Consider the following 72,089-nt stretch of genomic DNA (forward strand, 5'->3'; position numbering starts at 1 on the left):
TATTCAAATTCCACTTAAAGTATTCCTCGATTGTCTCTTTTGCTTTGTTTACTATCTTATGGTCGTTGAATAAATTTTCATTCATTCTCCATCTTAGTGATCTAAAATCTTTTCCTTTTATCTCCATATAGACTGGGTTATGGTCAGATAGAGTTTGTGGGTGAATTTCTGCCCTAATTACTCTCTGTGTCAGTTCCTTCGAGATCCACATAAGATCTATTCTCCCCCAACTTTGGTTTGGATTTGAAAAGAAGGTAAATTGTTTTAACGTGGGGTTTTTAAATCTCCAAGCGTCAATTAGTCCCAAATTTTCCACTAACTCGAAGAAGGTTTTCGGTAGTTTGCCCTCCCTCACTTCCTCTTTTTTTGTTGATCTGTCCATGTTTGGGGAGACTACTCCGTTAAAGTCTCCCATCAATATCAAATGTTGGTCCATCCATTCTAACAATTTATTGCCTAATTCAGAATAAAATATTGACTTTTTGTCATTGGGAGCATATATCCCCACCACATTTATCTTTTCTCCTTGATGGGTGATCTGTACAACTATCATTCTCCCCTCTTCATCTTTATATAATAATTTTGGATCAAGTTTTTCTTTTACATATAATACCACTCCTCTTTTCTTGACATTATCTGATGTTACAAAATCCAATCCTAATCTCTTATTACTTAGAATTCTTTTGTGTGTTTTTTTTATGTGAGTTTCTTGAAGACAAATTACATCAAGGTTCTTTTTAAGCAATACATGAGCATGTATTGCAATGTGGACATGTTTTAAACAGGACATGTAGGAGAGGTCGAGACAGTGCAAAGAGGAATTGAGCGAGGAGAAGAAAGTCTCTCGGGTCTTGTGGGGTTTTGAGGAGTTATTTCCTGAGACCTTTTGAGGGCATGATAGGAGGTTCTGCTAGGTACACTGGTGTCCAGAGGCACCATATTTGCAACCCCTGCTGTAAATACTGCCCTGAGTTCTATGATGAAGGATATGGATGCAATATTTCTGCTAGGAATAGAATAAAACTGGGGTGGATGTCCATCACATTCTGTCCCCAAGTTATCAGGCAGATCCACCCTCCTGACTGCGACTCACCTTCAGGTATATTTTCCATCTCCACCAGGCTGAGTATATAAGAACATAAGAAGAGTCTTCTGGATCAAGTCACTGGCTCATACAGTCCAGCAGACTGTTCTGGTGAAGGCCAACAAGATGACCGTATGAGAAGCCCCAAAGCAGAACATGAGCAGAAGAGAGCACTCTCTCCTACTGCAGTTTCCAGCAAGCAGTTTTCTAAAGCACCACTGCCTTCAACCTTGGAGGCAGAGTATAGACATCATGAATGGACTGTTACATTTTTAACTGTTCTTTTAAAATTTTATATAGTCAATTAAAAGAAATCAATTAAAGAGAAATCAGCACCATTTTGTTTTATTTTTTAAAAAGAAAACAACATCCCAATTGCATCATTATACTGCATCTCTATTGAGTGAGACTTTCCTTCACATCCAAAAATCTCTCCATGTCTCTTGGTAAATTTTCTAAGTGGTTGTTTACAATCTTAGACCAAATGGTGGAAGCAGGTGTTTGCAAGAACACACAGATAGCTAAGACTAAATTATTAGCTTTTATTTCATTTATGACTCATTTCCCATGAGGCATGCTGAGGTGATCTACAATATTACCATATACCAAACAACAACATACATAAAAACAGTCTAAAAAATTGGATATATATTTATTTATATAATTGGTTTTTTGAAATTGTTTTTATGTGTGCAATTGTTTTAACTGTTTTTATGTACATAACTATTTTATAAGTGGTAAATATAAACTATGTATATTTATTTATGCACACATATATGTGTATATATATATATATATATATATATATATATTTGCATTTATTCATTACACAATGTATATTTATTTTATTTATTAAAAATGCTTTTCCATACTGCTCTACCACTAAAATATCATGGTGTTATACACTGACTACCCTCCCCCCAAATCATTTTGAAAAGAAGATAATCATTAAGATGACTAGTTGATCAAAAGTTAAACTGCGACAAATGTCTGCAGAATAGATCTTCAAGAGACACCTGGATGTCAAAGAGGAGGTTTGGAAGGGTTTTCCACAGTTACCAGTGGGACCAGTGACACTAAATGCTTGACTTCTAGTTGAGGTCTTTGGGGCCTTGGTAACACAGCGGACACCAAGCAGTGCTCCTCTGGATGGTCTAAATGATCAAGCTGGGATATAAGAGTTCAGGTGATCCTTAAGGTATCCTGGGCCCAAGTCATTCCAGCCTTTGAACCTGAACCCAGTAGCCTATGGACAGTCATCGCAGAGTTTTTAGCAGAGTTGTCACATTCTGCCAGCCACTGCCCTCCTCAGCAGCATTCAGCACCAGCTCAAACTTCAAGACCTGGACCAAGGGCAGCCCCTCACAGAGCACATTGCAGCAATCCAGTCTGAAGGTTACCAAAGTATGGAATATAGTGGCCAACTCATTCCAATCGAGATATGGCTGTAGCTGTTGAACCAGATGAAGCTGTATTACAATGATAAAAAAAAAATAACAACAACAAATAAAATTCATGCAGATTTATATGATTTGATTTACATTCAGCATAGTAATAGCATTAAGGCATTGCTTATGCAACTGTCATCTTCAGCAGCTTTGCAAAAACCCACGAAGAGAGGCAGAACAATTGTGGAGAAATTGCGGTCATAAGTGGTAGAAATGTTAACAGCTTCCTGGGGATGTTTGGGGAGGGGGGGAACCTTTATATGCCATCAGACAGATCCAAGCTGCTGATATGGATGCCATTTCCTACCGTGTGTGTGTCCTTCTCTTTCCTGTAGCTTGCAATGAAAACAGACAAGGCAGCGCTCTTATTTCCCCGAGTACCAAAGTCAACACAAGTGATATTTTGCATCCTGTGCTGCTGTACTGAACAGTGGCTGGGTGAGTCACTTAGGACCCTGGAGAGCTCCGGCTTGTGCAGTGGCGAAGCCCGGTCCGCAGTGAGCATGTGCGAAGTGGGTCTGCTCTCTTAGGGCTCGGTTAGTTACTGATATAAACAGCTGGAGGTATTCAAGTGCTGAGCTTAGAGACGAGCAGAGCTGCGAGAAGGAGGATGCAGGAGGATTACAGCTTCTGTATACTGAAATCTGGGTGGTAGAAGGAGGATTAACGGAGCAGGGCGCTGGGAGACGGATTGATCTGCTTCATAGAGCTGCAATACAGTTTTCTGGTAATATTTCCCTGGATTTGCAGAGGACTTTGCCTCTCTCAAATTGGAGTTCTGATTACATGCGCAACTATGTATGTGAGGTGAGTGTTCCTTCCCTTCTTATTGGCACGTTGGAAAGTATTTGCAAATGTCCATCCATCACTGCCTAAGTAAGAACAGAACAACTTTCTTTCTTTCTTTTTCTTCTTCCACCGTTGTTCCTGAGCCATTAGCAATTGCATGCATTACGGAGGCAGGTATCTGTGGGGTTGATGAAAATGATCCGTGCTATCTCAAGCATGTGGTGTGTGTGTGTGGTGTGTGTGTGTAGCAGGATTGTGTTGTGAAGATTGTGCTAGGAGGCTGAGGCACTGTGAAGCCTGGATTTGGTATACTTGAAAAGGGAGATCATATATGTGTGTGTGTGCAAGAGAGACTGTGTTCTGAAGAGCACAAGTAGAGCCCAGTGTTTCTCTGAAACCCCCCTACCTCAAATGCAAGCACATACATTTTTGCAGCACTTTATAAATAACATCTATCTCCATTTTTGCTTGGTTGCTATTGCAGCTCTGTAGTGTCTCCCAAACCCTCAGCCATAGGGCCTCTTGAAACATACATTTGGGATGATATTATTCCTTGCTGAAAGAAGAAGCCTTTCTGAAACTACCATTATGCAGAGCGTCATCTCACACGTTGCCCCTTAGAGAAAAACTTACTTCTGGCTGTCATGCCAGAACCATATTGGTTTGCAGAAATGATGACAAAGAAAGCAGCTTGACCTACAGTTCTGGGAGATCAAAGTGAGGAACATGGTTGCAAATAGGATTTCTTCCCCTTGGATTTTTCAAGATCTTAAGTTTTATCAGATTTTCTCTTTCTCACCCTTCCCTTAACCTCCTTTAAAAATAAAATAAAGACAGAAGTCATAATCCTTTTGCACTGTATATATACATTTGCCATAGCACAACTCCCCCCCTCTGTGGCTATCTCTCTCTCTCATAACAGTGTTTTCATTTTACCCTATAATTTGGCAGTTTGCCACTGACCTAGAAAAAAAAGTGTTGATGGCAAGGTTCACCAAAACAGGCATATCATTTCAGTTCATTCCGCTAAAGAAGGAAGGAAGCAGTTTTTAAGTCTCCAGTTTCTTCAACTCAAAGGAATTCGCTCCCCCCTCTCGATTTCAGACATCCTTATTTCCCCTGAGTAGCAACATTGGTCTTGAAAGAGGATTGTGTTTCCTTCCTCAAAATGATCTTTGCAATTAAACTTTGGCTTTCCCAGAAGAGCCTAGCAAACGGATGTTTAACCTCAGATTTAGTGAGCAGACAGTGGACACCCCTGGTTCGTTTTCATACCTGAGCCGAAGTGCTCTCCTGTCATTAGTACTGCTCTCCCTGCTGGGAAGGATGGTTTGACTGGTCCTTGAACATTTAGCTTTTAAAAGGCTTAAGTATCTGGCTGGAAAAAGAACTTGTTGCCCTATTTCTTTTTTCTCCCTGCAGCTGTCTACATCCTCATATGAACATTCCAGCCTCTGAAGGCACCATGATCCATCTCCTGCCCTCTCCCACCTCCTTGGACACCCAGGCACTCTCCCTCACCCCCAGTGTTCCTTCCATTTCTCCTGCACTGCTGCTTCAAGCATCTTGCTCAAAATGACTAAGGCCTGATTGCCCTTTGCCACCTTGTTGTCTGTTGTGGGCCTTGCTGCAGTTGCAATCCCCCCAGGCCAGGACTTAGCACAACAGTTACCAGAAATGGCCAGATCTGCTTTGAATTGGGCAGAGTGGAAGAAACACCTGTTCTGGAGCGCAGCAAAACAGGTTCTCTAGATCTACTAGCCATAAAGGCTATGCTGTGTCTCCACAGTGGAAGGCTGTGTGCTTCTGAATATTAGTTGCTTGAAACCACAGAAGACAAGAGTGTTCATGCAGCCGGGTCTTGCTTGTGGGCTTCCCAGTAGAGACATGTGGTTGGCCACTGTGAGAATAGGATGCTGGACTAGATGGGCCATTGGCCTGATCCAGAAGGCTCTTATTTATGTTCTTAGATCAGGGTTTCTCAAAGTGGTTGGTACTGACCTCTTGGAGGCTGACAAGATTGTTCAGAGGTGTGTGTGAATAAAAGACCTAAGTACTGAAAGAGGTTGGAAAGGGGCGCAGAGTGGAAATGAAACTTATGAGATATGGTGTGAAAAACATAGGAACTAGAAATAGGATATAAAAGGCACGGGCATGTACAGAGCGTCTCTCCCTTGCCCAAGAGGAACTTCTGTATTTAATAAGGTGATTCCAAAATACAACAGCATTCCTTATTTTCCTTCCTGGTGGTGGTGACTGGTGATATTTCTTGGCTTTATTCAATTTACATTCCTAAGAATTTGGGCTGTGGTCAATTATCACTTTACAAGCTCATAAAAGGAGTCAGTGAACTGAGAAGCTTGTGAAACCCTGTCCGAGATCAGGGAGGAAGTTGGTAGCTACAATTACCAACTTCAGCACTGGATGCCACAAGGAGCAAATTCAGAACAGTGCTGATACCCACCATCAAATGGTACTCAGTGGCATATCACTTCAGGATATAGACATTCCGCATAGCCTTCGCAACTAATAGGCAACAGAACAGGAGGGCTTCCAGAAAGCATTTGGTAAACCACCATGGACCTCAAGGTGGACTAGACGAACTGTTTACATCACCTAACAGAGCTCAGTTCTGATTAACCCTGACAGTTAAAAATAGAACTCCCATATTCAGGGGCTGTGTACCTTAAGAGCACCAGATTCTGAGGAACAAATAAAAAGGAGAGTCCTTTTCCTTTATGCCCTGTTCAAGGCCTTCCCAGAAGCATGTGATTGACCACAGAGGGAAATAAGTTGCTGGGCTAGACAGGTGAAATATACTCAGAGTCCTCAGTACATAACAGCAGGCTTTTCATCTAATCCAGCAGGCTCTACCTGAAACTCTGGAGAGCCACTGGTAGTCAGTGCAGACAACAAACAGCTAGGTGGACCAATGGTCTGACGTGGTAGAAGGCAGCTCCCCATGTTCCTATTGGTAATGTGACACTGGGCAGTGGCAAACAACTTTTACATGCAAGCTTTCATAGGAGCAGTCTATCTGAGCAGCGCTAATGCGGAATGTTGGCAACAGTGTGTTCAGATTCACTTTTGTGTCTTTCACTGGTTCTCCAATTCCATGCTCTACACTGTTGATCTGTAAGGGATAAAAGGATCCCTCAGTTTCACTTCTATCATTTTTCCAATCTGTTCCCCACATTTCTGCAGCAATTTGTGATCTTTTTGCTTGTTTAAATCCTCATGATTATTATTATTTTTTAGCATTATAGTGTGAATTTCTTCTAACACACACTTTTTTGGGTGTGCAGTTTTGATTAATGTACACATTTTGGCAAGCAGTTTTCCTTAATATGAATTCATGTATGCTATTTCTACTAGTATCCTTCCCCCCTAAGATACGCGTTTTTGTGAACATTATTAGGTTGGAAAACTGCATCACAGCATTCAGAAAAGCGTGAATCTCAAAGGATGGCTATGTTTTGGTTTTCATACTGTTTCAGAAGGTGGAAATTTGATAGATTTGGCTTTAAAATGCAAACTGAATTGAATTTATCCCCCATCCCTACTCATGGATAAAACACTACTTAAAACAACAACAAATCATTTTGATTTCACTGTGCTTAGGATATTCTCTACATTACTTTTGAATGGTTCTTTTTAACGTAATCCACATACTGTTTTTGCATGTTGGTAGATAAACATCATGTGGGGGAAAAATCTCGATGGGTTTGGGTAGGATTTATCCTTCTTATAATATGGCAGGATAATAACTTTTAAGAAGTTATTGTTTGATTCTTACTGGTATTTCTTTGAGCATTTGCATCAATATATTTTTACAGTTGTAAGTCACATTGAGGCATTTCATGCAGTAAGCAACAAACAAACTTAATTAATACGACGATAATTTGTGGAAATTGCAAACTTTAGAAAAATGCTATTTATTTATAGACTGCTATTTTATTAAAAAATATCAAAGCTGTTTACAACAAAAAAGACATAAAACCGTACTGTAAAAATCATTTTAAAAAAGTTGAAGCAGACCATTGCAGAAAGCTGTGTTTTTAATTGCCTGCATAAGCCCTAGTGAAACAGGAAAGTTTTCAGCATGCATTTAAAAGTTGAAACAGAAGTATAGTTTCCCAGAACAAGAACAACAGAACAGACATAAGCCATTCACGGCTGGCCTCTTGATATTCTCCATCTGATCTGTGGACAGAGGAACTGAAGGACACTATATCACAAATTTCTCCAGGTGGAGGAGAAATTTTTCTAACAGTTTGTTGGGGGTGAGGGGAAGGGGGTCACTAGTACCAAAGGCAGAAGTAGCACAGGTTCTTTTTGAATACCTGAAGTCTCCCCACTCCTTTGGAGACCACTCCAAGCAGCAGCAACTACTGTACCAGCAACCTGGCCAATATTTTGCATTGTCTGCAGTGTCCCAGACCTTTAGCCTTGCTCCAAGACATGGTTGGGGGCAAATGACAGCTGCTACAGAGAAAAGAAATAGTGGGGAATAGTCAAAGGAAATTCTTCAAAGTAGCTTTCTTTTTCAGCTCAACCCTGGAACAGAATGCCCCAAGGGGTAGTGGGTTTCCCTTCACTGGGTGCATGGCAACCTATCAGGGATGTCATAGATGCAACCTATCGGGGATGTCATAGATGCAACCTGCATTATGGAGCTTGCACTGAGGAAAGGGGTTTGACTACATGTTCTCTAAGATCTCTTCCAATGTTACGATTCTATCCATGATGAGAACTCTGGTCTTTTCTTTCAACTTTAAAGGCATCACATGAGGCTCCAGTTTGATCAGTGCAGTGAGGAAAAGTATATTACTCTGGGATCTTTTCTCCCACTCTGTTATTAGACCTGGAAAAGGGGAAAGAAACAACCCAAAATCAAGACTCTTGTCTTTTTCTCCTATGTAGGTCTAATAACACTTTTCGCTGGAGTGGCGAGGAATTTAGGTTGGGGGAATGGAATAGGGCAGAGGTGGAGAACCTCTCTATTTGTCCAAGGGCCACATTCCCTTTTGCCATTGGTGGTTGAGGCTGCAGGAAAAATTGGGTGGGGCAAGAAATGTACAATTTATTTTTGGACAGTTCCTTTGGTTGCCCTTTCTGTACCTTCTCCAGTGCTACAATAGTTTAACTGAGATACACAGGAAGCTTCCTTATACTGAGCTAGACCATTGGTCCATCTGTCTCAGTATTGTCCACATTGACTGGCAGTGACTTCCCAAGGTTTTGGATAGGGAGTCTCTCCTGGAGATGCCATGAATTGGACCCAAGACCTTCTGTGTGCAAAGTGGATGTTCTGCCTACAAATGGACTCAAAGGGATGTAAACATTGCCATCTTCATGTTCCATCTCTAAGCGGGAGGCGAATGCAGCTTGGCAGTAGACTAGTGTGCATCCATAGAAATGCGAACCAAGGCATCAACTTGCACACAGCTTGCCATCAGGATCAGGCAACGGCTCCTTATGTGATAACACTGCACTCGCTTCCTCTCTTTTTAACGTATGTTGACATCATCCACCTTAAGTGCCTTCATTGTGAACAGGCAAGATAAATATATAATTAGACTTTAATAAATGCATGCATACAGTCACACATGGACTTTTGTAGTATCTGAAATGTTGGAAGACATCTCTTTGCTGCTGTCGATTTGAAGACCCAAACAGACTTGATGAGAAACCCTGATAGGGTTATGTGAAGTATTTCCATCAGGAGAACAAAGGGTTAGTAATGCCCACAAGATATAGTAATGCCCACCAACACTGATGGCATTAGAAGAGCATTAGAATAATTCATGGCATTAAAAGAGTGGTAGACTAATGAATGGAGGATGAGGCTATCAGTGGTTACTAGCACAACGGCTATGCTCTATGTTCTAGTTGCTGGGAATCACAAGTGGGGAGAATTGCTGTTGCACATAGGTCCTGCTTGTGGGCTTCCCACTGGGGTTTCTGGTTGGCCATGGTGAAAACAGGATGCTGTGCTAGGTGGGCCTTTGGTCTGATCCAGCAGGGCTCTTCTTATGTTCTTATTATTGTTTACAGGAATGTACATGGACACACATGGTCATGTACTAGCATATCTAACACCTAAGTACAATCATGTCTTTTTCTCAGATGTCCTCATGATGTTCAGGTACCCTACAATACCTCTTTGCAGCATGGCAATAACGATGACACTTTGTGCGAACGTGTGCCCTCCTTGTCACCCACATTAAATTAGGCCTAAGAACATTGGATACAACCCTGTGTTTTTAGATATTCCTATTATTGGACAATTGGGAGCCAGGAAATATTGATGATCTACTACAAATCCCCCAGAAATCTATTAGTGGATTATGATCAAACTTCTGGCTACCCTTGATCTTATTCCAACTAGCAGAAAATCTCCACAGTCTCAGGTAGAGGGTTTTTTCTGTTAAAGCAGCAGTACACACCACCCTCAAGATTTGGTTCAGATCTGTAGCCGTAGCTTTTGTGAAGCAGACTGATTTCTTCCAAATCTGTGATCTGTCTAACTTGACTCATGAGTCAGGTCCAAAATCACCTTAGCGAAAAACAAATATCTGTATCCCACTGTTCACTATGAGGGGGAATCTAAAAACATCTACCTTGTTTTCCTCTTGACAGAAGTGGGTGAAATTTGCAGGCACAGGAGCCCCTCCAGAATGGATGGAACATGCCAAAATTACTGGCAGATAGCTTTTAGGGTTTTGTGTGAGTGTGCAGGCACCTTGAACTTTTATTTTTATACATTTTTTAAAAAGTCTAAACTTTTCCATTTTCTGTCAGAACTGGATGCAATTTGCATGCATGGTTGAAGCTTCTGAGGGATGGAGCCTGCCAGGTTCCAGAGTGACAACTGCAATGCTTTCTTCAACAAGGCTATAGACTTGACCCTTCCAGGGCAGATCACTTGGCCTCTCCCATTGTTTGGTGGGCAGGCAGTATGAAAACTGCTGACATGAGAGAGGTGCCCCTGGGTCAGAAATCTGCCAAAGCACAGACAAATAGAGAGTCTTTAATTCTTTTGTTTTCTTCTTGTTGTTTGAAATAGGATTGGGTGCTTAATATAAACAGGAAATTATTGGAAAGGGTGAGAGGTAGGAAAAAGGAACTACCCTGTTCCAGAGGGACAGAATTTGCAATGGAGCAACAATTGCATGAAACAAAAATTATTTCACTCAACAGTCCTCACCCAAAGCACTGTGATTGGGAAGCCCAGGTAAATTCTTAAAAGCTAGGCTTCTTCTTCAAAGCAAACTCTGCCTTCCCCACATTTCCCATAAGCTATTCCAGAGTGTTCCCCTTATACAGTGGTACCTCGGTTTAAGAACAGCCTCGTTTATGAACTATTTGGTATAACAACTCCGCAAAACCAGAAATAGTGTTCCAGTTAGTGAACTTTATCTCGGTCTATGAATGGAGGCCGAACGGTGGAAGAGCACCGGCGGCAGGAGGCCTCATTAGGGAAAGCACACCTTGGTTTAAGAACGGCTTTGGTTTAAGAACGGACCTCCAGAATGAATTAACTTCATAAAACGAGGTACCACAGTAGTTAGTTTGCTTTCACTTTTAGAACAAAGGATGTCTGCAGCAGTTTTTCTCCTACCTCTTTTTTGGGGGGCCCTAGGCAATAGGCCTAGGATCTGAGACTTTTGTGATATAGCATCGCCTCTCTGAAAAGGGTGCCTTGTTCCTATAGTGCTTCACCTCAGAAATGTAAACACACACACACAAACCCCGAGGCACCTTGATTTGACTCAGGGTTATTGCACCCTTGTAATTTCCTATCTTTCCACCTGATATCATTTTAACATTGGCAGTTGTCCATCAAGCCAAGCACCGTCTCCTCTGGCTGGTAGTGGCTCTCCATTGGGTCAGGAAGGGTGAGGCCTTCCCATTCCCTGACACCTTCTGGGCTTCCTCTCAGCTAGAACTCCAGCCAGGCTCTCCATGCCTTTTTGCTTTGCTTCCCTTCCTCCTCAGGTATAAGAAACCCTGAAGCTTCACTGCCAACTGCTGTGTCTCTGCCCTGCAGTTTCTCATCTGTTTTATCAGGCCCCACTGCAGGAAGGAGAAATGGCAGGTCTTCTCTGGCTGCAAGCTTCCCTCTCAGCATTTATCCACCAGGAAGACCTGCTAGCCAGGGCTCTAATCCTGCATCCATATGGAGGGATGTACAGAGGGACGTGGGACTGTCCCTGACGGTCCTTCACAATTATGGTGATGATCATAGAATCATAGAATTGTAATGGTAGGAGGGATCACACCCCGGCAATGCAGGAGCCACAGCTAAGCAATCATAGCTTTATCATGTTGTGATGGCTACACATCCTTCTGAAGAAAGGGTAAGCCAAAGCATCTAGATAAACAAACAAAATACTCGGATTTGTATGTGAGCATGTTTTCCCCAGTTTGCTTTGGCTTCACGCTGAGTGATCTGCATGTACAAGTTATTATATTAATACTGACTTTCCTCCACTAATAAAGCTGCAGGGGAAAAATGGATGTCTATATCCAGAAGGCAGGCTGGAAGCCAAAATCTATTTTGGTTAGGTCCTGAAATTATTTCCAAGCTTGAATACATTTGTTCTCAAAGAGAGCTGACAAAGTAGAAAAGCAAAATTAAATGGGTCCATAGGGTTGTTACACCCCTCTCTCCCAAATAAATTGTTGATAATGTTTTAATATATTAGCCTAAAGGTTTTCATTTATTTTAATGACAAGGATTACCATTTTAGGAGATATTCTGGGTCTGTGCAATAGATCCTCTGCTAGGGGGATCTGCAACAAAATGTTCCAGCATATTCAGAAGTGCATTCCTACACCCTTTCGAGGGTGTTGTAAGGCAGGTATGGGGAAGACTTGACCCTCCAGATGTTGCTGAACTGCAACTCCCATCATCCCTGGCCATCGGCAGTGCCTTTTTCCTTGAAAAAAAAGTTGCCAGTACTCACCATGCAGTTGTTACAGTAAGGGCCTGTTTTGTCATTGGCCACGACACCAACCTCCCCAGCCGCATTGCAGGGGGTTGGACTAGATGACACTTTGGGCCCCTTCAAATTTTGTACAGTGGTACCTCGGGATACAGATGCTTGAGGTTACAGACGCTTCAGGTTACAGACTCCACTAACCCAGAAATGGTACCTCGGGTTAAGAACTTTGCTTCAGGGTGAGAACAGAAATCGTGCTCCAGCGGCGCAGCGGTAGCAGAGGCCCCATTAGCTAAAGTGCTACCTCAGGTTAAGAACAGTTTCAGGTTAAGAACAGACCTCCAGAACGAATTAAGTTCTTAACCCGAGGTACCACTGTAGTTTCTTAAAGCCAGATGACCCCCCTCCATCCCATCCATTACCTTGCTGCACTGACTCATGGTTTTGGCACCTCCAGTGGCTCCTGCGCCCATCCCACCATGCCCATTGTGCGCATTGCCAGTGAGTTGACCAGGGTGCACATGGATAGCAGCAGAGTGCAGTGCACTGGCAGTGACCAGGCAGGGCTTTGCTCATGCCATGACTCCCCATGAGGGGGGCAGGCGGGGAGGTGCCGGTAGTGCATAACGGTGAGTATTATCATAAAAAAGCACTGGCCACCAGTCAGGCTTTCTGGGCTGATAGGAGTTGTAGTTTGGAGAGCCAGTGGTTCCCCACATCTATTTTATAAGATGCATTATATCAGGGTTTCCCAGACTTGGGGCTCCATCTGTTTTTGAACTACAACTCCAATTATCCCTAGCTAGCAGGACCAGTGGTCAGGGATACTGGGAACTGTAGTCCAAAAACAGCTGGTGAAGCAGACCTGTCTGTTACTTCATTGGAGATTTTGGTCTTTGCAGCAGCTGCTGCTGCCTGCAAGTTGCCTGATGTGTCGAGGATGAGCCCACACCAAGAGAAGTGGAAACTCCACTTCTGCATTGCAGGGGGTTGGACTAGATGACACTTGGGGTCCCTTCCAACTCTACAGCTCTACGGTTCCAGCAGCAAGGACCCCCTTGCCCCATGTCTTCAGGCAAAGTACTTAGAGACAGCAATTGCTGGGGTGGTCAAGGCTGGACAGCAACTGAAAAAACTCAGTCTCCAAAGCAACTTGTCCAGCCAAGGAAATGACCATCATGCAAATGAAACAAGAACGGTCTGGTTTTCTCTTTGCTTTGCTCTGCTTTTGCACAAGCAGTGCTCCTTGGAAACACCAGAGCAGACGCTTGGCCAGGAGACAGCTTTTGTTTGTTATAGAAGAGGTTAAAGGTTACCAGGAGCACAAAAAGTGTTTTTCTCTTTCAAGAACAATCCTGCCACTATGTGACTCACGATAACAAAGAGCCCAGTGAGGTCTTAGTGCTGACTAGAGATGTCTGACAAACCTCAGGCTTGAGGGGTGGTGGTGGCGGCGTGTTTCTAATTACACTGCGTGGATGCCTGTTAAAAAATTTCCACCTGCTCAAATATATGCAGAGAGCTGTTTGCTCAGACCTCAAGCAGTATCCTAGATTAGCAAGCATTCCACTTTCCTTTAGGGGCTGACCTCTGACCTCCTGATGTTGTTGGATTGCAGGTCCCCTCATCCCTGACCATTGGCCATGCTGCCTAGGACTGATGGGAATCAAAGATAACCAACATCAGGGGGGCAATGGATTAGCCACCCCTGGTTTAAGTGGTGATGTTTTTGTCTTAACACCCACTTTTCCATCATCAACTGAACAAGCAGAGCTGCTCTTAGGCTTAAGGACAAAACATTACACAATCCCTCCTAAAAAAGATACCTCAGATTACATACGCTTCAGGTTACAGACTCCGCTAACCCAGAAATAGTGCTTCAGGTTAAGAATTTTGCTTCAGGATGAGAACAGAAATTGTGCTGTGGCGGCGCGGCAGAAGCAGGAGGCCCCATTAGCTAAAGTGGTGCTTCAGGTTAAGAACAGTTTCAGGTTAAGTACGGACCTCTGGAACAAATTAAGTACTTAACCTGAGGTACCACTGTAAAAGATAAGATGTGGGGAACGCTTGGCCCTCCAGATTCCCCCCCCCCTGCTCTAAAAGGTTCTTGTTATGTTTACATGGACGCGGGTGGCGCTGTGGGTAAAAGCCTCAGCACCTAGGACTTGCCGATCGAAAGGTCGGCGGTTCGAATCCCCGCAGCGGGGTGCGCTCCCGTCGCTTGGTCCCAGCGCCTGCCAACCTAGCAGTTCGAAAGCACCCTCGGGTGCAAGTAGATAAATAGGGACCGCTTACTAGCGGGAAGGTAAACGGCGTTCCGTGTGCTGCGCTGGCTCGCCAGATGCAGCTTGTCACGCTGGCCACGTGACCCGGAAGTGTCTGCGGACAGCGCTGGCCCCCGGCCTCTTAAGTGAGATGGGCGCGCAACCCTAGAGTCTGTCAAGACTGGCCCGTACGGGCAGGGGTACCTTTACCTTTACCTTTTATGTCTACATATTCTCCAGCTGTTTTCATTGATTAAAGGCCATCCTGATTTCCCGTCTTCGGGAAATTACTGTCCAGATTTTGACCCCTCCCCCCTTTCCCCCTTGCTATTTGAGAAAGACATATTCAACTCCTGCTAGAGTAAGATGCTAGCACTGTCATTTTTCAGGGTCCAGTTTTCTCTCGTCTCCACAATGTCAATGAACTCATCCCTGACACATCAGGCAACTTGCAGGTAGCAGCAAGTTCATCTTCCCTCCAATGTGCATGCATAGAAATTGGGGGTGTAAGAAGCCCGTGATTTCAATTCCTACCTGTATTCATCGCAACCAGTCCTGTTTTCTGTTTCACTGGAGTTCAGTTTCTGCCAAATGCTACGTTATTAATTTTGCTGCCCACTATTTAAGCTAAGTCTCCCAACTTAATGTAGCTACTCACGCAACTTATGTAACTTGCATACAATTCAATGTAAAGGAAATGTCAAAACAATGTAAAAAACAGTCAGTAATCATGCATTGTTTGCAGACTTCAAAGCAACGTTGCCAGTGAATAGTAATCATATTCGCTTGACTGGTTTCCCTTCCTGAGCACACAAACTGCTTCAATTTCTACTCCTTTTTGCATTTTTACTGGAATTCCATGCCATCCCTAATAGAAATGCATGCACATGACCACTAAGGTACCATGTAGTGCTTGGTCTGCCATTTACATTAATTCACTTCAATGCTGTCTTCCCAGCTATTTTGGAAGGGAGATTTAGGATGCAGCCCTGAGGATGCGCATTTGTGTGTGTGAGGGGATTAATGATGATTAAGCTGCCTCCTCCAATCTGCTTGCACCAACAGGGTGGAAGTGAGCCTTCCTCCCTCCTTTTTTTTTTTTTTACTTTTATAGTTTCTTCCCATTATTCCCAGTGGGAGAGAAATTAATGGGATGGAACTATGCCAGCTCTGGAGCTGGCATGTTTCCCTGCCTGGTTTGCAGGCATGTCTGAGGTCTCGGGAAGACATTGCATCCTTCAGATCCAAGCCTTCCCTGGTCCAGCCTCAAACCACTACCAGCATACACCCTTTGTGGCCTTACCAATGTAGGACCTCAGAACTTTGGATAGAAATAGCAGATAAGCAGATTTTGGCTAAGTATTAGGAGAAGCCTCCAGTGGTAAAACTTGAGTGACAGTGGAGCTGACAGCCTCAGAAGGCAGTGGGTTCTCCTTTGCTAGACGTATTTAAGCACAGTTTGTTGTTGCATCCTGCAACGCACAGGGAATTGGACTAGTTTGCCAATGGTAGAGAACATGCTTTCACATGTTTACAGCAGGGATAGCCAATATGGTGCCCTTGAGAAGTAGCTGTTCCCCTCATTCCTGGCCATTAGACATGCTGTCTGGGACTGGTAGGAGTTGAAGTTCAACACCTGGAGGGCACCCCATTGAAAACATCTGCTTCAGGGCCTTGGGTTGATCCCTGGCAACTGCAATTAAAGAGTCCCAGGTGTGTTTCTAGGAGTGTACATTTTGTCTATTCCCCAAACTTTCCAAATTAGAACCTCCCTTTTAATTTGAAGCAAAAGAGAAGCAGTGTGTTGATGCAGCTGAAGATCTGTGTTCTGCTGCTTTGCAACCCCCAATCAGCCATTCTTGTGGGATTATTGTCTTTAAAGTGTAGAATGATAAACAACAGATGGGGGAGTGTTTCACTCAAAGGAAGGGCGCACGCCATGAGAACAAATCACTGCGCTTTGGAACTGAACAGATTTTGCTTTAATATTGCAGATCTGGGGGACTCTGAAATGTGAAGCGCTGCAACAAGGGCTGTGAAATGTGATGTGTTGCTTGTGATGGTCACCAGCAATAGTTCAAGGATCCTTAAAGCACCAAAGCATCCTGAATACAGAGGAATATGGATCTCCATCCAACCGTGATAGTGGAAGAAAACATTTTTGAGAGAGGAAAGGTTCCAAGATAATGAGATGGACCTGTGGGAGGAATGAATGAGAAGCCTAGCAGTGTGCTAAAGGCGTGAGGAGCCCAGGTTCACAGCAAGGGTATGGCCAAACCTTTTTTCAGACCACAGAAGTTTCTTCGGAGGACCCAGTTTCTGCTTTTCTTCCTCACTGCAGCTTATCTGATGGCTGGTAGCCTCTTGCTACTGCAGCGATCCCGCTTTGTCCTCCAGCAAGGTTTCCGTGGGGCCTCTGGGAACCAGGCCCTGCCAGTTGTGGACTCTTTGGTAGGTGCTGGGAGCGCAGATACAAGACCTGTGCAAAACACTCATTTGACTCCTAAACTTCTAGTGAACATGGATACATTCCATGGACCAACACCGGACCAGAAGTATGGGCCGCGGTGGCTGATGTCTAGAAACTCTGAACTGAGGCAATTACGAAGGAGATGGTTTCTCCGGTTTGTAAACGAGCAAGAACCAATGCAGTCTGTGGGAATGAAGAGGCTGAAACACACATCTGAAAGCAAAGGTAAGTGGCTTTCTAAAGATGTCAGTGGTGGCTGATGCTCATTTGGACTGGTGGGGCAAAAGTCAGGGCACCCAAATAGGAGATAGAAGGGTGGTTGTTAGGGGGTACAAAATTTCCACACCTGGTGCTGCCTTAGTACAGCTGTGTGCTTCTGTTGCTGGGCTCTATTGAAAATGGTTTCTCCATGCAAACCAGCAAGTGACCTCTCCAGACAGCTGAATGGCTCTTATTTCTGCGGCTGCGATCCCCTGATTAACACAGACAATGTTAGGCAGTTGAATGTGCATGTGTACTCTGTCTGTTTCTTTCCCTCCAACCCCGCCTCCGCATGGCCCCAGCCACTGGCAACCTTTGCTATGCCACTAATAAGAGGTGAAGCAAAAGCCAATGACAGGCAGAGACCTCTAACTCCAGTTTTGCCCCCAGCCTCCTCCCTGCTGAGTTCTATGAAGGCAACACTGGGATTGAGGAAGAGGAAGCTGGAAGGCAGTGCTACCCCTTGTCATGTTTGCAAGTAAGAAGGTAGGAAGGTGGAGATTGGCTTAGGACAAGCAGAGGTTAGTGAGTGAAGTAACTGACTAACCACCAGTGAATAATAGAGAAGTGGAAATTGAGAAATGCATTATCTAAATCAGGCATAGGCAAATTCGGCCCTCCAGATGTTTTGAGACTACAATTCCCATCATCCCTGACCACTTGTCCTATTAGCTAGGGGTGATGGGAGTTGTAGTCCCAAAACATCTGGAGGGCCGAGTTTGCCTATGCCTGATCTAAATCATTGGTGGTGATCCTTTTGCCCTGCTAGAACTCCAACTCCCATCAGCCCTAGCCAGCATGGTCAATCGCCAAGCAGTGCCACCTTGCGACTGGTTGCTATTAAAATTGCCAGGCAGGTGTGGGATGGCTGAGGGCAGACTGAGATTGGTGGGCAATGCCTCATTCACCCTAATGGACTAGCCTCTCTTCGTATCAGATGAGACTGCTGCAGAGGTGTCAAATCCAGTGGGGCTGAGCGTTTTTGACCCTCCAATAATGTTTTTTTGGGGGCAGACCCCCACAATGTTTCCTACCATCAGGGGGCGGAGGAGCCCAAGCACAGAGCTGAGTGTGGCTTCCGTGGCAGGCTCCTCCTCTTCCTGTCATTAAAGGCTGCCGAGAGAGAGAGGAGAAGGAGCCGCTGTGCCCTGTGCTTATGACTCTGTCCCCTGGCTCCTCCCAAAACAACATGTAACATCGTGTGACACGTGTATGACATTACACAGCATGCCCGGCCTGTGTAACAGGTGTGAAATCGCATACATGACCAGGACCCCTCAATCTTTGATGCAAGTTGGTGCCTTTTCTCCACAGTCTCAGGCCCCAACAGCAGTATACATTTAAAGCAGTATCGTACCACTTGGAACAGTCATGGCTCCCCCTGAGATCATTCTAGGAAGCGTAGCTTGTTAAAGGTGCTGAAAGTTGTCAGGTGACCTTTGTTTCCTTTACAGGGCTGCAATCCCTCATCCCAGAGAACTCTGGGAATTGTAGCTCCTTGAGGCGGATACTGGGGGAGGCTCAGTTTATCTGCAAAGGGGAAAAAATAGTCCTGTGAAACACAACCCAAAGAAACATAGAGAAGCTGTCTATAGCTTCCTCTTGCCTGCACCTTCTAACTGGGTTATTGTGGGCGTCTGTTCGCGCTGTACGAACTTCCTAATTGCACATTTGCAAATTGCTCCTTGTCTCAACATCTTATTTCCAGAGTTCTGCTTTTTCCTCGTATATATATAATGTGTGTGTGCGTGCATGTTCGCGCATGTGTGCGCACAAACCTGGAACCATACAATTATCTGCTTATTCTGAATCAATCTGTGGAACACCATCATTCAATATATTGACTAAATTGTATACTTGGGACACCTGTGCAAATCTGGTCCCCCAACCATGAGGAGAGAGCCTATCTTTGTGTTATTTCTTAGTGAGTGGATCCTGCTTAGAATGTGAATGAGCACATTTGGCTAGGGAGCAAAAAAAAAGAATGGTTTACACCATCCCAAATAACACATTCAGTCATCAGGAATATGTTGTCTGAACAGGACAAAAGTTACTACTCCTCAACCCAACCCTTCAATTACTCTTAGCTTCATGGCTCCAGCACCACCACCCCTTTAAAAAAGTTTAAAGACAAAGATGAGCAAGAGGAGACAAAGGTGCATAAAAATTAGGCACGATGTGGAGAAAGTGGATTGAAGAGTTCTTTCCCCCTCTCTCATAATGCTAGTGGACATCCAATTCAGCACAGACAAAAAGACTTCACAAAGCACTATGTAATTAGCAACAACAAGATGTGATGATGGCCACCAACTTAGATGGCATTTAAAGGGGATTAGACCAATTTTAGAAGGGATTAGACCAGCCTTTCCCAACCTGTGGGTTCCCAGATGTTGTTGGACTACAACTCCCATCACCCCTAGCTAGTAAGGCCAGAGCTTGGGGATGATGGGAGTTGTAGTCCAACAACATCTGGGGACCCACAGGTTGAGAACCGCTGAATTAGTCCAATTAAATGGCCAGTAGCCATGACTGCTATGTTCTACCACCACTGTCAGAACGCCATATGCCCTTGAATCCTAGTTAGTGGGATTCACAGGTCCCGGTCATACTCAGGTTCTGTTTGTAGGTGTCCCATTTGGGCATCTGGTCAACATCTGTGAAAACAGAGCGGTGGACTAGATTCCAGCACCATAGAGTGGTTTAAAAGTCATTCCATCTTCTCAGGGAACTAAGATCACAGGAGCTGGGACAGGATATACATATCTGGCAGTGAGGGTGGGGGAAACCCTTGCATTTGCAATCAAATGTTCCAGTCTACAATATTATTTCAAACACTGTGCTATTTTCATCTACTCAAGGCACTTACATTGGATGCTTCGGTGATGATTCCAGGCAGAGGACTCTGAAAGGTGCTGTGTTTTATGACTTGAGAAAAATGACTATTTCTCACTGCCAGGAAGCATGCTCTGAGAGGTAAAATATATGTACATCTTTCTCTATATAAATATATTTGTGTCCTTCGTGCGTTTACATCTCTTTACCAGAATTCAAGGGAACTTCAAATTCCATTCGCTTAAGAAAGGAACTTACATATATTATTTCATTTCATTTATTCATCAGTTGTTCCTCCCACCTTTCAGTGATCCCAGGGCAGGTTATGCAGTACCACAAAATCAAACATTAAAACACAAGAATAGATCAACAAAACATTAAAAGAGGATAAAATTTCCTTCTCAATATTGACACTCCTGGCCTCCAAAATCAACGCCCCTCTCTGTCAGTAGCCTGGAGGAAATGGCAAGTTTTTAGCTGGCACCAAAACTAAGCCATGTCCTCAAGAGAAAGGCTTTCTGCAACTGGGAGGTGGAAAGGGTGGTGGTGCTGCTTCTGCTGTGACCAAGACTCTTTCTTGAGTTTTTCAGCCATGAGCATCACTCAGAGATGGGTGCTAGCCAATGTACCTCTGAAAAGCAGGTGGGGAGAGCATTGTTGTGCTCATGGACTTCTCTGGTTGGTGACTGAGAACAGAATGCTGCACTAGATGGGCCCACTGGTCTGATGAGCAGAGCTCATATTTTGTCTTCAAGCCTCAGCAGGACAATCCTGGTAGAGGTATTCATTCAGATAACTGGGTCTTAAGTCTTGTAGGGCTTTAGAAGTCATCACTATAACACTGAACTATCCTCCATAGCATGCAGACTCTTCGAAACAAATGCTACAAAGTTCCAGCTGGCTGAACCAATCAGGACATTTTCAGCCACATTCTGTGCCAGTTGAAGCTTCCAAACCATAAAATCATAGAAGTGTAGAGTTGGAAAGCGCCCCGAGGAGCATCTAGTCCAATCCCCTCCCTGCAATTCAGGAATATGCAGCTGTCCCACACAGGGATCAAACCTGCAACCTTGGTGTTATCAGCACCAAGTTCTAACCAACCGAGCTATCCAGAGCATCTCATCTTTAAGGACAGCACTGCATGCACTATGTACAGCTCTGATATAAATTAAATGCCATGATGTGCTGAGTTGAAGTTTGCTACAAAACTGCTGGATTTTACAGTGAGGGGGTTTGTTTTGTCCCATCTAGGGCTTACACCTATGCTGGCTTGGAGTATGGAGCCGAATGCTATTGTGGAAACAAGTTGCCCACGACTTTGGCAAAGCAGGAGGAGTGCAACAATGAATGCAAAGGAGAGAAAGGAACCATCTGTGGAGGCATCAACAGGCTATCTGTTTATCGTGTGGAGGAGCAGCCATGGGCTGGACCAAAACGACGTAAGTGATGTAAGGCTCTTAAGTGAGTATTTGCTACCAGCAGGGGTGGGCAGCAGAACGCCTGCTCCCCTCGTGTCTTCCATTACAATGACAGCATGGATCAGGGATGACATGGGGATTCTCCTTCCGTCGCAGGCAGTAGTGACTGGTGCCCAGAAGGCAAGGAGACCAACAGCAGAGGGAGACAGATCGAATGACAGGCAGAGCTGAGTAATTCTAGTTTAGCTCCATCCTCCTCCCTGCCAAGTCCTACAAGAAGGAGGAGGAGGGTGACAGCCACTGCCACCCGCTGGTCTGGCTGCAAGTAAAAAGGCAGGCAGGTGGAGGCTGGCTAAGGCAGTGCCCCACTTGCCATAATGAATCAGCCTCCACTGATTGGAGAAATTCCCATTATATTTGTTCCATGTTCCACGGGCCTCCTTCCACCAGAGAGCTGACAATTTTTATGAGTCTGGTGGCCGGTCCAGCATTAGAGGAAGGAAGAATTCAGCGCTGTTCAAGATCCACACTCTTACACGTCCACAGCCGGTCTCTGTAAATCCCTGGCCCTGTGTTTCCATCTCCTACCATCGCTGCTCATTTCCCTACCATCTCTGAGCACACAAGCAGTGATATGAAAGGGGAGATATAGCCGTTTTCTTCCCCAGGGTTGTTTTGCTATCTGTGTGCCGTGTACCTATATGAGCAAATTCTCCACTGGCAGAGCCAGGTGGGGCCAGATAGTTGCTCTGCAGAGAATACCCTTTGCTTTAACTGTTGGTAGAAGGCACCAAGTTCAGAGGGACTCAGTGTTTGGGTGGCTTTAAAAGAGGATTAGACAAAATCATGGAGGAAAATAAGGCTATCATTGGCAACCATCCATGATGGCTATGTTCTACCTGCAGAGCAGAGAGTGCTCTTCTGCTCAGGTCCTGCTTGTGGGTTTCCAACAGGCACCTGGTTGGCCATCATGAGAACACAGTGCTGGACGATGGACCATTGGCTTGATCCAGCTGGTTCTTATGACATCTAGAAATAGTATTAAGATTTCAAACCATCTTTATAAGATGACACCATGGAAAAACAAAAACAGGGACAACGTCAGGATAGTGAACCAGGACAACAATCTACCTGGGACAGACCAGAAAACATTTCTAGTCTCTGGTTAAAAAGCAACAGTTGACACCTATGCAGTTCTGTCTGAGAACTAGGCCGGTGTCCATAGTCTATGACTTGCCCTGTGTGCACATAACTTAAAGTATGATGATACGATGTGTGGAAATGAGCATCCTCAAAATCACAGTTGGATGCTGAGATAAAAACAGGCACTCTTTGCTGCTGGCCCCAGTCCTTTGCATTTGGTAACAAAAGGGACATTCTTTCTGAATGTAGAGGCCTCAGCTCATATGCATTTGAAAAGAATTCCAGGAGATGTTGAACTGCAATCCTACTGACTGCTCATTTGCAAAGTGTCACTACCCTTGCAAAACCGGTTCATGATAAGTTCATGGTGATTTTGGAGGGCACCTCTGTATTTTTCCACCTCTTCCCACTGGTGAAGGAATTGGTTCTCAGCTTAAGATCAAAGCAGGAGTTGGCCGTATTGCTGGCATGCCTTCTTGTGAGCTTTCATTCTTGTATTCCTGCCTCTGCCTCAAATGCAAGAAGTGGACTTTGTTTGTAGATCGAAATCTTGCTGGAGTGTCAGTAATCCAGTGCTTCATTTCTTTGGTTCCCATGGTTACAGGGACTCTTTATAAGCAGCAAGAGTGAAGCAAAGCAAATCAGCGGAGCTGAATGGAAAGACCATAACGGGGGTAGAGGGAACAATGGGGGGGGGGTGCTGATTCACATTGAGGGGGTCAGAAGCCATTCCTAGTTCTCATGACACTCTCCATCTTCTTCTTTTTTAAACAATAATTTTATTAAGTTTTCAATTTTACATTTCCAAATAAACATTTTACAAACTTAAATATATCCAATGACTTCTCTTCCTCTCCTTCCATGGTTCATTTTACATATCATGCACCATATTTTGCTATAACTATTCAAATCAGTTTTCCATTTTTACATCCATCAAAAATTATTTGTTCAATTTATCTCAGTGCTGCCAGCCATTTCAGCTGTGTATACAGTTATTTTCCATATATTCAATAAATGTTTTCCAATCTTCTTTCAATGTATGTTCTTCTTGTTCTCTTATTCTATGTGTTAAATCTGCAGGTTCTGCAGATTCTGTCAATTTAAGTTGCCAATCCTCTTTAGTTAGGACCTCGCTCACTTTCCATTTGGGGGCTAACAAAACATGGGCTGCAGTTGTTGCATACATAAATAACCTTTTCTGACACCTAGGGATTTCAGTCTGTGTTATTCCCAACAAAAAACGACTTTGTTTTTTTTTTGGGTGGGGAAGTAGTTTTAAACATTTTTTCCAATTCATTATAAATCATTTCCCAATACTTTTACCTTTTTACATGTCCTTTGCCTTTGATTATATGGATACCATCACCAAACAGGACAAAGGAATTCCAAAGGATTTGGGGAGAAAATCAATCTTGCTTGCATTTTAATGTGAAACCACCTGATTTGCACTTCTCAAATCATCCCACACCTCTCACACCCCTGTCCTTCATAATCTGCACTCCTCCAAATTTGGCAATGCAGCTCTGCAGCTCAACTTGGGGCTTAAACCCACAACCATGGGCTTAAATGCCACATGCTCTGCCAATTGAGCTACATTGGAAAGTGCAAATTAGATAAACTCACTTTTAAATGTGAACTGAATTTAACCTCTTCCCCAACCCTAGCTTCACAATCCGTATGGGATCGTTTTGTCTGGGTGGTTAAGCGTTCCAAGTAAGTCTTCCAGCTTGAATTGGTCATTGGCACATCCTGAGAAGCTTCCAGGCTAGAATGGATCTCATCCTGACTATGACTGGTTCTCCTGTCCCAGCTGCCACCCAGCATGGACATTGCTTCTTGGATGAGAACTTAGAATTCAACCAATTTTTGAAAGGTTCCTTTCATCTCTTTTCTTACATTCCTTCAGACTTCATGTGAGATGCAATTGGGAATAAAAACGCCTTCGATTTATACAGCACATCTCAGCCACTGAGTCATATAGACTCTTCTCAAACTTACAACTCCCCATGGATGCTATCTGTGGGAAAGGAACATTAGAATTTTAACTCCTACCACCAAAGATGGTGTTTCATTGCTTTTAAAAAACAGGTTGTTTATTAATTTATTTTTTAAAAAAATACTATTATGCACTCTGCAGAGACTCACACAAATCTTGGAATTTGCATCATTGCTGAACTCAGTGCTATCTGGTTAGATATTTAAATAAACCATTTCAAGTATATATATTTTTTTTGGGGGGGGAGTATTGTTCTATGAATGAGTGTTGTCTTCTTATGGACCAGTAAAGGTAAAGGTAAAGGTACCCCTGCCCGTACGGGCCAGTCTTGCCAGACTCTAGGGTTGTGCGCCCATCTCACTCTATAGGCCGGGGGGCCAGCGCTGTCAGCAGACACTTCCGGGTCACGTGGCCAGCGTGACAAGCTGCATCTGGCCAGCCAGCGCAGCACACGGAACGCCGTTTACCTTCCCGCTAGTAAGCGGTCCCTATTTATCTACTTGCACCCGGGGGTGCTTTCGAACTGCTAGGTTGGCAGGCACTGGGACCGAGCAACGGGAGCGCACCTCACCGCAGGGATTCGAACCGCCGACCTTTCGATTGGCAAGTCCTAGGCGCTGAGGCTTTAACCCACAGCACCACCCGCGTCCCTTATGGACCAAGATGGATTTAAAAATAAATGCCACCATGCTGGGTGGCTGGTGACAAGCACTATCTAGAAATTGTTGAGATGAGAAGATGGAATAGATATAAGAAATCTTACCCCTTCCTTTTACCTAGCTCACCCTACCTTTACCATCATAGACTTCTCTCTCCATTATCTATATGACTCATTATAGGGGTGTCTGTATTCCACTCGCCTTCTGCAGGCAAGGAAAAGGAGGCCCAATACCTGGCTGGCAAAACCCAGTAAATCCACCAGCTCAAGGAGCAGCAATGATACATATTGTAATACCCTAGCCAGCTAAACAACCCAATCAATATTTCAACTGCAATGTATAATGTTCATTCAGCAAGTGCTTAATATAACCATATATTCCATCAGACAGCAGAAGCATCAGGCGCAAGTGATGACAATAGAAGATAAATAACAAAATATCAACATATCAAAATTCACCGCGCTTCAGAGGCTGGCATATTATCCCTCGGAATTCTCACTCAGAGTGAAACCATAATTCAAAACTCTCTTTTCTTCTCACATTGGAAGATGACAATACCACCTCTGAATGCCCACCCTTGATAAGCCCCTCCCCTCCCTTTTGGAACGAGTTTAAAATGGGACATAGCTGGCCTGCCAGTAGTACATGTGAAAAGGGAACTAGGGGTCTTAGTAGGCCAAAAGCTTAACATGAATCAATGGTGTGATGCAGCAGCCCCCCACCCAGGCAAATAGCTCATGCAATTCTAGACTGTAACAGAAGTACAGTGTACATGTCAAGGGAAGTCATAGTCTCATTCTGTTCTGCCTTGGTAAGACCAGAACTGTGTCCAGTTCTGCATGCCACAATTTAAGAAGGATGTTGAGAAGCTAGAATGTGTTGAGAGGAGGGTGATCAGTATGATGAAGGGTCTGGAAACCAAGCCTTATGAGAAATGGTTGAGGAAGTTGGGTATATTTAGCCTGGAAAAGAGGAGATTGCGAGGAGATATGATAGCCATCTTCATATATCTCAAGGACTGTCACATGGAAGATGGAGCAAGCTTGTATTCTGCTGCTCTGGATGGTAGGACCTGATTCAGGTTACAATCAAGGAGATCCCGACTAAACATCAAGTAGAGCTTTCTGGTGATAAGAGCTGTTTGGCTGCGGAATGGACTTACTTGGAAGATGGTAGACTCTCCTTCATTGGAAGCTTTTAAGCAGAGGTTGGATTGCCATCTGTCATAGATGCTTTAATTGAGATTCCTACATTACAGGGGTTGGACTAGATGACCCTCCAGGTCCCTTCCAGCTCTACAATTCTTTGATTCTATTATTCTTTCTCTCTTGTACAGCAGGGAACCCCTTTTCCAGGATAGTATTTACTGTGCACATGCAGACATCACCTAAGAACAAGCAAATAATGCTTCTTCCCTCCCCCATCTGGACGACTGTTTCACTCCTATGCAGATCTAATCAACAACTTAATTGAATTAATCAATTTAAATGCATACAATCGCTTGACTAAGATTTCTTTAATTGCGGACTAGAACTCCCCCACTTTCTCCTCTGAAACCAAATCTTTTTAACTGTTTCAGTTAAGAGATGGCGATTTTGACTAAGCTTCTGCCAATGATTTTCCGAGCAAGCGCCCAGGATGGATTGAGATTTCAATCCTCATTGTCATCCTCTTCTTTACCTGGTCACTTGCTGGATCACAGCTGAGCCTCATCTGATTTATTCCTCCTCCTGAGGGAGGAGAGGTAGAAGGAAGGCTGTACCTTTTCTCCCAAGAAAACCCCCAGAAATAAAGCTTGCTGGCGACCCAATGCATATCAGTTTGGGGGCGGTCAGCAACCACCTTTGTTCTTGAGGTCCAGGGACAAGGGTGGAGAATTGGGGGGGGGGTCAAGGCATGGTTCAGAATGTGGTCAGGGCCTCAGACATCACATCTGTGAGACTAGAGGCCCCTCCATATGACTTGTTTATTGAGTATTCATCCTTGTTTATTTGCCCAAAGCTGACATGGGAGATAAAATTGCATCCAGCCTTTATGGAGCATTCATTCTGATTTGTTTGTGTGATTTGTTATGTGTCCAGTAGTCATCCCTATTTGCTTGCAGGGTGTTTCCACATTTCCCTGTTACTCGTTTGTTAATCCCAATGCATTGCCCCATTACTTTCCTAACCACAAAAGAAAATTTCTTTTTTTTCTTTTTTAAAAAAGCTAATTTGTTGTGCTAGGGTGACAGCACTGCTTAATCCATTTTAATTGCCCAAGCCTAAGTTGTCCCTGTTCTGGCAACTTCTCCTTTGGACTACTGTAATATGGGGCTGCCCTTGAAGATGTTCCAGAATGCAACTGATAGGCTGGTAAATGGGGCAGCCTGATGGGAGCATGTGTCCTGAAAGGTCCTGAAAGCACTGCATATAAAGCCCTAAATATCTTGGGACCTGGGTTGGGACCATGTCAGAAACACAAATGTATCCATAAGAACACAAGAAGAGCCCTCTGGCAGTGGTGTAGCATGGGGGGCACAGGCGAGGTTGCCCCGGATGCAAAATTGTTTAGGGGGTGCAAAATTTGAACACCTGGTGCTGTCTTAGTACAGCTGCGTGCTTCTGTCGTTGGGCTCCATTGAAAACGATTTCTCCATGCAAACCAGGAAGTGACCTCTCCAGACAATGGAACGACTCTTCTTCTTTTTTATCCCTGCAGCTGCGATCTCCTGGATCACCTGGACACCATTAGGCAGTTGAATGCTCATGCATTCTCTGTCCATTTTCTTTCCTCCCTCCCTCCCTCCCTCCCTCCCTCCCTCCCTCTATGTGTGGCCCCAGGTGCTAGCAACCCACGCTACACCACTGCCCTCTGGATCAGATCAATGGCCCATCTTGTCATCACAGTAGCTGAACAATTGCCTGTGGGAAACCAGCAAGCAGGATTCAAGCACAAGAACACTCTCCCTCTCCTGTGGTTTCCAGCAACTTGTATTCAGAAGCATTGCTGTAGAGGCAGAACATATCCATTTTTGGCTAGTAGCCATTGATATCTCTCTCATCCATGAGTTTCTTTAATCCTCTTTTAAAGCCACCCATGTCAGTGACCATCACTGCCTCCTGTGGGAGAGAGTCCCATAGTTAAACTATGTGCTGTGCATAGTCCATCTAACAAATATGACCAGTATTCTTGGTTGCTGTTGCTTTTGGTCTTCATACAATATGTGACTGATTATCACTGTGTTTCCTTTGCATTGAAATGAATGGGGTCGAATGATGTATTGACCATGCAATTTATGTAAGTTACATAATTACTTTTGCAAACTGCATCAATTACATAAATTTGCTACAGTGGGCAGCCAGGTAAATAACATAGTTTTGGGCAGAATAGGAACTGTAGCAGACTGGAAGCAATGCTGCATGTGACAAACACAGTGTGGGATTATGGTCATCTGATACCTCTGTCAGTAGAGTATGAGACTCTTAATCTCAGGGTCATGGGTTTGAGCCCCATGTTGGGCAAAAGATTCTTCAACGCAGGGGGCTGGACTAGATGACCGTTGTGGTCCCTTCCAGCTCTACAATTCTATGATCTATGCATGCAAAGTTATGCCTTCTTACATCCCTTACAGGAATATGCAGTTGCTCTGTGAGGGACCTCATTATTATTTATGTTATTTCTGAGTTTATTTTGGCACATCCAGGGCTCTGAGGCTGCTGTTCATGAATAGAAAAATTAACATAACGTAACCATGCAAACCATATGAATGTGGCATTTAAATTTAAAAGGCAGGGTTGGGTTGGTCAGATGACCTCTGAGTTGCTTCCAGTTCTTTACAACCCCATGAATCCACGATTCAGCCCACATGTTCCTGTCTCTTTGGCTGCCGCAGCAGAAATCTATTTTAGCTCCTGAAGGTTGTGTATAATCTCTCTGGCTTGGAAAAGAATGAATATGAGAAGGTGCTGTGGATGGAGTAGTAACCAAACACACCCGCACAGCCCTGGAATGGGGCTCCCTGAAGGTGTTTCAACAACTCATTGAAATTCCATTTTGTTCCTGGTGCAGTTCATGAAAAGCTTTGTAGATTTTTATCAGAGCTTTCAAAGCCTTGCAGGGGAAAGTCAGGAGGGGTGGGAGGGAATCTTCAAAAGAAAACCAAGGCATGAAAACAATAGCGGAGGCCTCCTTGGGGGAGGGGGGATTTAATTTCAACTCTTCTGTGCTAAGGCACACTTTAACAGCCAGGACTCCACTAGAAGCTGTGTGTTCATTTCAGCAGAGCAAATTTTCTCACTTTCCATCTCAATGCCAATTATTGCATCCAAATAGTGAATGAGAATATATATTCTGAAACTAATATTCTTCCCTGTGATAGGACGAGGCTGCTACGGTTGTTGTTTCTTGAGAGATAACTATTTCTTATCCCTGCAGGGCAGAATATTATCTATCGAGGGTGTTTCAGAGCACCAGAGAATTTAACAAACACCTTGCCGGTCTCTTTGATACACGCCAATTTGACAGTGGAGATGTGCTCCGAATTTTGCTCCAAGAAAGTAAGGACAGTTCCCTTTCTTTTCTTCTGCCCATCCCTCCATCTGATTTTGATCAGTTTCCTAGGGCCTCTGGAGCCTGATACTAGGAAGAGAGAGAGGGAGAGAGAGCGCTCTGAGGTTCTGGGGTGGGAAATGTGTGTATAATTGCATTTTAGAACCATAGCTGATGATCCACATTTGAAAGCAAATCAGATTTCTGTGCTGCTTTTCCTCAGTGACACCTAACAACTTTGAATTCAGGCAGCTTTCATAAGTTTCAGCATACAGAGGTAATTTCAGCTTATATTTCCAGTACAAGTTTCTAGACCTTGTGAGTGCAGAGAAGGGGTTGAAAGTGATGGATCTTTCCCAACCATTGCATTTCCGCAGGCCACCTAGTCTTTGTCAATGGAAGCTGAACTGTTCCATTTTTATATCAACCTGTCCAGTGCTTGGGGGGGGGGTATTGTATAGATGCTTATTGGAGAATGTGGGAGGGGGGGCGGAAATCCCAAGCCTTGAATACTATTATGATGCTTGCCAGCTTGGGCAGATGGTTTCTCTCATTGTAGAAAATGCGTGCGCACTGTGGGTAAAAATGGAAAACCCTGCTATAGATGGAACTCTGTTGAGTGTTTACCCATTTTTGAAACACAATTTCCAATCTTTGACATGGCTAGCCAATAGTTTTCAAAGCATTTTGAGGGAAAGAAATCACTTGCATCTGCCGGGACATTGACTCCACGGTTACAGCAGATGAATCCTGAGAGGTTTCCAGAGCGCTGCCTAGTCCTGTTGTGTCTGATGTGTTTCAGTTAGTAAGGCTCGAGGAAGTGGACAAGGTTCTTAGATTGGTCAGAGTGACCACTTGTGCTCTGGACCCTTGCTCCCCTTGGCTGCTAAAAACTAACAGGGAGGGGACAGCTGGCTGGCCCAGGGAGGTGATTAATACCTCCCTGCGAGAGACAGTGGTCGCTGCCTGCTTGAAGGAGGCAGTGTTGAAACCACTCCTCAAGAAACCCTCCCAATATTTGGAAAATCTATGCAACTACCAGCCAGTTGCTAATCTTCCCTTCTTGGGCAAGTTACTTGAGCAGGTGGTTGCAGAACCAAAGCCAGGCACTTTTGGAGGAAACTGATTTTGTAGATCCATTTAAATCAAGGTTTAGGCCTGGCACTGAAAATGTTTTGGTTCCCCTGTCTGATGACTTCTGTTGGAAGAGAGAAGGGAAAAAGTGTCCTTGTTAATTTTCCCTGACCTCTCAGTGGCTTTCAGTATCATCAACTGTGGTATCCTTCTGGAGTGACTCTCTGAATTAGGGGTGGGTGACACCACTTTGCAGTAGTTCTGGTCCTACTTGGATGGCCGTTTCCAAAGGGGGATGCTTGGGGAGTCTTCTTCGGCCCCATGGAGCCTTCAATGCAGGGTTCCTCAGGGCACAGTTTCGTCCCTCATGTTGATGAAACCAATGAATGGGGTCATCCAGAGCTTTAGTTTTCAAGCCCTGCCCCCCTCTTCTCCTTTCTTGGGACTCCTATTTAATTCAGATGTGGGCAGGAGAGCCCTTCAACTAGAGGAATCCTTTGAACAGAGGGCTGTATTCTGACAGCCAATAAAACAGAGCAAAGATAGCCAACATGCTATGCTTCAGATGTTATCCTAGTTCCCACAAATGTTCCCATTTGATCATAATTTCTCCAACATTCTCCTTCAATGCCTTTACTTATAAATCAGAAGAAGATGCTTGGTGTTATTTGTTTTGTGGAAATGAGCTGTTAGAAATCCTCTCCGGAGCTGAAAATTGCTCTGCATTTTCCAAAGCAAAGCCAGGCTGCTCAAATCATAATATTGTAAATAAAGCAGCATTATCATCAAAAATTTTCAAATCATTGGGTAAAATGTGCAGAGATGTGACAGTTTAATATGCTTAAAGAAAGAAAACATTACAGTAAGTTGAGTGAGCAAGCTTCTTTTGATTATTGCAAATGCCAACAAATTAAAGTCAACGACATTCCAGGCAGAGAAAGTATGCTTTTGTTATGTTTCATTCTCTAAATTGGTGTCTGAGATGTTTTATTCTCTAATTTGGTGACTGAAATCTCAATCTGTATACTCATTTGGATTTATTTTTCCTTGCATTTAAATGCCATGACGGCCTAACTGCCTAATTCAGGTGGAAGTAAGTGAGATCCACTCAAAATAAGTCCAGATAGGACAATTATTGTTAAGGGAATTCAGTTCAATTCATGGCAGTGCTGGTGAGCAGTAATCAGGACCATGGTTAGCTCCAAGTGGGCTCCGCTAGCTGAGCTACAGAAATATGTTGTTTCAGCAAAGGAAGTCTCACCTGAATGTTCAAAAGGTGGCCTGCATCCCTGTCTACAATCCTTAAATGACCTGCATCTGGTTCTGTAGTCACATGTTTCTCTGTGGCTGTGGAGCAGGTTAAGCTCTCATGTATGAGTTGAATCCCCAGGCTGCCAAGGGGTAGAAGGGATTGCTGCCAATTTCTGCCTGAGTGAAGTGTCCTGTGATTCACCCTAAATTGAATCCTCCTCAGGAGCACACTAGGATGCAGGGGGCATGACATTTAGCTACCACCAATCAAGGTGCCTCTGTTGACCAGTACAGCTTTTAACGCTTGTGATCTGGGCTATAAGTATAAAGCACCTGAGTATCTAATGAATGCCCTCATGCTCTATGGACACCTGCCTAGTCTTTTTGCATCATCAGAAGCTCTTCTCTAGGTGATATTGCCTTCTAGGGATCAGGGCCTTTTCTGTAGCAGTGCCTCATTGTGGACCAGCCACAGCTAGGAATGCTTGAACATGCCTGAGCTACACCTCCTGCATTCATATGCAAATTGAAATATGGTTGTCTTCAGAATACACACCCACAACAAATTATTTAAGGTGCTCCCCCTTTTTTAAAACAACAACAACAGGCAATAGCTGCCTGAAGAGGTTCCTGCCCTACACATTTAAAACTGGACTGCCAATGCCCCTGGAGAACCAGGGAACAAGCTCCATACTCAGTGCTAATTTTCTAAGAAAATGAATACCTCCCTTGCTCTCTTATAATGGCAATGACACACACCCAAGAGGTGCTGGAACTGAGTTCCAGTGAGTTCCTACTGGGAAAAAAAGCTACTGCCACCACCATCATTACTTCTTCCTCACATTTTCCCCTGACAAGGACTCAAGGTGGCATATCCAAGCTAATGGTCATCATTCCCTCTTGCAGGACAAAATCCCCAAGTTTAACTCTGTGTTGCATGAAGAAGGCTTTCTTTTTGTCTGTCCTGAATCTTCCAACACTCTGCTTCTTTGGATGAGCCCAACTTCTAGCGTTGTGTGAAAGGGAGAAAAAAACCACACCTCTCTCTATCCACTTCCTCATAGAACCATAGAATCGTAGAGTTGGAATGGACCCTGAGGTTTATCTGTTCCAACCTATATCCTGTCCATTCTTATTTGCCTTTTCTTTTCTAAACTAAAAAAAGCTCCAAATGGTGAAACTTTCTTCAGACAGGAGCTCCCACACCCCTTGACCATTTTGGCTGCCCTTTTCTGAAGCTTTCACAGCTCTACAGCATTATTTTTGAGGTGAGGTGACCAGAATCTACCACAATATTTCAAGAGCTGTGTCAACATAGATTTGTAAAGCTGCATTATGATATTGGCAGTTTTCTTTTCAATCCGTGTTCTAATGAACCCTGAAACAGAATCCATCTTTTTCCTCAACCAGAGCTGCCACACACTGAATCAGCACCTTCATCAAGCAATCCACCATGACCCCAAGGTTCATAGTCCCCTACCAGTTTGTACCCTATATGGGAACATGACACAACATCTCCCTCTACACCACACACCTGTAACAAGTTCTATTTTTTAGAGAATGACTCACAGCCTATCCCCTACAAATTTACTCGGAAGGAAGCCCCACTGTGAGCAATGGGTCTTCCTCCCTGGTAAATGTGTCTACAATTTCGATCACCACCTGTTCCTTGCTTTTTTTTTTTTTGAAAAGAGAGTTTTAAATCCAAACAAACTGAATCTCCTTGTAGAACTCACAAAAAATAGTTTAGAAGAGCCACCATTTTTTCTCCCTGCCACGTTTAACCTAAAGGGGAAGTCAGAATGGGATGGTTTGAACCCAATTATGTTGACAACTATTTAATGCCTCGTCATGCCGCCAGAACACTGGAAGAGAGCCTTAGGGACTCTCCATAAATTACCTCATTAGGAGTGGATCATTACATTTGTCCAACAGAGCCTGTGTTCGCTGCATGAGAACAACACAGGGAAATTTTGCATAGGACACATCTAGGTGTCCTGCTGCTTTGATCAGACACTTTTTATGCATTGCTTGGGGAAAGACCTACCACAATTATCCCACCCCCACTGTAAAGATGAGCAGGTTTAATGGAGGTGTGTGTGCGTGCCCATGAACATCTTTAGTTTTATCAAGAGTTATGTAACATGGTTTAATTGGGCCTCATTGTTCCATGTGCAGAGTTTGCCTCTCTTTTGCTGGTGGGGTTTCCTTTACCTAGGCTTGAACAGGCACATGGTCCTGATTGTGGTCTGGCCTTTGAGCATGATCAGAATTTGAGAGAAGGCATTTTGTCACCTTTTGCAGAATCAGACAGAGCTGGGATTCATGTTGAAAAGCATTGTTTATTTCATTTCATTGACTGTATTGCCTACTCTGTCACGTCGCACAAAGTGGCTAGGATGCAGCGCTTTTGTGACCGTGCAGAGAATGGAGACTATGATAATGCTATGAGGAGGGGTGGAATCTGAGGCTATTTAAAAGGGCTGTTGAAAGCCTCTCCCTAAATCTGTTCTGGGCCCCCACTCCTGGGCTGACCTGTGCCAACCCATGCCAACCCAAACCATATCTGGCCAGAATTGATTTGTGTTGGGAACTCCAATGCTGGTCCTACTCAGAGTAGACCCACTGAAGTTAATAGACCTGATGAACTTAGATTCCTTACCTTCAGTGGGTCTATTTGGAGTAGAACCTACTTGAACACAACTCACTGTTTTCTTACTGTGCAATGTATGCATTGATCAATCCAGTCTAACTCACACAATTCATTGGCTAAGTAGTCAGCCTGATCAACCCTCTAAATTCTGACAGCATCCACAATAGGAAATGTGAAGAAAAAATGGTTTGGAAAAGGAAAATACTTATCTGAGACAGGACAATTCAGAAGAGGAAAATTGAACTTTAGGATTTCCCTTCACATTCGTTTCAGTTCCAGGTGATGCTTCCTAATGTTTGCTAGCCTTTTTTTTTATTCCAGCCTTTTATGTTATTTTCTAGGAATTCCCTTTGGCAGCCATCAGAGGACCCCAGTGCCGCTGCGGCTTCCCAACAATTCATTTCCCGTTACGCAACAGCTCAGACAGCTTATTCTGTAACAGGTTGCAAAATGGCAGCAGCACGGCTGAAGAGCCAAAGAGGGGGGACTTTCTCTTTGTCTATCAAACTCCTGTCCAAGGTAAGAGAGACGTTGAATATGTATAATATCAATAACTATGTGCAGAGAAGTGCTATGCATCTTATACCCTAAGCAATGAGGCAAGACACTTGCTGTTGGGTTAAGTACTGCCATAATTTTATTAATGCATAACAGGAGAAATCTGCAGTGAATACTGCAAGCTGTTCCAGGACATTGGATGAGGGTGAGCAGCCTTGCAACCGCCCACCGTTGCCTAGGATAGTGTGTCTGGCAGTGCCCTGAGTCAACGGACTCAGCTAAGCAGCTGCAAATAAAACATTTTAAATGTGTTGTAAAGTGCAATATGCAAATAGGACACTAGATGGCGACAGTGAGCTATGCAAAATTCAATGTATTTTTTTAAAAAAAAATTAAAATTTTATTTTCACAGCGTTTTTTTTTATATGTGTGTAGATTCCACCTAGCATTTAGGAATGGGGAAGAAATTCAATTCAGTTTGCGTTTAAAGGTAAACCTACCCAATTCTCACTTTCTGAAATGTCACACGAACTCTCTGAAATGCACTCATCTTTTGAAATTTGCTCTTCTCCAGATTTTTCAATGCCATTCTCCAACTAAGTAATGTATACAAAAATGCAGAGACCAAATTCAAAATTATTACCAAAAGTTCAGCTTGCCTCATGCTGGACTGACATCTGGAACATTGTTATATTAGAGAAATTTACAGGGAAGGCCACAGTCATCAATGGTGTATCAAAGACAGACAAATCTGAAGCAATATGGTAGGATCTTATATCCTGTATTAATGAAAACCACTTGCAGCAGCACAACTTACTGCTTCTCTTTCTGTATGGAACTTGTGAATGACACCACGCGCGCACGCACACACACAAACAAACACACACACACACACACACACACACACTCATCTGTATTATTACATTTTCTCCTGCACAATGAAATTGGCAACATCCCTTTGTTTTTGTGTGTATTTGTTGAGTAGTGGTCTTTTTCTTTGCAACTGTTTTTCTATATATAAGGTAAAGGTAAAGGTACCCCTGCCCGTACGGGCCAGTTGTGTCCGAATCTAGGGTTGTGCGCCCATCTCACTTAAGAGGCTGGGGGCCAGCGCTGTCCGAAGACACTTCCGGATCACGTGGCCAGCGTGACAAGCTGCATCTGGCGAGCCAGCGCAGCACACGGAAACGCTGTTTACCTTCCCGCTAGTAAGCGGTCCCTATTTATCTACTTGCACCCAGGGGTGCTTTCGAACTGCTAGGTTGGCAGGCGCTGGGACCGAGCAACAGGAGTGCACCCCGCCATGGGGATTCGAACCGCCGACCTAACGATCGGCAAGTCCTAGGCGCTGAGGTTTTACCCACAGCGCCACCCGCGTCCTTTTCTATATAGACAAAACCAATAAAAAAAGACTCTAAAAAATGCACAAACTGATGTAAAGTGTGCATTAAACAACTATAAGCCCAGACTGGACCTTAGCAGTCTACCTTCAAGAGAGGAGAAGCCTCTTTACAGGGGGTTGTATCGAGCTTAGTTCCATTAAAGTCATGGATCTAAGTCATGTGTATTCATTTCAATGGTTCTACCCTGAGGAGGCCTAGCATTGCATACAACCTGGGCTCATTGTCTGCTTCAACAACAGAATGGGGGAGACTGGTTCTACTAGATCTTCTGGGCTGGAGTCCTTAGAGCTAGAGGCAACCTCCTCAGGCCAGAAAGTGCTGGCTGTTGCTGTTCCAGAGGTTCTGGAGCAGTGAGGTGTTCTGGGGGCTGGTTCGGGAGCCAGGCCCTCAAAATCCATGGATCATCCTCTGAGGAGGCCTGTACTTTTAAACCATGACCAGAAATCAGGAGACATCCTGAGGAGAAATATTGGAAAAATTTCAAGGGAGACCAAAAGAGAGTCAATAAGACTACTGAAATGTATTAAAGCTGTTCTACACTTCCCTTAACTATTCACAATGAACTGACATTGATTTTGACTGGGATGATATGGCACAGGGAAATCCATCTCTCTCTTTCTCTCTCATCTTGTGGTAATGCAGAATATATCCACTGCACTTGCAATATTGATCTGCCCTTAAGGGAGAAAAAAATTGCAATACAGATAGGCAAGACCAGCATTGAGAAATAAGAGTCAGGGAGTATATATTCAAACATGTCTGATTTGGATCTTTTCCTGGAGAAACCGCTAGCACAGACAAGTCTTAAGTAGATAATTAAGAGACAAACATTAAGCGTGTCCAAATCTATCTTGCTGGTAGGCAGAAAATCCTTTGTTTTATGGTGATAGAAAAGCTTAGCTGGAATTCTAGGGCTGGAGGGGATGAAATTATTATGCCATCCAACCCCCTGTTCCAAAAGCAAGACCACGAGCCTCAATAGATCAAGCTGTGCAGTCTTAACCACAACGCACCCCAAGCAGATAGTTGATCCTTTGTTAAATTAAATAAAATAAACTCACAGAGAAAATACTTAATGCAAAAGAGCCAAGTCACATATATTGTTGTGGTTGTTTTAAAAAAAGGCTTGCAGGGCAAATATGTTAATTCAATAGTCATCTACTGTAGTGGAAGGTAAAACTAACAAAAGTGACAAGCCAATCTGACCAGGGTTATCAAGAGATGAGTACAAAAGGTACTCTGAAATCTTTTTCTTTCTTTCTTTCTTTCTTTCTTTCTTTCTTTCTTTCTTTCTTTCTTTCTTTCTCTCTCTCTCTCTCTCTCTCTCTCTCTCTCTCTCTCTTTCTCTTTCTCTCTTTCAAAAACGAGCAAGTTTCTAGTCTTCCTAGAAGAAAAGATATGAAGCCAAATGTCCTATGCAACTTTTCAGAGATGAAACCAACCTGCTACTCCAACCTTTCATTGACTTTAGCCAATGAGTGAAGTCAGAACTGTAATTAAAAAATGATTTATTTGGATGCTGGGTGATAAGAATCCTTTTGGTCCTAAATAGCTGCTGTTCTCCCCTCTCCTTTAGTGCAACTTCTATTCCTGTGAAGCTGCATTTGTTTGGGGCAGAGGGCAGGAAACATTTTCAGCAGGGGGCTGGTCCACTTTCCCTCAGACCTTGTGGGGGGCCGGACTATATTTTTTCAGGGGGGAAATGAACAAATTCCTATGCCCCACAAATAACCCAGAGATGCATTTTAAATAAAAGGACACATTCTACTCATGTAAAAACACGCTGATTCTCAGACTGTCCATGGGCCAGATTTAGAAGGCAATTGGACCAGATCCGGCCCCTGGACCTTAGTTTGCCTACCCATGGCTTAGTGTGTCTGTTGTTTATCAAGCTTAACTGGTTTTTATTTGTGTTTTGCTGTAAAATATCAGGAGTTGAATGCAGCTATCAAAGCATGGAGGGAGTGATATGCCTACCTTCCTGGCCTTATGTCTCTCTGTGTCTTTTTCCTTAGTGACTCATCACTTCTCTTTGACTATGAGTCTTGCATTACACACACACACATGCACGCACCCCCCCCCCACAATTTTTATTGTTTTTTTAACAAATACAAATGCAACTATAAAACACTTATCCAACAGTACAGATAAGTGTACTGTCGCTAGACATACACATACTTTCAACATTCAAACATATTACTTGACGTAACCCCTCCACTGAGAATATTGAGTTGTTGATGTAACAAGGCCCTGATTTGGGCCATCAACATAGTTAAAGAAAGGGGTCCATGTTTCTTGGAAGGTGTCTCTAATTTACAGATATCTGTATCTGAAGGTATCTGAAGAAGTGTGCATGCACACGAAAGCTCATACCAAGAACTAACTTAGTTGGTCTTTAAGGTGCTACTGGAAGGAAAAAAAATTTTTGTTTTGACTATGGCAGACCAACACGGCTACCTTTCTGTAATTTACAGATGTTCATTTTTATTTTTGCCAGCTTTACTCTAAAATTTCAAGGATGTAGCAGTAGAATGTAAAAACTGAAATATTAACTAGCCTTCTGTGTGTATGTGTGTGTGTGTGTTTAGGGAAGTAAAGTATGTGGGTGTGCTTGGTTATTGCTATTATGCTCAACTTATGGGGCAATTAATTGATTTCCCACCCACGGGGGGGGGGAATTGTGGCTTCTTCAGGGTAAACTATTGTTGCTGATATGCATACTTAAATCGGCATCTGCATCTGCAAGAATCAAACAAAAGAGGGGTCAGGTATGAGATATTAATGGCCACACAAGAGTTGATCTTAGAATATATAGCTTGCTTTTTTAGAATTTAAATCTTGAATTTATCAAAGTGCAACCATGTGAAAAATAATTGTTGTAAATTGTTGTCATTTTGTGTGTGTATTTGTTAGGGGGGGAGATTACTTTGCTAACAATGAAATGCCATCTGTATCTGGTTGTAGACACCCGCTGCACTGACCGGATGTTTCTCCCCACCAAATCCAAAGCTTTTGTGGCATTGTCAAGCTTCCCTGGAGCTGGCAACACTTGGGCTCGTCATTTGATAGAACACGCTACAGGATTCTACACCGGGAGCTACTATTTTGATGGAACCCTATATAATAAAGGTAGGCTATTGAGCTGTGCCCGTCTTTCTTGTTTGTTTGTTTGTTTTTAAGAACAAGCACACTGCCAGCTTTGGGCCCTGAGTGTTTTTGTCTAAAAGTGGGTTCACTGAACAGGGGGAGGAAAGGGGTGTGTGCCACATTAGATCAGAGCAATGTAGTAGTAGGATTCATGATAGGGGTGGGTAGGAAGAAGAAGAAGAAGAGGAGGAGGAGTTTGGATTTGGTATCCCGCTTTATCACTACCCGGAGGAGTCTCAAAGCAGCTAATGTTCTCCTTTCCCTTCCTCCCCCACAACAAACACTCTGTGAGGTGAGTGGGGCTGAGAGACTTGAGCTAGTGTGACTAGCTCAAGGTCACCCAGCAGCTGCATGGGGAGGAGTGGGGAAGCGAACTTGGTTCACCAGATTATGAGTCTACTGCTCTTAACCACTACACCACACTGGCTCTGTGTGTAGAGGTTACCAGAAGGTGAGGGAGAAGGGGGGGGGGAGGGAAAAGGGGAGTGTACCAAGGATACAAAAAGACAGACAGGAGCTCATGGGCAAGTTGGGGAGAGAAGGGTCCCAAACAAGGAAATAGTGGAAGTGTACCAAAGAGGGAATTGCTGGTAGGGCCATGACAAAACTGTAATGGTTGGCCTGCTTACAGTGTTTAAGATATATATTATTGTGTTTAGATCATATCTATCTATATGTTTCTATCTATCTATTTATCTATCCACACAAACACACACTTTATATACATACACACAGGTTTTAAAGGGGAAAAGGATCACTGGAGAAGCAGGAGAACTATTTGTGTCAAAACTCACGAGAGTGGCCAAAAAGAAATTGAAATGTTTGATTCGGCCATCTTATTGATACGGAATCCATACAAGTCGCTGGTGGCAGAATTCAACCGGAAGTGTGCAGGCCATCTTGGGTATGCCACAGATCGCAACTGGAAAAGCAAAGGTAAGTGAACTCTAAGCCATTACTTTCTGACTTCATGTCAGAGAGAGATTTAAGGAAACATGCTGCACTCCTGTTTTCTTTATTTGTCAAAATAATAGACTGTTTCAAAGCATAAAGCCATCAAAGTAGCATATAAGAGAAAAAAACACCCAGTTCTAAAACAAACAAACAGTAACATAGTCACTGAATTGTACAGAGTTGGAAGGAACATCATTTCAAGGACGCTAATTCTAAAAAAACAATAAAACAGTTTATGTAGGTATATAACTGATACTCCATAAATGACTAGGTTTCTCAGGGAAAGAATTCTTAAACCAAAGCATCTTCAGTAGGTATCTAAACACCATGATTTCAGGTGTGTGTTTCATATCAGCTAGCAATTGATTCCATAGAGTTGGAGCTGCTGCACTAAAAGCTCAGTTTCCAGTACAAGCTCAGCACACATCTGGGGCATGTGGGATGCTCAGCAGTGCCACTTCTGAGAGATATAGTTGCTGGGCAATGATATATGGGTGAGGTGGTTCTTTAGATACCCTGGTCCCAAGTGAATATTTCTTTGTGTTGGAGGAACGTCTACCACTGTTTTTTTCAAGCAGAAAAGTTCCTTGTTCTGCCTCTGGCATCACCACTTGTAAGGATCAGGGCTGCATCTGCACCATACACCTAAAGCGTTATGATAACCCTCTAAGAGTCATGGCTTCCCCCCAAAGAATCCTTTGGAACTGCTGAGAGTTGTTAGGAGACAGAACTGCAATTCCCCAAATGGTTTAACAACCAATCCTTCCTGCCAGGGAACACTGGGAATTGTAGCTCTGTGAGGAGCTTAGGGCTCTCCTAACAAACTCTAGGTACCCTTAATGAACTACAGTTCCCAACATTCTTTTTTTTAATATATAACTTTTTATTGATTTTCCAACATAAATTGAGACACATCACAACTCACAATACATAGACAAACAAACATATAAACACGTATAACTTCATAACCTCTTTTTCTTGAGCCAAATTTCAACGACTTCCCCATGCCTCCCTTTTCTGCATCCCTGTTTCAAACTTTTTCAGCAACCCCTAATCTCAATTACTTATAATTCACTTTCTTTAATCCTTTTTCTCTTACCCAATCATTTACTGCTGCAAATCTGTTTTGCATTACCCATGACATTTTAGCACTCATTAATTTTACAACAGTTCTTAAGATAAAGTTTAAATTTCTTCCAGTCTTCTTCCACCGTCTCTTTTCCTTGGTCACGGATTCTGCCCGCAGTTCCCAACATTCTTTAGGGGAAGCCATGACCGTTTAAAGTGGTGTGATAGTGGTATAATGTATAGGTAAATTAGGTCCAGTCGTGGCTGACTCTGGGGTTGCGGTGCTCATCTCGTTTTATTGGCCAAGGAAGCCGGCGTACAGCTTCCGGGTCATGTGGCCAGCATGACTAAGCGAACCAGAGCAGCGCATGGAAATGCTGTTTACCTTCCCGCCGGAGCGGTACCTATTTATCTACTTGCACTTTGACATGCTTTCGAACTGCTAGGTTGGCAGGAGCAGGGACCGAGCAACGGGAGCTCACCCCGTCGCGGGGATTCGAACCGCTGACCTTCTGATCGGCAAGCCCTAGGCTCTGTGGTTTAACCCACAGTGCCACCCATGTCCCAGTGGTATAATGTATTAAGCATTAAATGTGCAGATTGGGCCTAAGTGAACTAACACTTTTCAGAAGAGAGCTTTCCAAGAAAAAAAGACTCTTCACCTCCTCTCCCTCATGAATTTTCAAGCAACCTTCCCCTCAATTTTGCCACACACAAATAGCACTAACAGAAAGGGGCTATCTGCTTCCGATATCATTTTAAAGCAGCCTTCCTTTGCCATCCTTTTTCTATTTGGGTTTGAAAAGAGATAAGTCGATATCATTATTTTGTCTTTCACTTTGCAGAGTGGCCAGATTTTGTAAACAGCTATGCCTCCTGGTGGGCTTCCCATGTGTTGGACTGGCTCAAATATGGCAAACGTCTCCTCGTCATCCACTACGAAGACTTGAAACAGGCTCTGCTCCCTAATCTGAAAGAAATGGTCAGATTCCTGAACATCACAGTGACGGAGGACCGCCTGCTCTGTGTTGAGAACAACCGAGATGGGAACTTCAAGCGGTCAGGAGCCAGGCAGAAGGGATTTGACCCATTCACAGAGGAGATGAAAAACATGATCAATAAATACATTATGATGGTGGACAAAGCCCTGAGAGAGAGAAACTTTATCGGGCTTCCAAAAGAGTATTTGCCCAGATGATGTCATATGACCAGCTAGCTACATTAAAAAAAAAAAAAAGAGATCCTAATAATGAATTTTTTAAAAAGGCCAGAATTTTATAGCAGTAAAAAGGCAAGATTTGCACAGGGTCTGCTGATGAATGCAAATTCTTGAGACTTGGACGCTCTTCAGGGGTACTAAGTGCTACGAAAGGCGAGCAATGAAGGATGGAAATTGGGTTATAAACCAAGGCAAAAGACATTAGCGTCTCTGCCTCTGTGTGTCCTTTTCTCTATAAATGGCTACAAATTTTAACACTTGTGTGCACTGCTAATTATGGGAAATGTGTGTGAGGTGGGTTGGGGTGGGGAAGGCAGACAGTTCCTTTGTACCCCCCTAACTGCCTACTATCAGTACTTCTCAAGAGTAACTATAACTTTTATAACAATTTTGGCAATTCAAATGTGCAGGTTACCTCCTTGCTTTCTTTGTTTTAAACTCACCCTGATAAATATTTTTAGCTAAGTAGTTCGGGGGGGGGGGAGTTGTTTTCTCTGCCTTCTTCCTTTATTTATGAATTTTAAAAACTGGGTCTTTATCCTTCATGAAAAGGACATGTCTAGAGGGTTGTAATCTAGGCAATCTCAAATGGGGACATTCCCTCCTCAATATTTCTAATGAAGATTTCTAATGAAATTAAATTGGGAGCAATTATTCCTCTTGCTTTCCCACTGGAGATGGCTGAATGGATATCTATCTCCAACAAAATTCTACTCAGAGGAAACCCATTGATGTTAATGGGCCTAAGTTTGTCATTAAAAAAGAATCAACAGTGGGTCTACTTGGAACAAGACTCAGTCATTGGATGCAACCCAATTCATTTGAATTTCAAATTATGCATCTTGTTGGGTTTAGGGATTTTAGAGGGGAAAGGCGTAGAATTCTAGAATTTGGCAGTGGTGATGTTGCATTAATTTTTTAACTTGGGCGGAGTGCCTCTCAAATTTTAATTTCTAAAGAGAAATGGGAAAATCCAAAATTGAATTCAGTTTCATCAGATTTGTCAGATTTGTGGAAATCTTTCCTATAGCTCCAGCTTGCTCCAGCCCTGACAATCTCTTACCAGCATGCCTTTGATGAGCTCTGGCATGAAACGAGAGGCAACTATGCAATCGGAACAGGGTGGACTCTCATTCAACCAAAGGTTTTAAAGCAGAGATTGGGTGGCTGCCCATCTAGGTAGCTAGTGCAATGGATTCCCTGGATTGGCAGAGAGTTTAGACTGCATTCTCTTTGAGGTTCCTTCCCACACTATGATTGCAACAACAACATTGTTATGCCACTGTACATCCAGTGGTGGGGGGTGGGGCATCACAAGAGTGAAATGGAGCTCCTATGACAGGACAGATCAGGGACCACACAGTGTGCCTTGTGACACTGCTTAAAGTGCATACAATATTGTCTTACTTGCTAACCAAGAGGGAAATGCCAGCATCACAAGTGAAACATAAAATACATAAGGGTAATGTGGGGGTGAGTGGGAGACTGACATGTCTAACTTTCAACCACAGTGGTTTGGAGGAGGGATAAATAAATATAAGCAAAAACCACATGGAGGAATATGGATGCCTTTTTGTCTCACCCACGTCCGATTAATAAGAGCATTACTGAAAATTCATCTGATCCTATTTGTCTGTAATTTGGCATGTTTATTACCCAGGGACACATCTCTCATGTCAGCAGACTATCAAGGGTCCATCAAGTTGGAAATCCTGTTTCCCAGATGCCTCCAGGAAGCCCCCCAGGAGTCCTAGAAGCTTGGCTTGACCTCTGTCCAAATAAGCACACCATTTTCACTTTGTACACACACATATATACAGAAACACACTTGGGTGGGCATGACTTATTCTGGATCATCCAAATTAGTCTGAAGTGATTTTCAGTTCTGAAGTTTCCCATTAATTGACCATCATTGCTAGTAGGCATGTCACAGCAAGACTGCCAGGAGATGTTGCATAGCAGAATGTTATAAGTGGGATGGGACCTACCTCTTGCAAAGAAAATTGCAATGTGGCGCGCTCCTGCCCAGGATAGCCTATCTATTCCCCTTTGTAACCTGTTTCCCATGGTCAGTGAGAATACTGCATCCAAACAGGCCTTTCTTTGAGGCAGTTCCACACTCAATTCCACCATCACCCCAAATATCTGAAGAGGCAGGGAGTTGTTGGGAGTCCCTTGTTTCCCTCGCAGACCTACAATTCCCAGAGTGGTTTAACAACTCTCAGCACTACAGTTCCCATTATGTTTTGGGGAAAGCCATGACTGTCCGAGTGGTATGAGTGCTTTAGATGTATGGTCCTGGCAGCGATCTTCTGAGAGAGACAGAAGGCAATGCGGCCATAGAGAGAATTTGCACATAGCTGCCTATGCCCAGTGAGATAATGAACAAGGTCTTCAGAACTTGAGCAAATGGCTGCAGTATCAAAGTCCTCATAATCCTGGAGAAACCAACACTTAACACGTGCTCACCATATTCTCCTAACATCCTAATCAGAACATACCCCAGTTAGAAAATGGCTTATGTAAGCTTACTTTGTCATACAATTGGTTACAGGCTACAGTTGTTGGCTCATGATAGCATGCATTCCTCCCAATGAAAGGTATGAGGTGTCTTTGGCCAGCATAACTTTGCATTAGCACAATCCTTCAAAGATGCCCGGAGAGCAGGGATGTAAGAAGGCACTGTTTTCTATCCATCACATGCAACACTGTTTCCATGCTGCTGCAGTCTGCCTGTCCCCAAAACTACATTATTTGTAACACTCTGGCGAAATTACATAAGTTGTGTAATGACATTGCCATTACATTATTCCACGCTGTTTGTTGCAATGTGATGTGTGTGGCGAGGGGCATAATCAATTAGCTATCATTTGCAGACTGAAACCAATCACATTCACTGAATTGATTTCAGTTTCAGATATGAATGAATAAGCACTGGCAATTTCTCCTCCTGTTTTTGTTTTCATTCTCTGACACCTTTACTGAGAAGTCAACAAGTACAGAAGGTCTCTATGCTCTGATAATGAGGGAGACTTCTGGATTTCAGCTACATTGTGTTTATAATGCTAGAATCCTTGCAGACTTGTACTGTACAATAAAACCTCCTTCTCCTTTTCACCCATTAATGTAACAGTAACACAGTAGACTCACAGGTCTTCATCACAATGACACTACAGTAAAACTGTTCAGTCCATACAATCAAACTGGTGAATGATTTGATAGGATTACAACTGGTGTGTTCCTTTGTAAAGTACAATTCTTTCCACTCTAGCTGGAATATTGTGCAAGTCTATTCTTCAGAATTCTTTGTTCTATAAAGATTGGAATAAATGATAATGTCACTTACATTTTAGAGACAGTTAAGTCCCCGCTGCCTTAACACTCTGCTGTGGAGAGCATTTGTTTCCTTAGACATTTCCTTCCCTTCCCATTCATTTAAATGGGTTCCACTGTGCCTGTTTTATGGTTCTTTTTCATTCCTCTCTCTACTAAATTAAGTTCTGGATTTCGAAAAGAAATATCAATAGCACATAACATCTGAAATCATTTTCTGCAACCCAGAGAGAACAGCAGAGAGGAACAGCTTCGCCTGTCATTTCTGTCATGTTTTACATCCAGGTTCTGACTTTGAAAGCAACCTTAGATCCTAAATGTATGCTTTATTCATCATACTGGCTGGTGGTGTGGTGGAACTATAAGCATTGTTTTGAAAAGGTCAGCACAGAATTAGTCCTCCCCCACTTTACTGAAGAAAGTTGAGAAAGGTATCATTAATTAACCCAAAATATGAACAGGTATGTACACATTGATTCCATTAAGAAACTGACTGCTAGGTTTCACATTTCCTCAAGAGCGTTCTCTTTGCAGTCCCGGATAGGGGTTTGTAAATCCATACATTTCAATGTTATGTTCGCCCATATTTATTTCTGATGCAGAGTTTAGTTGATTACTGATAATACTTGTCAAGTGATTAAACAAAAACCAACAAATTCATACATTTGTGTAAAAGTAGAGATAGGTGACAGAACAGCCAAGGTGATGAGGAAGCTGAGTTGCATTTCAGACACAACAGAGACTCAGATGAAGTTTCTGGAAAACATCTTATGGTTCTGCTTTTATTGGCAGCACCAATTAAGATAGCTTTTGCAATTTGCTACAAAGAACCAACGAGACAAGCAAGGTGAGAAACAGGTGATTTCTAGGAGAGGAATAATGCTCTGAGAAAGAAGGAATGTGCTGTGAACTTTTAGGATATAGGCTGCAAATATTTTGAAGGAAGGAAGGATTGGATTATACCAAATGCTATTCAGATATGATGGATGGAACCAGTTATACACCTGATAAACTGTGAGACATATGACTAAGACTAAGAATGTGAGAAGAGCCCTGTTGGATTAGACCAAAAGCCTATTTATTACTGGGAAGCTCAGATCAGCTGGCGATTTGGCTTTTCTCTGTGCAAGGAGTGTGGTGCCATTGCAAAGGAACAGAGACAGCAAACACTGGCTTAAGCTGGCTGAAGTCTCTAGGCTAGTTTGAGCAATAGCTTTGGTGACAAAATATGCAGAAATCTAATTTGTTCCCAGAAACTTCTCCATATCTAATGAAGGCGCATCTCCATTTTTTGCCATTAATATATCCTGAAGGTTTCCTTTCAGCAAGCAAAGTAATTAGATGGAATCTTAATTTGCATTTCCTGAGAAAGGACCATTGCCTTTCCCCAAGAGGGACACCTTTGTGAATTGGTTGTTGCCTCTGATTGGCCAAAGACCTGTCATGACTATCCTGTAAACTCTGCAGTGGGAAACCTATATTGTTCTGCATAGTCTTGATCCAGAACTTGAGTTAATTACTACTTAATCTCCTCTCTGTCCAATAAACTCCTAAACATAATCACCTTTTGCTTATGGCACACTACACATTGCGAACTCTCTTTCCTATAAATCAGTGTTTCTCAACCTGTGGGTCCCCAGATGTTGTTGGACTACAACTCCCATCATTCCTAGACACCATGACCACTGGTCAGGGATGATGGGAGGTGTAGTCGAACAACATCTGGGGACCCTCAGACTCAAAAAAATTCCAGCTTTTATGGATACCCCAGGAGGCTGCTAGATTAGGGCATGTCATTTTAGGGGGTGAAGTATTTTGAATTCCCAAGTCATGTTGCAACGTTTTAGAACCCCTCATTTTTGAAAGCTAAAAAATTCAATGCATCTCCTCTAATCTTCCCTAGATCTCTTCTCCTTGTCTCATCTCCCTGTCTCTCAGCCATGTTTGTTATTTTGTTTTGGGTTAGTCATGGCCCTTGTAGGAAGTCATGACCCTTGTAGGAAGCCACAAGCAAGCATTTTTTTTCTTTTTGAAGGAAACAGATTGGCTAACAGAATGCAAGCTTGTTGGATGCCTCTCTGCCATGGAACAGACCAGTCATCAAAGTCCCACCAAACACCTGCTACCTTGCCCTTGCAGTTCATACTTTCATACTGCATCATGGTGTGGTATGCTGGTTTGACATCAACTGATAGGAAGTGCCTACAGAGGGTGGTGAATACAGCACAAGATATTATGGGCTGTCCCGTGAATCCGCTGGATGAAATAGCGGAAGAACATTGCCTCAGGAGAGTGAGGAAAATTCTCAGGGATGATTCACACCCTGGCTGGCACTTTCTTGATCTGCTGCCCTCAGGCAGAAGATATAGTAGCATGATTAGTCGCACCAACAGGGTAAAGAACAGCTTCTATCTGTGGGCTGTTAGGCTGCTGAATAAAGATAACAACAGGGCAACTGACTTTCGGGTTTGGTGGGTGTGCATCAGTAAACGAGGGGGAATTAAAACTAAGAGAGCTGAGTGGGGGTGCTCGTGTAATCTCACTGTATACAAGTTGTACAAGTGACAATAAAGTATTTCAATTTCATAGGGAAACTCATAGAACCATTTCCTTCTATTCTGCTTTCCTCAGGACAGGCAGCTACTGTCTGATCACTCACCACAATGTCTACCTTTTCTATTTCCCCAATCTCACTGTCTTTGTATCCTCACAATGCCATTTCCATTCAAACTTCTCCCTAGTACATCTAGGTTTCCATTGTAGCCCTTCTGCTTCCCTAGCACCCACACACTCCACATACAGTAAACACTCCACTCTCCATCTCTTCCTGGCACTACCATTGGAAGGGTTGAAACTATTGGCCCAGTCAGTGTATATGTGAGTAGCCTGTACATTAATTTGTAGCAACTCACCATCTCACTCTTTGCTAACCTGGCAGTTGACATGTCAAGCTACGTAAATCCATTTTATTTATGATCCATGTTATTCATGATCCAATCTTTGAGTAGTGTGAGATTACAGGGGTTACAGGCACTTACCCAGTGTCCATGTTTGTGTGGTATCTTTATGATATATGGTTTCTTTACACATATATACAACCTGAGCCTACGATGGAGGGGTCTTTCTTCTCCCATAGCCCAGCCTTGAATTCAAGCAGATATCAAACATTGCTCTCTGACCCTCTGCTTGCTGTTTTGCTTCTAGCTCACAAAATTCCACACTTCAAACTCAGGCTTTATCTTTCTACGTACAGTGGTACCTTGGTTCTCGAACTTAATTCATTCCGGGAGTCCGTTCGACTCCCGAAACATTCAAAAACCAAGGTACGGCTTCTGATTGGCTGCAGGAGCTTCCTGCACTCAAACAGAAGCCACGTCGGATGTTTGGCTTCTAAAAAACGTTTGGAAATTGGAACACTTACTTCTGGGTTTTCAGCATTCAGGAGCTGATTTGTTTGACAACTAAGCTGTTCACAAACCAAGGTATGACTGTATTTGAGAGTTGGCGGAGGGGCCCCATCCATCTGCTGTCTGGCATAGAGTCCCATCTTTTAATGGTCCATCACCCCAGGCAGTTACCTTATCAGAGAGCTAGCCTGGCTTATATTTTAACATTTGCTGGGTCCAGGGGTTAAAAAGGTCTGGCCCACACAAACTCATAGCAGTACACAGAGGTGCTGAATGTATGCTACAAAAAAACCCAGCCCCACAAAACCTAAACATCTTGGATCTGTAAGAGAGCCTTTATGTGTTGCATAAAACATTTCATTTTAATAATGCACTTTCATTGTATATATTGTTACAGTGATCGCTTGACATCATTTATGTGAAGGAGTTTAGCATTCCCTCTCATTAGGATAGATGTAATAGGACTTGGCCAAAACTAAGCACCCATTAAGAAGCATGACTGGAAATGAAATAATTCCTAATGTGATTCTCTTGCTTTCCAACAGATGTATAGTGAAATCTGCTTGATTAGCAAAATGGGATCAGATTTACATTAGCACCAAACTTCATCTTAGTTACGGTAGAATCATCACATCTGCAACCAAGTAAAGGTAAAGGTACCCCTGCCCGTACGGGCCAGTCTTGACAGACTCTAGGGTTGTGCGCTCATCTCACTCTATAGGCCGGGAGCCAGCGCTGTCCGCAGACACTTCCGGGTCACGTGGCCAGCGTGACGAAGCTACCCTGGCGAGGCAGAGCCGCACACGGAAACGCCGTTTACCTTCCCGCTAGTAAGCAGTCCCTATTTATCTACTTGCACCCGGGGGTGCTTTCGAACTGCTAGGTTGGTAGGCGCTGGGACCAAGCAACGGGAGCGCACCCCGCCGCGGGGATTCGAACCGCCGACCATGTGATCGGCAAGTCCTAGGAGCTGAGGTTTTACCCACAGCGCCACCCGCGTCCCCTGCAACCAAGTACAGACAGTAAAAAGGTTATCTAATCTTAAACAGAAGTGTTTGGACATAACCCTTAGAAAAGTAGTGGGCAACCTCAGACTTAAGTACTAATTGTAGCCCTCCAAAATGGGAAGGGAAGGAAAAATGACCACCTCCTTGCATATCCACCATATATATGTAACAGGGAAATTACAGGGCACAATTCAAAGCATTGGCTATGACCTACAAAGGCCTATACAGCTTGGGTCCAGGCTATCGGAAGAACTGTATCTCCTTACGTGAGCTGGACTGGGCTTTGAAATCTTCTGAGGAGCCTTTCTCTTGGACCTTCACAGGGACATTGGGTGAGGTCATGACAGAAGACCTTCCTGGTGGCTGCTCCTAGATTGTGGAACTCCCTTCCATGGGTGGTCAGAGTGGTCCCCTTCTGGCTTTCCTCTCACCAGCAGGCAAATAATTTTATTCCAACAGGTCTTTGAACACTAACTGACTGACGTGGTAAGGCTTTTTGTATGTCCTTTTAAGCGTTTTCAGTGATATTTCAGTGCCATTTTTAAAAGATTCATATTTATTGTGTGCCATTAGTTGTATTTGTTTCAATTTATGCAGTGAGCTGCTTTGGGGCCTACATTGGGAATATGAAATAATATATGTTATATCCAACAAATATTCTTGAATTTCAATCACAGCTGGAGAAAGGAATGGCCCAGGCCATTTTGTTACCTAACTCAAAGGGCAAGTTGGCAGCACGCCCCATTCCATGTAGAGAATTCAGCTGGTCTGGTTGCTGAATCTTTCTTCAACAGTGATGACTGGACAGCATCGTTGCATGTGACAACAGCAGGCAAGTTTAGAAGGCACAAGACAGGCCACATGGTGCATACAGAAGGAAACAACCCAGGAAGTGGGACCTGCCACCCCATTTCCTATGTGTGGTGTGGAGAAAGCAGGTGGAGGGAAGTTTTTCTCCTCTTATAACACTAGAACTGAATGTCGGAAGCTGAATGTTGGAAGATTCCAAAGAAAGCACTTCTTTGAACAGTGCATAGTTAAACTATGACATTTGCTTCCACAAGAGGCAGTGATGGCCACCAACTCTCCTCAGAAAAGCATTACCTAAATTCATGGAGGATAAGGCTACTAAGCCAGATGGCCATGTTCTACCTCCACAGTCAGAGAAGCACAGGAGGGGCGAGTGCTGTTGTACTCAGGTCCTGCTTGTAGCTTTCCCCAAAAGAGGCACCAGCTTGCAAGGGCATCAAACACATGTCAGGACATCCTGCACATGATGTCCCAACATGATGCACATGACGTTAGGACGTTGGGAAGAGCCTCGGGGTGGAGCCAAATGTGGCGGCCATGTGACTCAATGGCCTGCAGCTCCTCCTCTTGAAGCTGCCACCAGCAGGAGACTGCTTTGGCCCTCCTTCCCCCTCCTTCTCCAGGAGGAGAAGGAGCCAGCCACCAGAGCCATGCCACGCTAGTCTCCGTGCTTTGGCTCCATGCGTTTGAGACATTGGGGGGCTTCCCCCCAAAATATAGGAGGGCTCTAAAAGGGCCCAGCCCCTATTCCCACAGGCATCTCATTGTCCACTGTGAGAGCAGGATGTTGGGTTAGCTGGGTCACTAGACTAATCCAGCTGCGCTCTTACGTTCCTTCAGCATCTGCTGTCTGAGACCACTACTTTTGCCCACTGGTGAGGCTCTACTTGTTTGGAGAATATTCCCCTAAAAGGTTGTACAAGAGGTTTTCTTTGTCCGTTTGAAGCAAATTCATTTGAGCTCTGTTTCAAACATATTCTCCTCCTTTGTAACTTCACAGAGAAAGACAAAAAAAATTGGGGGGATTACAAACCTAATGTATAATTTGCACATCTGAAAATGTGCTGCAGTCATTAAAGACTAATAAAATAAAGCAGATTAAAAGGATAGCTCCCTTAAAGATTGATCTTGGCTACCCAAGGTCAAAAGTAAATTATAAGTAATGCAGTCAAGAAGTTGGACGGCACTGACTGGATAAATGTCATAACTGAAACAAGCAGTAACTCAATTTTCTATATTTGAACATCTCATTATATTCCATGCCATTGAAAGACATATTAGGTTCCTGAGAGGTGACACAGAAGGTCTCCAGCTGAAAATCCAGCCCTTAATTATTTTGTGGAGGTTAATGTGCCTATAGGAGTGCAGTAGCTCGGACTTAACAGTGACTAATAGATTCCGATGGAAACGAATTTAATGGAAAATTAATAAAGCGGTACAGAACGGTCCTAGGTTTAAATATGAAGGCTTGGAACAATTGCAAGAAAAAGTAGGTCTCAAGTTCAAATGCCTCCTTTTGAAGAGTTCCATTGCTCAGGTGGTTGGCGTCTAGGTGAGTGGTCCAGCATCATGAGTAGTCTTTTGAACATTTACAGTAGTTTACAATGTGTGTTAACACACTCTCAGTAAAGGCTGTACATGTTGGTTTTCCATAGGGAAGGTCAGTGGATTAGTGGTAGAGCATATCCTTTGCATGAAGAAGGTCTCAGATCCAGTCAAATATCTCTAGTTCTGATAGGTGCCAGAACTGATTTTCAGTGACTTCTGGCTGGAAAAAAAAGCCCTGATGTTAAGGCACTACATAGAAATAGCATTTGCACAGGCTCTGTGTGCAGGGTGTGGCAGAGCAGCCCAGTCCTATTCACTATTGGAAGCTACCTTATACTGAGCCAAACAATTGGTGCATCTAGCTCAGTATTGTCTTCACTGAGTGGCAGCAGCTCTGTGGGATTTGAGGCAGGAAATTTTCCTAGCCTTACCTCGAGAGACCAAGGATTGAACTTGGGACCTTCTGTATGCAAGACACATGCTCTTCCTCTGAGTTACGGCCCTTTGCGTGGTGATTCCCTCCTCCCACCAGTTGGAATAAATGAAGACACAGGACACCGTTATTTTAGGTTAATGGGCAAAAAATGCCCACAACTTTATTGGTTACAGGTAAGAGTGGTATTGGCTTTAGGCATTGGTCCTATCAGACTATCCGGCATGAAACCAGAAAGGGTTAACACCAGCAGGGGGAGCCCCTGAGATGCACATCCCTAGGCACTCCCCAAGGGGTCACCCCTCGGGGGCGCACTTTAGGCCCTGGCCTCCATAGGTTTTGGACGAGGCAACGCCCCCCCGGAATCCTTTACCAGACTACCCTTAAATATTTGGGGGAGGTGATGGCGCTCCTCCCCCCCAACTCATCTGCATAATATTACCCCTACCAATGCCTAACCACCAAACCAAGGATGTTGTGACGATTTGCTACGAGGTAGGTGAAAAAACCAAATGGCCAGTGCCAATTTGCCAAGTGGAAAAATTCTTACCAGGCCCCTTTCGACAACCAACTGAGGTCCATAGCAAGGTCAGAGGGAAAACCTAGAGGGTGGGTGGGAAACCGCAGCTGCAGTGAGGATGAAAAGGGGCGATTCCGGGGCCGCGCCGACCTTAAGTGACCCAGGCCACGCCCCTGGGGCCAGCCAATTGGCTGGCCCTGGGGCTGACACGGCCCGAGGATTCCCCAGGTCGCGCAGGGCTGAAGGCAGCCCCACGCAGTTGTTGGGGGCGTGAGCCCGCAACTCCACCTCCTCCTTATGTCGGAAGTGGCTTTCTCAATATGTGTTCCTCTTCACACGTTCCCAAATACACAGCTGGGAAACCTTATGGAATGACGACAGTGCTGAACACCATGGCAACAACATTCTTTTTTCCTGCCAGCTAGGCAGTCTTTTTTCTCGTTTTCTTCTTTTTTTTAACAGCATACATGTCTTAGCATCAGCCGTCAGGGAGGCTGGCTCCTTCCGAGTTTCCGGGAGATAATCTTCTTACTCAAGGAGTTTACAAGAAGATTGTGTTAACATTTCGCACGATGCATTTGTCAATTTCCATCTTGAAATCTAGCCTGCATTTGCTAACATCCTCCTAGGAGCCACAGCTGGAATGAGCTTCAGTCCCATTTGAGCTAACTGGGCTATTGAAAGAGAAATTCAAAAAGCGTAAAGGGAATATCCCTATTGAAGTGTTCATGTGCATCTGTAGACGATTAAAGGAATAATGTGCAACAATGTTTATTTTAAAAACTGATAAATGGTGGAGGTTTAGCCATTCTCAACAACAACAACAAAAAAGACCTGCTCAGAGCCCCCTGGAACACCACTTTTGTTGTCTGAGGCAGAGAAGCAAATCATGCCTTCCTTTCCTCAAGTCGAGGTTCACAGTACCCCAGGCCAAGTTTTCATGGCACATGAGCAGGGCTGGATTAAGAAAATAGGCATGTGCATCAAAGGAAGGGGAACAACCCAGAAATTTTCCACTGATGGATTTACCATGGACCATATGGTGCAACTGAACCAGGTTCCACAAAAAAGGCTCCCACAATATATAGGGGGGGGGGAATCACATACATATGCATACAATACTAATAACACAGCAATAAAAAAAATAGTAATAATAGAGATGAATGATATATGGTTTCTTATTGTTTATATGTTGAATTAGATATATATGGGGGCACTAAAACATTTTAAGTGCTTAGGGCCTCTAAAAGCCCTGCACATGAGTCTGAAAATCCAGCATCTCTTCCTCTTTGGTCCTGTTTGGAATCCCATCCCAAACAGTGTTGCTGGCATGGGAAAGGACTGGTGGTGTCTCATTGCATGGTACCCTTATGTGAGAGAGGGGGGATCCCAGTAACAGACCAAGACCACCAGCTGCTGGCTTCCCAGTGGGGCTCCTCAGCTTGCATGCATTCTCGCAGAACAGAAGCCCTGAGGCCTGGATTCAGCAGCTTCCAGCCAGTGGCGAAGCTGCATGCTCCGGCACCGGGGGCGGAGAGCAGGTGGGGGCATGGCCAGCGTGTGCCCTGGGGGTGTGGTGTGCGTCCTGGGGGTGTGGTGTGCCACCTGCGTGGGTGTGGTGCCTGGCGCAGTGAGGAGGTGTGCGGTGCGTGTCCAGGGGGGCAGTTGCAATGGTACCCCCTCCCCGATGGTGCCGGGGCGGTGTGCTCCCCCCCATTGCTCCGCCAGTGCTCCCAGCAACACCTGCCACTCCACTCCCTAGCTGAATCGCACCATCTAGCTGGGTTGGTGGATTTAAATTTGGGCTGTTGTGGGGGCAGGCCTGCTACCAGCAAGGGTGACAGCAAAGAGGGGAGACCCTTCAGGGGAGAACAAGGCCAAAGGAAAAGAAGGACAGGGAGCTGGGGGGGGGAATGCATTTTTCTACAGACCTGCTAGAACTGTGTCTGGCCTGTTCCTGTCCCCATATCCTTTCAGGGATTTTCAATGCAATTACCCAAATAATTATCATGGGATACAAGCAGGAATTACTTGCCATTCCGCCCTATGTTCGCCGCATGTGGAAATGTTTCCATTCTTCTGTGGTTAATCTTCCACCAAAAAGCTATGTTATTAACCTCCCCGTCCTGCCCTTTGCGTAATTCAGTACGTAAACTGCATTGCCATAACATAATTCCACCCCATTCATTTCAGTGCAAAGGAAACACAGCACAAATGTGTGGGAAAGTAACCATTTACACATTGTTTGTGGACTGAAATCAACAAGAACAGCGAATGCCAGTTGCATTTGCTGGATTGATTTTCATTCCAGACAGGAGGCAGATGAATGAACTCCTGTTTCTGTTTTTGTCAGAATTCTCTGATATCCCCAGATGTAGTTACAAGAAACTTGTGGCTATTGGGATCATATAAAAGTCAGTGGTGAGGAACAAGGACCACCCAGTTTTCATTTGCCTATAGCTCCCACAAACCTAGACCATTGCCCATGCAGTCTGAGGTTGATGACAGTAAGAGCTCCGCAACATACAACAATTGGAGACCTTCAGGTTCTCCATTCCAGGAAAAAGCATACCCCTCATTCTAAAGTCCTGATGTGCCAATTTAGTGCCTCTGTTTTCTATCCACAAAGACACACAACGTCACAATCAAGACAGCAAGTTAATAATTGCTCGCTTGTTAGGTTTCCAATGTTAATTAGGGCCTAAGGGCTTCTGGCTGTAGATCTGAACAGCACAGCCCCTCTGAAAAACAAAGCATTGAACTTATATGGAAGGGGGGCGTGCAAAATTAATATGCATCCACAAACAGGGAAGGGCATGTAATTCACAAGAAAGAGAAGAAGAGGGTGTTGCATTCTAGGGCACACATAAAATGATGTGTTTAGGTCTTAATCTGAGCCTGAAGTCAACACATTTCAGACCTAGAAAATGTTTTAATTCCAGAGCTTCAATTAAATATGAGCTCACTCTTCCAGTTCTGTTTCTTTCCCGTTCCATGGTTTTAGCACTGTCTTCCTTTCCTCCTGAATTCCTAGTTTAACGAGGATAATGTCTGGAATTTGAGGCACAGGTAGACTGAAACAGATTACACCTCCTTCCATTTCTTTGCCTCTTTTTTTGTAGCCCTGATACCAGTGTGAGTGACCAATGCAGGTGTGTGCTTTGATGAAATCCAAAGCAATGCTGGTCAGACCTGTTTATTTCTTTATGTATGCCATGGAAACAACACAGAGATAAAATAAATGGGAAAGCAGAATAACAAGTATTGGGATAATATTTCAAGTATTAATTAAATATATGCTGCCAGCTGTGAATGTCAACAACTTGAGGATAGAATTATCCTAATAATTGCTGTGATTATGTTACTCCACAGCAACAATGCCATATTGATTAGAAGTTCTTGGGATGGAACTAATTGAATATTTTGGCAAATTCAACAGCAATTGCTCTAAGAAGCCAGTGGAAGCGCTTTGTGTTCATTTGAAAATATATTGCTGGGATGAAGACTGTTGCGAGCATAAATAGTGGGTACAAATAAAGGGCACTATCAGGACCAAACTTGGGATAGTAGTCCATGGTGAGCCAAGGGCTGTGAACCAGGAGCCAAGCTCCAAGCCAGATGTCAGGAGAGAAAGTGAGACCCAAAGAACAAATAAGGAGAGTAAGTTAAGAAGTGAACCAAAAGTCAAGAATGAAAGCCATTCAAGGATGCAGGAATGCACCTGAGTTCAGGTAGACCTTACAGCTCAAGCAGGCTCGGATGGTAAAGGAATCGCCTTATACCCTTTCTTGCTCTTGAGGAAGCCAATGGCCAACTTGAGTAGCTGGAATCTGATGGTACTTACTGAGAAGCTTCCACCTGCAATTCAGTGATTTCACCATGTGATGCAGCAAGACACAATCTCCATTGTCTTATACTTACAGACCAATAGATCTTGGATATGAAATTCATGTGTTGGTGGCTGTTGGGGAATTTGCTAAAGATTGAAAATATAGTGGTTCCTTACTTGGTCTGATCTGATCTAATTCTATGAACTGGTGTGTTGAAAAATTTATTCACTATTCGCAGGATTCACTCTATATGTCCTAGCTTTTCACAAGGACAGAACTCATGTTAGCACCATCCAAAGCTTCTCCAAACACCTATAGAGCACAGGGACATGGGAGAAGACACACACTTCCTTATATGGAAAGGTTGGTGCCTTGGATAGCCCATAGCTAATGACTTGTTTATGTAGCAACCAACCAACCAATCAAAAAACAAACATATGATCCATTGATAGGACATTTTCCGAATGAACAGCAATCAGTAAATTCCCCCTGGCTCAATTCATAGCTAATTTGGGCTTCCCAAGATCTCTCAGGCAGAGAGAGAGAGAAAAAAAATCTGTATTTTCTGCTCTTGAAAACCAAAAACCAAAAAAACCACCACAACTGATGCCCAACAACAACAGAAGGAAAACTTGCCTGAGAGAAACCTGCTCCTTACTAACAATGTAAGCCTTATATTAAAAGCCCAGAGAAGGCCTTTCAGGTTCTTTGCTTAAGAACTGAACACTAATAAGCAGGCTCAATGACATAACATCCTGCCATGGTGCATGGGATGTTGTTTTCTCTGCCGTCTGGCCCAATTCATTGAATTGGAAGGCATAGGACTCTATAGATCTCATGCACCCCAGAAGGAAATGACACTTCTGGGCATTTTCCTGAGCACCCAGGTGTCAAATATGGTTTAGTATGGCTGGGAAACCATCCCCCACCATCCAATTCAGGGCTTGATTTGGGACTGCAGATTTGCTCAAACCTAGAGCAATCTGAGGTTGACCTAATCTAGATCTGGGCTCTGATCTGATTTAAACATTAAACATGCAGTTGGGAGGGAGGGAGGTGACGCTACCTCTCCTCCCATCCCTCCCTACTGCACTGCAGAGAGCAAGATTAAAATGTTTGCTCACCACATGGTTCAGTCCTGTTCTACAAATGCATCCCCCCTGTTGTGAAAAGTCTCGTACAGCCAAATTGCAATGTGGGGCTGTTTGAAAGTCCTCTTGCAAACAGCACCACATTACTCCTTGCAGAGGCTGTCTAACTCTCCCTGCTGCCCCCCTCCCTGCCATTGTACAGTCCTGGTTGCTTCTGGTGGGCTTAACTGACCTGGGGAGATCAGGAGCTGTCTTAACCCAATTCAGTGCTGGCTTCAGGCTTCGGCCGATTCCAGTGCTAGTTAAGACAAGTCCCATAAAAATGGTAAGTGCTTTGAACAATGCCAAAGAGCTACGAAATGAAGGGAGGCGAGCAATGGGGATGCACATGTGGAAGAACAGCAAATGAGCAAGAGTAAGAAGGACCTTGCATATTTATGGCCAGAAGATAAAACCGTGCCTTGCCATTTAAATCTTGCAGCATCTATGGCTAAAAATTAGCTGATTCGAATGTATGTGAGCGGAAAGCTTATAAGGGCATCATTATTCAATAAAACGCAGCCAATGCCTCTGTTGAAAATCACACCTGACAGGCTGAAGAGCTTCTAAAGTGTTTCTAAGTCTGGGAAATTAAATCCATATCATTATGGGATGCACACGCACATAGAGAGAGATGTTTTGAGTTTCTCAAGCTGGGAGAAAATGTGTTCCATGATATAATTTACCTTGTGCTGAGCCTGACACTGTTAAACTACAATTCCCATCATCCTTGATCATCAGCCATGATGATGGGAGGCCACAGGCTTCAGCACCATTAAATGCAACGGCACTTGCTTGCAGGTGAATGGGCATGGAATTGCACTGCAAATCTAGGCAACTTTGTGGATCCCAACATCAATACTGAGCAGTGTAGAAAGAAATAGGGGAGGGACACTGAGGAGGAGGAGGAGGAGGAGGAGGAGGAGGTGGTGGAGGAGGAGGAGGAGAAGAAGAAGAAGAAGAAGAAGAAGAAGAAGAAGAAGAAGAAGAAGAAGAAGAAGAAGAAGAAGAAGAATTTATTATTTATACCCCGCCTATCTGAATGGGTTTCCCCAGCCACTCTGGGCGGCTTCCAACAAAATATTAAAATAGGATTGTCCATCAGACATTAAAAGCTTCCCTAAACAGGGCTGCCTTCAAATGTCTTCTGAAAGTCTGGTAGTTGTTTTTCTCTTTGACATCTGGTGGGAGGGCGTTTCACAAGGCAGGTGCCACTACCGAGAAGGCCCTCTGCCTGGTTCCCTGTAACGTGGCTTCTCGCAGCGAGGGATCCACCGGAAGCTCAGGACCCCTTAACCTTATTGACCATCTTTCCCCATATGAGCTGAATTGTATCCTGCAGTCATCACCTGTGCCCCCCTTCTTCATGTGCCTCCTCGATGGGAGGTCTGGAGGGAAGAAACACAAGGATGGTCCTTTTCTGTGGTGGGAGGCTCATCTTGCCCCAGCATCATACATCCTTATACACCAGATGAAAATAATAATATTTTTTTTTTTGCCAGGCCTTTGGGTTTTCAACCAATCTGTCATGACACCCTGGGGTGCTTTGAATGATGGTTAGGGATCCCGCAGGCAATCCTGGCCTCTGTCCTTCTTCCCTTCCCTTCCACCTCTGATGTCCTCTTGTGTCTCTGCCTTCCAAAGGCTTGCACAACTGTTTGTTGCAGCGGCCCTGGCTACAAGCTCCCCAGGTGAATGGGGCCTCTTGGGCTGGCCAGAGAGTGCTTCCCAGGCCCCTGTGGAGCAGTGTGAGGAGGCACCTCTTTGGAGGGCAGGGGGGGCAAGTCAGAGACTAGGGGCGGCAGCTGTGGCTGCCCAGAGGGCTCCCAAGGAGAGGGGAGAGGGGAGGAGAGGAGGCTGAGGGAACACTCCACAAGGAAGGGTGTTTGAAGAAAGGGTGAGAGGCTGCCAGCTCTGCGGGAAAGGATTACATAACTGGGCTCCTGAGTCCCACAGAGGTGCCACAGAAAAAATGTAGTTGGTCAAGGGAGCTGTGGACTCAGAAAGGTTGAAAACCTCTGATCTAGACTATCTTAGATACTGGAGTAGACAAAATGCTTTGGAGGACCATATTCCCACCAAGCTCAGCTGGTTGGAGCAACTAAAGACAAGAGATTGGGGACAAAAATGTCAAGACAAACTTAGGGTTGTTTAATAATTTATTATTATTATTTATACCCCACCCATCTGGCTGGGTATCCCCAGCTACTCTGGGTGGTTTATAATCTCCAAATGAAAAAAAAAATATTTATCCCTTAATTCATGTGAACTTAGAAATTAGATCTTTGACCATGACACCATCCAAGACAGAGCTTCCATTACTGCGGGCCGTTACTCTGTTTGGTACCCTGAAATTCAAGGTCTCACTACTTTAAAACACTGAGTTTTCAACATTTATGTAGAGCCTTTGTTGAACTTAGGTTTCAACAGCATACTCAGAAGGGAGATACCTTGGAATAGCTCATATGGCATGGACATGCATTTATGGATGTAATCAGGTTGAGGATATCATGCACTATTGTTGATTTGCCCTTTGTATACAGTGCCCGAAGAATTTTTTGCATCTCCTATTCCTTATTGGTTCTCAGATCGATCGCCCCAGGAAGTGATAGTTGAACTCTTAGCTGATAAATATTACACATCTGGTAGTCAAATTTGCTCTGGCGGCTTTGTTCCAGGAATGTTAATGCATTGGAATTTTAAAATTTTACACTAAGTTTTTCAGACTTAGGTTGTGTGATTTTAAAGGAAAGCCTTGCTTTTGCCCTCTGTGGTTCCTTGTGAAGGCCTTTGGCTATATTCAATAAATTGAATTGCCTTGTGAAACTTTTAATATTTTCACAAACATTGGAAATAAAGAAAACAAGGAAAAATCTAAAAGACAATTCTGTTTTTAAAAAGCTGGATTAAAACATACGTACCCCACTCAAGGAGGTCAGGCTAGGAGGTAGAGGCAGTGCTAGCACAGCATCCAGTTTACTCTGAATAGCCTCCTTCTCTGGAGGCCCTTCACTGACAGGGAGAGGTGCTCCATGGTTGTTGTTGTTGTTAGTTGTTTAGTCGTGTCCGATTCTTCGTGACCCCATGGACCAGAGCACGCCAGGCACTCCTGTCTTCCACTGCCTCCCGCAGCTTGGTCAAACTCATGCTGGTTGCTTCGAGAACACTGTCCAGCCATCTCGTCCTCTGTCGTCCCCTTCTCCTTGTGCCCTCCATCTTTCCCAACATCAGGGTCTTTTCCAGGGAGTCTTCTCTTCTCATGAGGTGGCCAAAGTATTGGAGTCTAAGCTTCACGATCTGTCCTTCCAGTGAGCACTCAGGGCTGATTTCCTTCAGAATGGATAGGTTTGATCTTCTTGCAGTCCATGGGACTCTCAAGAGTCTCCTCCAGTACCATAATTCAAAAGCATCAATTCTTCGGTGATCAGCCTTCTTTATGGTCCAGCTCTCACTTCCATACAATCACTACTGGGAAAACCAAAGCTTTAACTATACAGACCTTTGTCGGCAAGGGAGGAGGGCTATAACTAGGGCTGCTCAGTGTCATCAGTGGAAAACGCATGGTTCCTTTCTTGAATCTCGATTCTAGCTCCCCATCCTCCAAGCTGACAGCACCTTCCAAGGACTCTGACATTTCTTAAGGGTCCACCAACACTTCCTCCATCCTATTAGGATCTTCTCCTGCTCCAGCTCTCTGAGCTTCTCTCATTCTTCCTCAGGATGGCGCCACTCCCTTTGTCACACTTTCATGGGACTCATGACTGATGTTGTTGGACTTTCATCTCCTGTCAGCCCCAGCCAGTCTTGGGTGATGAGAACTGTAGTTCAAAAATGTCTGAAAGGTCACAGAATGCCCATCCCTACTTTACATGATCATGTGGGAACTAACAGATTTCCACTGGCCAGAGTGAACTGTTCTTCTGCAGTGAGCGCCTTAATTATTGGAAGAGTGCTGATGGAATCAATGGGTCTTGCTTTTAAATAAAGCATGCAATTAACTGAAGTGCAAATTACTGCAACCCAGATTGATTAGTAAACAGTCTATTGTGGAGAAACAGATCTGCAACTCAAATTGCCTTTTTTAAAAAGCTGATCTGCTTGACTGGGCTTCTGTGTATGTCAGATCTGAAAGGTGTTCAGAAGATGTTCAGCAGAGTGTGATTTTTTTATTTTTATTTTTACATTGAGGTGGGGAGCATTCAAAAATGAGTTTCATTCTGGATAAAGAAGAAGAAGAAGAAGAAGAAGAGTTTGGATTTGATATCCCGCCTTTCACTCCCCTTCAGGAGTCTCAAAGCGGCTAACAATCTCCTTTCCCTTCCTCCCCCACAACAAACACTCTGTGAGGTAAGTGGGGCTGAGAGACTTCAAAGAAGTGTGACTGGCCCAAGGTCACCCAGCAGCTGCATGTGGAGGAGTGGAGACGCGAACCCGGTTCCCCAGATTACGTGACTACCGCTCTTAACCACTACACCACACTGGCTCTCAGAATAAACCTTTATTAGGCCAACTTATTGCGAGATAAGTGTGCAAGCTTTTGGGTTTTCCGAAACTCTTCAACAGGCTAGATGGTAAGCAAAGCAAAGGCGGGGGCTGGGGTGGGGAGCTGACTACTCTTAAAGCCATGAGTTTGCATGTATTCTCACTGCTTCATCTCATTGTGAATCTTCTCTCCTGTTGACACTTTATAACAAATGAACAAATGAAGAAGACCTTCTCGGTAGTGGCACCCTCCCTGTGGAACACCCTCCCTTCAGATGTCAAGGAGATATGAAACTACCGTAAGGGTGGCGTTGTGGGTTAAACCACAAAGCCTAGGACTTGCCAATCAGAAGGTCGGCGGTTCGAATCCCCGCGACGGGGTGAGCTCCCGTTGCTCAGTCCTTGCTCCTGCCAACCTAGCAGTTCGAAAGCACATCAATGTGCAAGTACCGTATTTTTTGCTCCATAGGGCGCACCTGAGCATAGGGCGCACCTAGTTTTTAGAGGAGGAAAACATGAAAAAAAATTCTCAATAAAATGTTGTACTAAACTATTTAAAGCAGCAAAGCGGGTGGCTCCTGTCCGCTTTGCTGCTTTAAAGCGAGCCTCAGAGGAGGGAAGGAAGGGGAACCATGGCTTATCTAAGTCCAGTTAATAATGTTGAGCCTGATTTTATATGCATCTCAAAGCCCTTGACATATATACATTATAATGACAAGCCGATCCCAAGTTCAGTCCTTGAAAGCTTCTCCGGGTAGGGCTGAGGGTGTGTCTCCTGAAACCCAGGTGAGCCTCTGCCCATCAGAGAAGACAAAACTGAGCTAAATGGGCTCAGGGGTCCTGATGTGGTACAGGGAAGGTCCCTCTGTTCCTGTTTAAATTAGCCCTTTCTTCAGAACCATGGGGACTACAATCTTAGTTTGTTTTTAAAGGGAACAGCTGTAACCTCAGTGGCTTTGCATGCAGAACACCACACGTTCAATCCCCGGCTTCTCCAGGCCTGAAACTCTGGCAAACTGCTACCAGTCAGTGTTGACATTACTAAGCTAGATGGAGTAGTGGATCCAACTCCTTATAAGGCAGCTTCCTAGGTTCCCATTTATGCTTCAGATCTGGGCGTGAGGCCTGCTGTCACTTTTAGTGTCAAGAGGGTGGTTCTTTGCACATCTGGAAGATGACGGTGTCACCTCCCATCACCCTATTGAAGGTGCTTTTACAGCTCAGGGGAAAGGGCAGGCAGACACAGCATCTGTAAACTGTAGCATCCTCAATTAAGGGAGGGAGGGGAAAGAGCTGATCTTCAGCTTGAAACCAGGACTTGCTCTTTAACCATGCTGCTCCTCCAGCTGCCAATGCCATCCATGTAACCTGTGTGAATATCAAGTGTGGGTTGTGTCCAGGAACCTGGGAGGATTTCTTTCACATGAGTGCATGTTTTCGTCTTTAAATAAACAGCCCATGCAAGTTTCCAGCTCTTATGGCCATGCCTGGCTGTCTCAGTGGAAATCTGAGGAGGCTGAGGTGGACTTTCCAGTGGTCAAAGTCTTCCTGCCCGGCATCTATTTCCTGCCCTCTTTCCCCACTGAACCCCCGAACCCTGCTTCAAAGCAAGCCACGGAGGGGATTCCCTCCGCTTTGAAGCAGGAAAGTGGAAGAGGAGCTGCTTACACGGGTGTAAGCGGCTTCCCTCCCACTTTGCTGTTTCAAAGGGAGCCCGGGAGGAGGGAATCTGCTGCAGCCTCAAGCAGTGAAGAGGATCCATGGGTCCCCTCCTTCCCTCCTCCGTGGCTGCTTTGAAGCAGGAAAGTGGGAGAGGAGCTGCTTACACGGGTGTAAGTGGCTTCCCTCCCACTTTGCTGCTTCAAAGGGAGCCCGGGAGGAGGGAATCCACTGCAGCCTCGAGCAGCGAAGAGGATCCATGGGTCCCCTCCTTCCCTCCTCCGTGGCTGCTTTGAAGCAGGAAAGTGGGAGAGGAGCTGCTTACACGGGTGTAAGCGGCTTCCCTCCCACTTTGCTGCTTCAAAGCGAGCCACGGAGGAGGGAGGGACCAACGGAATCCCCTTCCTTCCCTCCTCCCCGGCTCAGCTCAGCAGCCGCGGCTCTTGCTGGCTTTACAATGAGCCGGAAGGAGGGACAGACGGCAGTCCCTCCTCCCGCCTCCCTGTAAACCCAGCCAGAGCCGCAGACACACTCTACACAGCTCTTGCTTTAAAGGGAGAGCTGCGCAGAGCTTGTCGGCAGCAGTGGCTCTTGCTGGCTTCGCTCCATAAGACGCACAGACATTTCCCCTTACTTTTTAAGGGGGAAAAAGTGCGTCCAAAGGAGCGAAAAATACGGTAGATAAATAGGTACCGCTCCAGCGGGAAGGTAAACAGCGTTTCCATGCGCTGCTCTGGTTTGCCAAAAGCGGCTTAGTCATGCTGGCCACATGACCTGGAAGCTGTACGCCGGCTCCCTTGGCCAATAAAGCGAGATGAGCGCCGCAACCCCAGAGTCGGTCACGACTGGACCTAATAGTCAGGGGTCCCTTTACCTTTACTAATACTCACCTCTCTCTTTTTGACCAAATCATGTTGCGAAAATTAAGGTGCGCATTAGATTCGATGGCACATTTCCCAGCAAATCCTTTTTTTGGTTTCAAGGTTCTGAAAACTGAGGTGTGCATTAGATTTGACTAGTGGGCCCATTGTCGTAGCAGTGCCATCCTTTTCACTTTTGACACAGAGAATCCAAGGGGATCCGATTGAAGGACCATGTGTTAGAGCCTCATACTTTCTACTCAGTGTTCCGTATGTGACTCCTTCTAACCACCAAGCAAGTATTCTAAGTGTATAGGGAGATGGAGTGGCTCTGATAAATAATTCATTCTGAAGCATGGATGGTGCTGACAGGATTTATACTTTATTAAGATTTAAAGGAAGAGCTAAAGCATAAGAGTATACCAACAAAATATGATTTCAGCTGAATGTGACTCCCAAGTGTGTGCTCCCGTCCAGCGGCGTTCAAATCAGAGAAGACCCCCCTCCCAAGCTTGGATCCTGTATTTTATTTCATTACAAAACCCGTATGCCCAACCCCAAACTGCTATATATGACGATGCCAAGCATTTTTATTATCACAATAGTTCCACATACACCAAAATATCTCGACTCATCCCCTCCTCATGTTCTCTCATCCTGTTTTTCATGCTTGGCTGTCCCTGTTGAGATTGCCAGAAATTGCCAGGTTTCTCAAACTGACTCTTAAAAATAGTCACAAGATGTTCTCACTAGAAATGACAAGTGGTTCCATGTCAGAAATTTCTTTCTTTCTTTCTTTCTTTCTTTCTTTCTTTCTTTCTTTCTTTCTTTCTTTCTTTCTTTCTTTCTTTCTCTCTCTCTCTCTCTCTCTCTCTCTCTCTCTCTCTCTCTCTCTCTCTCTCTCTCTTCTGTCTTTGTCAGCTCTATATATTAGACAAACAGTCCCTGGTCAACATGGCACAATGTTGATTTGGGCCAATTTTGGCGCTGTGGGTAAAAGCCTCAGCGCCTAGGGCTTGCCGATCGAAAGGTTGGCAGTTCGAATCCCCGCGGCGGGGTGCGCTCCCGCTGCTCGGTCCCAGCGCCTGCCAACCTAGCAGTTCGAAAGCACCCCCGGGTGCAAGTAGATAAATAGGGACCGCTTACCAGCGGGAAGGTAAACGGCGTTCCGTGTGCTGCGCTGGCTCGCCAGATGCAGCTTTGTCACGCTGGCCACGTGACCCGGAAGTGTCTTCGGACAGCGCTGGCCCCCGGCCTCTTGAGTGAGATGGGCGCACAACCCCAGAGTCTGTCAAGACTGGCCCGTACGGGCAGGGGTACCTTTACCTTTACAATATTATTAGCCTTTTTATTATTAATTTTATATTTTACATTTATATCCCATTCTTCCTCTCAAGAATGCTCAGGGAAGCAAACAAGCAAACAATTAAACAACTAAAACATACAAAAACATCAACTCCAATAAGGATGCAGACTGGGAAAGGTCTCTACTTAAAATTACCAGGGCCGGTTTATCCATAGGTGCTAGGGGTGCGGGGCACCTGGGTGCCGGGCTCTCAGGGGCGCCAGGCCGAGAGTCCGGGGCTGGGATTTGGAGTCCGGGGATTGAAGAGCTGGGCCAACCAACAGCTGCTATTGAGCAGAGCAGAGCCCGTCGGAATCCCGCAGGCTTTTCTGCTGCAAGTGCTGAGGCAGCCAGCCGGTTCTGCCTTCCTGCGCGCCTGGGATTGGCAGGCCATCGAGAGGCCCGCCCAGCACACACATGCTGCTCACACAAGGTGCGCAGTTTCCCTCCTAAACCCCTGCATGGATTGCTCTCCTCCCTCTACTCACAGCAGCATGGGAGAGAATTGTGTGCCCCCCAAAAGCTCAACAACTCTGAGCTGCCCTCCCTAAAAAAGCTTAACAACTTTGGCCTGCCCCTTCCCAAATGGGGGCACTGGGAAGTTTTTTGCACCCCAGCACCGTATATGCTAAAGACAGCCCTGGATGTGACACTGTGCTCAGGATCTCCTCAAACCTCAAAGTCAACTCTGCCTATTTTGGACCACACACCTGCTCTTTTTGCTCCCCTTGAACCAGAACCAGCTGCTTCTGAGCCCAAGAACTCGGGGTGGTTAAATATGTCAATCTAAATTTCTCTCAGTTCCTTATTTTTCTGATCTTAAGTTCATTTCTTCCAATTTCCACATGAATTTGAGAAGGTTTGTTTTTTAAAAGTCCTCGCAAACATTCATCAGCATTTGAGTGCAAAATTCTACTAATATGTAAGCATTTCTATGCAACTTTGCCTGATATATTCACTTTGGCAAAACAACGTTCCCTAATATAATGTATTTTTTTCCATTTTATTCTCACCAGTATATGCATTCTTATGTACAGTTGACTCCAGTGTGTGCAGTTTTGTCCATGTTGCTTGGCATGAGAAGAGCATTGCAAAATTCAGATAACTGTGAACGAGCATTTCCCTATTGTTGCAGGAAGTACAACATAGGCAAGTTTGCATTTAAATGTGAACTGAAGTATTCCCCCCCCCCCATCCCTACTTGGAACTCAACTTTTCCTGAAGTCTGACACTTCCTGAAGCCTGACAGTAATGAGTGCAGCTGAACCAAACTGTGTGTACAGATGTTGATGGCACTCTATACAAAGCTGCTGGAGCTGCTTTGAGAGCAAATTCCCATAACCTAGAAAGCATTACATTCTCATGTCTCTTTGCATGATCAAGTTCCTATGTGCACGATTCCTCATGAAAATGAATAACTCCTTGCATATATGAATGTGCCATCAGTCTTAGCGAATGCATCATTTGCTTGGTTTTTAAAAGTCCTGATGATATTAAAAGACACAGGAGATATGAAAACAGGTATTTATTATTAGCAGTTTATCTCAATATAGGCTGCAGATGCTCCTTTTATCTTTGTCACTGCCAACACTAGGAATAATATATTTTTCTGAATTCCTGTAAATGTGGAGATTCCCAGAAGTATGAAGAGAAACTGATCAACAGAAAGGACTGGACTGCAATTATTGCTGTCACTTGCTAATGCTCCCCCCACATCTATCTCAGCATCCATTAGTGATGGAAGAAGGCACTGCTTTAACATTCCACCCTGCCGTTGTTGCATGCAGCACTGTTTCCATTCCTCTGCTGTTATTCATCTTGGCGTCTACTTGTGGTGTAACTTATGTCACCTTTACATTATTCTACCCTATCCATTTCGATGCACAGGAAACACAATGCAAATGGGGAAGAGGGGAATGCAATCAGTTGCATATTCTTTGTGGACCAAAATCAACAACAGAGAATACTGATCATATTTGCTGGATTGGTTTCTATCACAGACATAGGATGAATGAGCAAAGGTCGGCAATTGTGAGCCCTGTTTTTTAAAAAATTCTCTGGCATCTCCACCTGGCTACATCCAAGAGAGGCGAGACAGTAAGTTCCCCTGCAGTAGCTGAACTGGGACCAACTGCCAACATGTTCCGCCAGTGTGGTGTAGTGGTTAAGAGCGGTAGTCTCATAATCTGGGAAACTGGGTTCACATCCCTGCTCCTCCACATGCAGCTGCTGGGTGACCTTGGGCTAGTCACACACAGAATTGCCTCCATCTACAGTTATTCCACCAGGTGCAGAGAGAGAGAGAGAGAGAGAGAGAGAGAGAGAGAGAGAGAGAGAGATCCTTCCCACTCTCAGGACTGGGACTAATAACTCTTGAGCCAGAGGTTCCCCAATGTTAGTCTAGAGCAGGCTTCCTCAGCCTCGGCTCTCCAGATGTTTTGAGACTAAAATTCCCATCATCCCTGACCACTGGTTCTGCTAGCTAGGGATCATGGGAGTTGTAGGCCAAAAACATCTGGAGGGCCGAGGTTGAGGAAGCTTGGTCTACAGAGACAAATAGTATGACCTTACATATGGCAGCTACTATTTCTCTTTAGAAAGTCATACCCTCTACAATACTTTATCGTGAACCATGACAGTTCAACATGCTTGTTAACTGGGTTAAATTTGTACTACAGACATATTTTCACTCAAGATGGGGGATGGATGTTGGATAATTCCTATGAATATAGAAATAGGGATTGAAATTGTTAATGCTGATTTGGTCATCCTGTGCTTGGAACAGACACCAGCCCAGTGAATGCAATCAGTAGGTTTGTTTGTTTTCAGTCTGCAAACAGTGCATCATTTATCACACCCTCCCACATTTGCTTGTTGTTTCCTTTGTATCAAAATGAATAGGGTGAGATAACATAATGACAATGTAATTTGAATTAGTTACATATTGCATAAGTTACACGATTTAGACAAAACAATGCAATTTTTGGCAGAAGACAAACTGCAGCAGTATGGAAACAGTGCTGCACATGAAGATTACAGGGAGGAAGAGAATATAATGCCTTCTTACAGTCCTACTCAAGACAAACCTCGTTTTGTATCCTAATGCAAATATGGTGAGACAACTCCTCAGATGTGCAAGAGATTCTGAATCACCCCTACCTCTCAATAGAGTGAGAGATTATACCAAGAACAGCAAACCAATCATCAAATGTGACTTCTCAAGCCAAGTCCAATCTGATCTCAATCTGCAGACATTAAGCAGGAGTATTGACTTCCTGTCTTAGCTTCTAAAACCAATAGCCATAGGACAGGGTGTTGGGTATATGAGTTAAGGCCATTCTTTTGAGTAAAATAACTGAAACTGAAAAGTGTTGATTTCTTAGAAACCCCTCCCTCCAAAGCTATTTAAAAATTTGTCATCCTCTGCTATTAGTGTATTCTCATTTTGTATTTCTATCTTGAAAAGTAGCATGCAAGGAACATGTAACTATTGTTTATGGAGACCTTGCACTCCCTGATTGGGGGCTCTGCATGCAGTTGGAGAATGGAACCCCCCCCCCAAAAAAAGGGCTGTTTACCCCATTACAAGAAATGTGCTGTGGTGCACTGAAGCACCACTCACATTCATGGGAAAATTTGCAGTTCATCCGCTGGCAAATACCCTGGTTGAATTCCTAGCAAACCTTGCAATTAGGTTTGCACCTGGATGCGAATTTAGGGTATCTGCTAACAGCAGGCTCTTTTTTGCTGATGTTTGACCCCACAATCTTTATCCATAATGGCTGGTTCACCAGATCCCACCTAGTGCTAGGTAAGTGGGAAGCCTTCTGGTGGAATTTAGCATCATAAGCCAGTGTGACGGCTTCTCTCACCAGCGCGCAGGCCTCCCGTACATTTTTAAGGTAATTGATAAGATACCACACCCGCCTGCCTGGGGTAGGCTGTTAAAGGTGGTTGATGATTTCAGCATTCATGCCTTGGCAGCCACAAGTGTGCCAGCTCTGGGTATGCCAATTGGTTGTGCCTCCATATATCATGGGCTCAATGATTGTGGTGGGAGAGACCCCCAATTTGGTCTTTGCTGCAGAGCAGATTGGGAGTGATCCATTGACGGCGAAATGATTGTCATGGATGGATTAGTCCATGTCCATTGGCCATAATGGAAGGGGGGACATGAGCTGAAGTTAAAAACCAGTTGTACAACACTATGAAGGATTTCATTTTGCATTCTTAGCCTGAGAAGAACCTGTGGAAATTGTCCTATTACAGTCATAATATTCCAAAACATTACAAGGTGGGTAAATCCATGTTCCAAACCAGGTAACTATAAACTTCAGGGACAGTCGTCATCAAGGACACTTTGTTTACATATAATCAACTACAACTATATAATATATAGATGTATCTAGAAGTGGCAATTCCATCAGACTGTAAGAGAGAGAGAAATGAGACTGTATGGCTCCTGTTGGCTTTACTGAGAGATCCATCCCAGCAGGTCACAACAAGATCTCTAGGAATCAGTGTGAAAGCTTGATTGCCCTTCTCCTTCCTCCCCATTCCTTTTTTTTTGTTTTGTTTCATGTCCCTTAGATTGAGAGTTTGTGGATAGGGACTGA

The 72,089-nt window shown here is 44.2% G+C and overlaps 1 protein-coding gene across 1 annotated transcript; it reads left to right on the plus strand.

The window, feature by feature from the left end:
• Positions 1-2,937: 2,937 nt before the first annotated feature.
• WSCD1 (WSC domain containing 1) lies at positions 2,938-43,364 on the plus strand. The gene is made up of 9 exons (XM_053366662.1): positions 2,938-3,339; positions 16,528-17,228; positions 20,123-20,237; positions 21,348-21,535; positions 29,729-29,850; positions 35,162-35,339; positions 39,686-39,850; positions 40,604-40,804; positions 42,736-43,364. The coding sequence occupies exons 2-9, from the start codon at positions 16,802-16,804 to the stop codon at positions 43,086-43,088; spliced, it is 1,749 nt and encodes a 582-aa protein (XP_053222637.1). The 5' UTR covers positions 2,938-3,339; positions 16,528-16,801; the 3' UTR covers positions 43,089-43,364.
• Positions 43,365-72,089: the final 28,725 nt, after the last annotated feature.

The sequence above is a fragment of the Podarcis raffonei genome, chromosome 15 (genome assembly GCF_027172205.1).
Source record: "Podarcis raffonei isolate rPodRaf1 chromosome 15, rPodRaf1.pri, whole genome shotgun sequence".
Classification (NCBI taxonomy): domain Eukaryota; kingdom Metazoa; phylum Chordata; class Lepidosauria; order Squamata; family Lacertidae; genus Podarcis; species Podarcis raffonei.

Excerpts from the sequence above, each read along its gene's own strand:
- WSCD1 (XM_053366662.1), top strand. The coding sequence starts at position 16,802 with ATGGCCAAACCTTTTTTCAGACCACAGAAGTTTCTTCGGAGGACCCAG. Across the intron at positions 17,229-20,122 it reads ACACACATCTGAAAGCAAAG|GCACTTACATTGGATGCTTC; the intron begins GTAAGTGGCTTT and ends CATCTACTCAAG. Across the intron at positions 39,851-40,603 it reads TGGAACCCTATATAATAAAG|GTTTTAAAGGGGAAAAGGAT; the intron begins GTAGGCTATTGA and ends ACATACACACAG.